Source organism: Anomaloglossus baeobatrachus, chromosome 1, assembly GCF_048569485.1.
Source record: "Anomaloglossus baeobatrachus isolate aAnoBae1 chromosome 1, aAnoBae1.hap1, whole genome shotgun sequence".
NCBI classification, from domain to species: Eukaryota; Metazoa; Chordata; class Amphibia; order Anura; family Aromobatidae; genus Anomaloglossus; species Anomaloglossus baeobatrachus.
In genome coordinates this window covers 742,421,331-742,493,419 of record NC_134353.1, presented here as the reverse complement: position 1 = coordinate 742,493,419, position 72,089 = coordinate 742,421,331, and the positions used below count along the sequence as shown (strand labels likewise).

At 50.3% G+C, this 72,089-nt stretch overlaps 1 protein-coding gene across 1 annotated transcript; it reads left to right on the top strand.

Annotated features, from left to right (window-relative positions):
* Positions 1-16,425: 16,425 nt before the first annotated feature.
* OGFOD2 (2-oxoglutarate and iron dependent oxygenase domain containing 2) lies at positions 16,426-66,498 on the top strand. Its single transcript, XM_075322985.1, has 7 exons — positions 16,426-16,590; positions 20,697-20,753; positions 37,919-38,029; positions 45,757-45,856; positions 46,756-46,880; positions 48,799-49,056; positions 66,108-66,498. Exons 1-7 carry the CDS (start codon positions 16,471-16,473, stop codon positions 66,378-66,380), a joined length of 1,044 nt encoding a protein of 347 aa, XP_075179100.1. The 5' UTR covers positions 16,426-16,470; the 3' UTR covers positions 66,381-66,498.
* Positions 66,499-72,089: the final 5,591 nt, after the last annotated feature.

Genomic DNA, 72,089 nt, shown 5'->3' with positions numbered 1-72,089 from the left:
CATATTGGTGGCAGCAGTGGGATCGAGATAATAGTGTGTGTGAGTGTGAGACCCATACTCCCAGACACTAAAGACTGCCTGCAGCAGCTGTGGCTGCTGGGGTCTTCAGACTAGCTCAACACTAGAGTGTCAGAGTGCAGATACTGTAAGGTGTGTGGAGGCATCAGGTGTCAGTTCTGTGTCAGTGACCAAAAGTCTGCAAGAATGGCTGATGGCACCAGGAGCAGAGCTATGCAACTGGCCAATGCTAAGGCAGGAGCCGAAGAGAGGGAGGACGGTGCTGTGGACAGCAATGAGGAGGTTGCCCACGAGTCCTCCAGGAGCTCGACGCCAGAAAACCGTTCTGCCGAGGACATTGCGCAACCTGGCACTGCTGGACAAGATGAGGAGGAGCTCACCCAAGGTTCCTCAACGAGCCAGATGCCAGCCCTCCGCTCTGAAAGGGACAGTGAATCGCCTAGCTCTGCAGCGTGCCGCAGATCACCACGTGCCATTCCACCGAGCCTGGGAGGCTCGGATAGCCTTCTTCAAATGGCTATGGCCCTTCTCCAGGCTGGAGACCAGAAGGGCTACAAGGAACTCCTGGCAGAGCGCAGGGCAGAGCGGCAGGCAGCGCGTGACGCTGAGGCTGCGGAGCGGCACGCAGAGCGTGAGGCTGCGGAGCGAGAGCGGCAGGCAGCGCGTGAAGAGCGAGAGCGACAGGCAGACCGTGACTACCAGCTGCAGCTAGCTCAGCTCCGGCCCTCATCAGCCACATGTGACCTTCGAGACACCAAACTTCCAAAGGTCCGTGTTGAGGACTTCCCAGTGCTGGAGAAGGATGGAGACTTGGACTCTTTCTTGACTGCTTTTGAACGGACTTGCTTGCAGCACCATCTGGACAAGGACCAGTGGGCCAAATACCTGACCCCCCGTTTAAGGGGTAAGGCCCTGGATATCCTTGGTGACTTGCCTGCTGAGGCAGATCAGGGCTACGACACCATCAAGCGGGCCCTGATCCAACAGTACAACCTCACTCCAGAGTCCTACCGCAAGAAGTTCCGGAGCCTACAGAAGGGACCAAAGGACTCCTGGGCTGACCACCGGCGGGCACTTGCCCGAGCTGCCGACCACTGGACCCAAGGCCTGCAGCTTTCCACCGGACCGGAGATCCTGGACTTGTTCATCACGGAGCAACTCTTGTGGAACTGCCCTGAGGATCTCCGCCAGTTCATCCGAGACCAGAAGCCAAAGGGGTCCACGGCTACAGCTGCCCTTGCCGATGACTACACCAACAACCGGGCCCCTGAGGCCAGGAGAGCGGCCACCAGCAGCACCTGGAGAGGGGGTAAGATGAATTCGGCGACTGCCCCACCTGCCCCTAGACTGCAGGGGGTGTCCCCCTCAACTCCCCTCTCCAGGCCCGTGGCAGAACCAAGACGGTGCCACCAGTGCAACCTACCTGGACACTTCAAGGCCATGTGCCCTCAGCGTCCCAAGGCCCCGGCTCCGTCCCCGTCCCAAGGGCCGCCCAAGGTGTATTGTGTGGGTGGGGGTGGTGGTAGGTCCCTGGACAGCTTCCAACCTGTCACCGTCGGCCGGTCTGTGACCATAGGACTGCGAGACAGCGCCTCGGAGGTGACTCTGGTGCGGCCTGAGATGGTGTCCCCCCAAGACTTGATCCCTGGAAAAACCCTCGCTGTCTCCGGGATTGGAGGCACTGACCCGGCGCTGCCTGTTGCTGACATTTATGTGGACTGGGGCGCAGGGCGAGGGGTGAGGGAGGTGGGGGTAACTGATCGGATCCCTGCAAACGTGCTACTTGGGACAGATTTGGGGCAGATAACCTCCCAGTTTGGGCCCCAACCAAGGGCTGAACCTTCAGCCCGTACTGACATGCCTCCGGACAATGTTAATGTGTTATCTATGAATGATGTAAGGGAGGAGGGAGTGAACTCTGATATTTCTGCTTGCATAGACACCATAGACACACACACAGCTGCAGCTGTGACAGGGGAGGGGGTCAGAGAAAGGTGTGACAATGCCTCTACAAGTAACCAGCCTGTGAGCTGGGATCTGTTGCCCTCTGCAGGGATAAGCAGAGAGCAGGGTGCTGCAGGGGGAGGACCAGTGTGTGGGGTGGGGGCTACCACAGCAAATGTGGGGTCCCCAGAGATTTCACAGCGGGGTTCTGTTGCTGCAGGAGGGGAACAGGCAGGTGAGATTGGGGCCGGTCCAGGAGCGGAAGTGCTCCCAGGTAAGATCTCGGTGCATGGTTCCCCCACAACCGGGGTGTCAGGAAGCCAGGTAGGTCTGCCTGAACCGGCGACTTGGTCAGGAACGGAGGAGGAGCGGGCACGACCCACGGTCGCAGCGGCTGTGGCCGCTGTCACCCGCAGTGGGAGTGCTGGAAGCCAAGGGGCCTCCCGGAGGTCCGATAGCTCTTCCCCTTCTGACCAAGTGGCAGCCGAGTCAGGTGGAGGCCAGGACACAGGTCCCGGGGTACTGACTGAAGATGTGACAGTCTCGTCGATTCTGGCCACATCTAGTCAGGGGTTTCAGGCAGCGTTAGAGGCTGACGACAGCCTGAAAGCTCTTAAGGAGCAGGCGGCACAGCCTCCCTCGGACTCGGACCCGGAGCGAGTGGTCTGGGACCAAGGACGGCTGTACCGGGCCACGGTCCAGCAGGGTTCACCGGAGGCGTGGCCCAGGGACCGACAGTTGGTGGTACCCTATCCGTTCCGGACGGAGTTGTTGCGGATCGCACATGAGATTCCGATGGCCGGACACCTAGGGATCGCTAAGACCAAGGCCAGGTTAAACCAGCATTTCTACTGGCCAAAAATGGGGGCCGATGTGGCTGCCTACTGCCGTTCGTGTGAAACCTGTCAGAGAGTGGGGAAGGCGGGGCCACACCCCAAAGCCCCACTAGTATCTCTGCCAATCATCGATGAGCCTTTCAGGAGGGTGGCTGTGGATCTGGTCGGCCCGCTGGCCATCCCCAGCAGCTCCGGGAAACGCTTCATACTGACGGTAGTGGACTATGCCACCCGGTACCCAGAAGCAGTGGCCTTGTCGTCCATTCGGGCTGACAAGGTGGCCACCGCATTGCTGGAGATTTTCTCCCGAGTGGGTTTTCCCCAGGAAATGCTCACTGACCGGGGGACCCAATTCATGTCCCAGCTGATGGAGGCCCTCTGTAAGCAAGTCCAGGTGCGACATCTGGTGGCCAGCCCGTACCATCCACAGACTAATGGCCTGTGCGAGCGGTTCAATGGCACCTTAAAGCAGATGCTTAAGATGTTGGTCGACTCCCATGGGCGTGACTGGGAGCGGTATCTCCCACACCTGTTATTTGCTTACCGGGAGGTTCCACAGGCCTCAACAGGATTCTCACCGTTTGAGCTCCTGTACGGGCGACGTGTGCGGGGCCCCCTGGCTCTGGTGAAAGAGGCTTGGGAAGGGGATTTGGCCACCCCTGGAGTGTCGGTTATCGAGTATGTCATGCGCTTCCGGGACAAACTGCAGGCCTTGACGCAACTGGTACACGACAATATGGCTCAAGCCCAGGCCGATCAGAAGCGTTGGTACGACCAGAACGCTTGTGAGAGGACCTACCAAGTGGGTCAAAAGGTGTGGGTACTGGTCCCCGTACCACAGGACAAGCTTCAGGCAGCCTGGGAAGGCCCATACCTCGTGTACCAGCAGCTCAACCCTGTAACGTACCTGGTCACCCTGGACCCTGCCCGTGGAAGGCGGAAGCCCTTCCATGTGAACATGATGAAGGCACATCATGAGCGGGAGGCATGTGCGCTCCCCGTGTGCAACCTGCCCGAGGAGGGAGAAGCGGAAACCCTCTTGGATATGCTAGCCCAGGTTAGGGCAGGCGGATCCATTGAGGATGTGGAGGTTGGCCACCAGCTCTTGGAGGACCAACGGTCCCAGCTGTGGGCCACCCTACACCCCTTCCGGGGGTTGTTTACCAACCAGCCCGGAAGGACTGACTTGGCTGTCCATCACGTGGACACTGGGGATCATCCCCCGATCCGGCGTTCAGCATATCGGGTCTCCCTGGAGGTGCAGCAACACATGCGCCAGGAGATTGACGAGATGCTGAAGCTGGGGGTGATCCAGGCATCCAACAGCGCTTGGGCCTCGCCTGTAGTCCTCGTCCCTAAGAAGGACCGAACCACGCGGTTCTGCGTGGACTACAGGGGGCTCAATGCGGTCACGGTCGCCGATGCGTACCCAATGCCACGCATCGATGACCTGCTCGATCAGTTGGCCGGGGCTCAGTACCTGACCATCATGGATCTGAGCCGGGGATATTGGCAGATCCCCCTGACTCGCAAGGCCAGGGAACGCTCTGCCTTTATTACCCCATTTGGACTGTACGAGTCCACGGTGATGCCATTCGGGATGAGGAATGCCCCTGCCACTTTCCAGCGGATGGTCAACACCCTGCTCGAGGGACTTGAAGGGTACGCGGCCGCGTACCTGGATGACATTGCCGTCTTCAGTCCCACCTGGGAGGACCACCTAGAGCATCTAGCACAGGTGCTCAGGCGGATCCACCGGGCAGGTTTGACCATCAAGCCGGGAAAGTGTCAGCTGGCCATGAGCGAGGTCCAGTACCTCGGTCACCGGGTAGGTGGGAGAACACTGAAGCCCGAGCCTGAGAAAGTGGAGGCCATCGCATCCTGGCCCACCCCCAGGACCAAGAAGCAGGTGATGTCCTTCTTGGGGACCGCCGGGTACTATAGGAGGTTTGTTCCACGCTATAGTAGCCTGGCAAAGCCCTTGACGGACCTCACCAAGAAGAAGCTGCCCTCTGCAGTCGATTGGACAATGGACTGCGAGACAGCCTTCCAGGCCCTAAAGGACGCCCTGTCCAGCCCGCCCGTGCTACAGGCAGCCGACTTCACGCGGCCGTTTGTAGTACAGACCGACGCCAGTGACTTCGGCCTCGGTGCGGTGCTCAGCCAGGTGGACTCTGCGAGCCAAGAGCACCCAGTCTTGTACCTGAGCAGGAAGCTGTTACCAAGGGAAGTTGCCTATTCCACGATGGAGAAGGAGTGCCTGGCCATAGTGTGGGCCCTGCAGCGTCTGCAACCCTATCTATACGGGCGCCACTTCATCGTGGAGACGGACCACAATCCCCTCAGCTGGTTGCACACCGTCTCTGGGACGAATGGGCGATTGTTGCGATGGAGCCTTGCGCTCCAGCAATACAACTTCACCATTCGCCACAAAAGGGGCCGTGACCACGGTAACGCAGACGGGCTGTCCCGACAAGGAGAGGTCGCGGACGGGCGCACGGGGGAACACCGGAGTGTGCTGCCCCCTAGCGCCCTCAAAAGGGGGGAGGTGTGAGGTAAATCCGGAGATATGACGATAAATCATGATATTCAAGTATGTCAGGAAGCCCTCTCCTGGTGTCACCCCCCCTTTCCTTCACACAACTGGTTTAGCAACAAATCCCATGGCCATGTCCTGTGATATGGAAATGAGGTGGTGTGGGAACAAAAGGACACAGGATGACTCCCTGCCGTCACCCTGTAACAAGAGTTGTATCTCATTAGCAAGGCTATGGAACTAGCTAGACAGAACGACTCCAGTAAAAAATGGTTCATATCTCGCAAGCCATATTTCCGATAAATATGGCAACCATAAAAATGGTGTCTCCGCATGTGGACGATGCCGGCACCCCCTTTTTATGGGAGCAGGACATTGGGAAATGCCCCAGGCGTGATATCAGCCAATGGGGAACTGGCAGACAGGTCATGAGTCCCCTCGTTCTGTAGCTAAATTCATAACTGTCACAATGAGACCGTTGGCGTCTGCCTACGACGCTCCCAGGCAAAGTTATGGCCAATATCCCCTTTGCTGGATAATTCTGATCCATGCAGGGGGAGTGGCAGTGCTTCCCTGTGAGGTCACTAAGGTAGGAGGGGACCTGGATTGCCCAGGTTGATAACCCTACTTCGGCCATTTTCCAGTGTTCTTCTGCTCGGGGGCCTGGTTGGGAAAGACCTGTGAGGGAGTTCCTGGAAACCTGGTCTACAGCGCCCCCCTGTGGCCAGACGCAACAAGGTAACTGCTGGAACTGTGTATGCCTGTTTGTAACCCATGCTTTGATTGTAACTGTACTCTGACATATGTATATTCTGTAGATTCCCTATTGTATATATTGTAGTTTCTAGTGTGGCTTTAGGCTGATTAAATTATATAATTAATCTTGGGCTGTTCTGTTATCTCGATCTTGAATCCCACGTCTGTGTGTTCGGCTAATAGTTACCGTAAATCGGTTGGTGGCAGCGAATTGTGCCAAGGATTATTGTGGGGAGGCCAGTGAGATTCGGGGAGATTTTATATATTCCGCCCGCGGAGGTCGGGGGAATATATACCTTACTCTCACCGGGGACCCTTCAATAATCGGCATAAGTAGTATAGCGGCCTCCTTGCTTACTGTCGGGCAATTCCATAATTGGCCTGACTATAAGAGGGGCGCTAGAGAGCGCGTCACGTGCTCTGTCTGTCGGTCGGGAGGTATAAAGGAGGGGTGACCCCCACTTGTTACCCCCCGATTGTGACGTACTGGTAGCCAGCGCGGGGGATTTCTGAGTGACCCCCCCGGTGGTTTGTGACAACCCCCAATTACAGGATGAAGGTATATACCTTCTGGGTACACATATAAAGGGTGGACACAATGGTTGTACGCAGTTGGGAAAATTTAGGTTATCACAGATGACAAAAGTTCTACCAGTATTTCGAATGCTTACACATATTCAGACCTTTCACAGTATGGTAGCCATAGCTAATCCCACCATGGAAGATGTATATGCAGTTGAACAGGGTTATACAGACACCAACCTGTGGTTAGAATGGATGAAATATACAGTACACCAAGCCAACAGGTCAGACTGTTATGTATGTGCAGGAGCTAGACCTCATTTAGGAACTGTCCCACTGAATTTGGATTACGAAGCTGAATTATGTCTTGTTAGTCTGTTTACAAATATGACTGAGGGAAATGCATGTGAAGAATGGAAAAAGATACCCGATAGTAGCTAAGGCCTTCTCCCCTGGGAAAGGCATCACTATATACCCTGGCAACTATACCTGTTATAATGTGAGTGGTCAAGGGAGAGATATGGGTAGATTTCGAGATGGGTTCTGTGGATCCTATAGCAATCTCACCCGTGCTCACTTAATTAACCAGGTACAGTCCGTGGCAGATGTGTTTTGGATTTGTGGGGATATGAAAATTCGATCACGAGTAGAAGGAAATTGGACGGGAGAATGCACTTTAGCTAAGGCACTTATGCCTATACACATAGCCCCCGCTGACCACACTGTCAAAGAAAATGACTTTATAGCACACATCAAAATCAACTTACGGACTCGACGGAGTGCAGATGATGACCGTACCGGTAGAAATACACCTAAAGGCTCTTTTGACCCACATGTTTACATTGATGCTATTGGAGTGCCTAGGGGGGTCCCTGACGAATATAAAGCTAGAGACCAAGTCAGGGCGGGGTTCGAATCCATTATCCCCATAATTACTGTAAATAAAAATGTAGACTGGATTAACTACATCTACTATAATCAGCAACGTTTTGTTAATTATACACGTGACGCCTTACAGGGACTGGCAGAACAACTAGATCCGACTTCCATCATGGCTTATCAAAACAGAATGGCTTTGGATATGATCCTCGCAGAAAAAGGTGGAGTCTGTAAAATGGTGGGGGATGTTTGTTGCACATATATACCAGATAACACTGGAGTGGATGGGAAGGTCACCTTAGCTATAAAGAAACTTACTACACTGTCTGAAGAATTAAAGAAAAATTCAGGAGTGACCGACCCTTGGGGAGATTATTTTGGATGGACGAGTTCTTTTAAAGGCTGGTTGATCCAGATAGGGACCGCCTTAAGTATAGTATTAGTTATATTATTAGCCATTCTGGTTTGTGTAATTCCGTGTTTGAAGAAAATATTTTCCAAAACAGCTGAAGTCACATTAGGAGGGACCTTTCCTTTACTCGAAACAGAAGACCTAGATATGACAGACGACCTGCCCATAAAGACCAACACGACCCTCTCCCCCAGTTACAAAACGATTCTGCTAGAATAAACTGTTAGAAGAGAGGACTTAGAGAACCTTGGGACATGGGAAAGTCCAACTACAAAGGGTGAGGACTCGCCTAGGAGTCCTTGGTCTCAAACCGGTGAAAAAAACCACTTCCCCTTTCCGCCCATGCCTCAATGTTCCGTTAGGCAGGTTTTCTTTAGGGTGGACTGTTGAGGATAAAGAATTGAGTATCCAAAAATACTTAACTCAGCCATTTCATAGACTCAGGTATATAGTTTAGTAAGATGTAAACTAACACACATATCTATGCATGTCTTTGTTCTCTTTTATTCTTTTACTAATACGTTTATATAAGTATATTGCATATTCAGTGTATTTTCCTTAAACTCAGTATATACTAGGATATATATATATATATATAGTTTGAAGATGGCTGCTATTTCCTGTCCTGCACCCAAGACAGATGGACAAAAGAAATTCCTGGAGCCTGGACTGACCAATCCAAGGAGGATATGCAGATCTCTCTACGTCATGAAGCCCTGACCTACGATACTTGATTGGACTAAAACTTTTGTTTACACCCCTTTTACTTCGTGGTCTAATTGTCCGAGAATAAAGATTTTCAGTCTTGCCTCAGCCTTGGTCGTGAGAGGAAGAGTTATAATTGATTTCCAATTAATTATTATTCTTTTTCGCCGTGCACACACGATATCTTTAATTTGGAACAACGGTCAGATCGGAAAGAGGGATCACTTGTATCCCATCTTCAACACTCTGATGTCGACAGCGACGCCGGATGTGCGTCACTTTCGATTTGACCCCACCAACATCGCACCTGCGATGTCGTAGTGTGCAAAGTACCCCTTAGAGTGTGCACACAATGTGTTTTTCAGGCAGGTGAACCCGCCGACTTATTGTTTTTTGTAGTTTCCTGAAAACTTTTTTGAGTTGTTTGACCACCAGCGAGGTTTATTTAGCGTTTTTTAAAGCAATTTTGTGGAATCTTTTGTAGTGACGTTATATATTATATACGCGCACACACACATTTTTTTAAAATCCATTCAACAATGAAGAAACTGCTAGCGAAAACCATTCACAAAACACTGAAGAAGACACCCAGAGATCTTACTGGGGTCTTTTGAACTTTCTCATTGACTTATATTGTAAGGTATAGAGGGTCTTCAGAATGGAAAATACCTGAAGAACCGTCAGGTCACTTCTTTTAACCCTTTGGCATCCTTGGAAACATGATGTGGTTAAAGGACATACGGTAATATATGACAGCTAAATTTCACCAACTTTCCCAAGAAACTAACACACCTTGGAGTGGGATTAATAATAGATATTGGGTTTCGTTTACTTAGTTGAAGATTGCATTTTTTATATCCTATAGACATCTTTAAGAAGTCCTTTTTCTCGGACACCAAGAGTGTTATGTGACCTAGTAAGCTGGTACTGTTCTATATACCGATATCAGAGAGGCTCGGGAAGCTTACCCAGTCTATTACATCCTTCACAACCCCCAGCCAGTAATATCGGCTTTGAATCCTGTTCACGGTTTTCTTTTGTCCTAAATGATGGCCAGACTCCGACAGATGGTTTTCCAAGAAAATATGGTGTCTTCTTTCTGGGTCCACCACCACTTCCCTTTTTTCTTCATTTTTTGGTCCCACGTAGTAAAGGCAACCTCCTGAATAAAAAACAAAACAAAAAAACCCTGTAAGATGGTGACAGTATAGACGTACAGCTATGTAGCAAGTAAAATCCCGAAGCAGAAGCTATCAGCCACAACAACTGCCGATTTGTAAATGGCGTTATACTTCTCTGTCCTTCAAGGCCTCGTTCAGACGTTTGTATTTTTTGTTTGTTTGCTACAGTAATATTATAAAAAGCGTGTTGTGTCTCCTTATGATATCTCTTACCATAGCTGTAATATTCAGAAGCAAAAGAATAAACCAGAAACCAAGGATGGATCAATGTGCAATAATAATAACATCCAGAATTCCTCCCTTGTATCACACTGCAGATATATCATTATTTTAGGGTACAAATCCATTGTATCACAATGTATAATATTAAGGTGATGATTCATTTAGGGGTCTTAACTGAGCTCTGAAATTCATTAAGAGACGGTGTACAGGACTTATTAAGTCTGTAGTTTTCCTAGTGAAAGCCGCTTTAGGAAAAAGCCAGTGGTCTTTTTCCTATAGCGGCTACTCTTGCAGATTCGCACTCATTTACTGTGGTGGCTTCTTTTCTCTCTACTTTCTACTTCCAAAACATGTTATTTCTTTTAATCACTTCATGGTTTCCACACAATGAGAGGTTAAATAAGCAGAAAAAGCGTAAACGTGTGCACAGCAATGTCGTTTTTACATTGCGGTGTGTTATGTTCATATTTATCAGTGGTTTTGCTGCTCTTTTTCCAGGCAGATTGAAAGTGGAATTCGCCAAAAACATGTCGCCTGTACATACCCTAAGGGGTTTAATTCAGGGGTATAAAGGAGTCTGCTCTGAGGTCTAATATGAACTAACCACACCGTTTCTATAAACTAATGAGATTAGAAGGCAAAAGGCCACACAATAAAGGTAGGAAAAGGAAAACATGATACACCTTCCTACATGGCACACTCAAAGCATATGAAGGCAAGAAGAACAAACAGAGTGTGATGCAAAATAACACGATTTATTAAGACAAAGGACTGGCACAAATGGAGATGAGCGGCAACATCAGAGGCATGTGTGTGACAAAAAATGTATGAAAGATTATATAACATACAATATGATGTCAATTAGCAACCATGAGATAGTAATATAAACATGAAGTGCTGTGGAGACGGCAAAATATGTATATATATATGGCCGATATACATATACAGTAACAGCCAGATACAACGATGAGTGGAAGTAATGGTATAAGTACAAAATAAGTGCCCCACATTAATCATGTATCGGACGTAGCCAAGGCCATCAACACAACACCCATGGTGAATTATCACATAGCAATTGCAAGAGGTAAAACATGAGTGCTTATGGGGAAATCATGATGAGGCAGATATGTAATAAATGCCAATACGCATTAATAAAGCAGGAGTCATGGACTGTAATATGAATGCAATAATCCCACAAAGCGTATGCATCAAACATGACCCATGATAGCACAAACAATGATGCTATTGTAGACATACAAGTTGCAATTGCATTACATAAACCAGGTAGCAAATACACTGATCATAGGTCAGACATAGAGTAAAAAGCAATGGGCGCAGAACCTAGAGTGGAAAAAGGCATACCCATAAACACACACAGCCTGTGAGTAGCAGCAAAGAGGTCCCCCTGGAGACCCCGACGCATACGTTTCACGATCCTATAAGTGTGATCATTTCATCAGGGGGATCATCCCCCTGATGAAATGATCACTTATAGGATCGTGAAACGTATGCGTCGGGGGTCTCCAGGGGGACCTCTTTGCTGCTACTCACAGGCTGTGTGTGTTTATGGGTATGCCTTTTTCCACTCTAGGTTCTGCGCCCATTGCTTTTTACTCTATGTCTGACCTATGATCAGTGTATTTGCTACCTGGTTTATGTAATGCAATTGCAACTTGTATGTCTACAATAGCATCATTGTTTGTGCTATCATGGGTCATGTTTGATGCATACGCTTTGTGGGATTATTGCATTCATATTACAGTCCATGACTCCTGCTTTATTAATGCGTATTGGCATTTATTACATATCTGCCTCATCATGATTTCCCCATAAGCACTCATGTTTTACCTCTTGCAATTGCTATGTGATAATTCACCATGGGTGTTGTGTTGATGGCCTTGGCTACGTCCGATACATGATTAATGTGGGGCACTTATTTTGTACTTATACCATTACTTCCACTCATCGTTGTATCTGGCTGTTACTGTATATGTATATCGGCCATATATATATACATATTTTGCCGTCTCCACAGCACTTCATGTTTATATTACTATCTCATGGTTGCTAATTGACATCATATTGTATGTTATATAATCTTTCATACATTTTTTTGTCACACACATGCCTCTGATGTTGCCGCTCATCTCCTTTTGTGCCAGTCCTTTGTCTTAAACTAATGAGATTGTAGATATAGATAAGAACGGGTATTGAATGCCGCGCTCTCACCAAGGAGCGATGTTGATTAATCTCTTTATTCATGTGCAGGTCAAGTCAACGCGTTTCCGAGGTCGCAGCCTCCTTCATCAGGACCACAGAGAAAATCAACCTCGGAAACGCGTGGACTTGACCTGCATTCAAAACCCGTTCTTATCTATATCTACAAATGCAATATCCCAGGACTGCTGCTATCACGCTTTATGCTGATACAGGTGTTGTGACTGTTACAACTCCATCAGGTGAGTGTATTCAATTACATTTACTTGACAATTTATATCAGATAAGACCCTATTGCACTATATCTCTCCACCGTTTATCCAATACACTAATGAAACCAGTCCAAATTCTGTAGCAACCGGCAGATTGTTTACCAAAGCTGACATTGTATGTATATGTAAATAATAAATAAATATATATATATATTATAATATATATATATATATATATACACACATACATACATACACCCACACACACCCACACACACACTCAGTGGGAACGGAAATTATTCAGACCCTTTTAAAATTTTCACTCTGTTTCATTGCAGCCATTTGGTAAATTCATAAAAGTTCATTTTTTTCCCATTAATGTACACTCTGCACCCCATCTTGACAGAAAAAAACCCTGACAAGTAGAAATTTTTGAAAACTTATTAAACAAGAAAAACTGAAAAATCATATGGTCATAAGTATTCAGACCCTTTGCTCAGTATTGAGTAGAAGCACCTTTTGAGCTAGTACAGCCATGAGTCTTCTTGAGAATAATGCAACACGTTTTTCACAACTGGATTTGGGGGAGCCTCTGCCATTCTTCCTTGCAGATCCTCTCCAGTTCCATCAGGTTGGATGGTGAACGTTTGGTGGACAGCCATTTTCAGGTCTCTCCAGAGATGCTGAATTGGGTTTAGGTCAGGGCTCTGGCTGGGCCAGTCAAGAAAGGTCACAGAGTTGTTCTGAAACCACTCAGTTATTTTAGCTGTGTGCTTAGGGTCATTGTCTTGTTGGAAGGTGAACCTTCGACCAAGTCTGAGGTCCAGAGCACTCTGGAAGAGGTTTTCTTCAGAATATCTCTGTACTTGGCCGCATTAATCTTTCCTTCATTTGCAACCAGTCGTCCTGTCCCTGCAGCTGAAAAACATCCCCATAGCATGATGCTGCCACCACCATGTTTCACTGTTGGCATTGTATTGGGTAGGTGATGAGCAGTGCCTGGTTTTCTCCACACATACCGCACAGAATTATCACCAAAAAGTTCTATATTCATCTCTTCAGACCAGAGAATCTTATTTCTCATAGTCTGAGAGTCCTTCATGTGTTTTTGCAAACTCTATGTAGGCTTTCATATGTCTTGCACTGAGGAGAGGCTTCTGTTTTGCCACTCTGCCATAAAGGCCCGACTGATGGAGGGCTGCAGTGATAGTTGACTTTGTGGAACTTTCTCCCATCTTATTACTGCATCTCTGGAGCTCAGCCACAGTGATTTTGAGGTTCTTCTTTACCTCTCTCACCAAGGCTCTTCTCAGCCTCAGCTTCTCCCACAGAAGATGACTCTTCCTGCTTCATAGTTACATAGTTACATAGTTACTTAGGTTGAAAAAAGACCTAGGTCCATCTAGTTCAACCTTCCTCCACCAGTTCTACATTTAGTCACTAAGTCATTTATAACCAACAATGTTGTGTGTACTGAGGAAATCATCCAGCCCTTTTTTAAAAGCTGTTATAGTATCTGCCATTACTACCTCTTGTGGTAGTGTATTCCACAGTCTGACTGCTCTAACTGTAAAGAACCCTTTCCTATTTAGGTTTTGGAATCGCTTTTCTTCCACTCGCAGTGAGTGCCCCCTGGTCCTTAGTACTGTCTTTGGAAGGAATAAGTCATGTGCTAGTCCTTTATATTGACCACACATGTATTTATACATATAAATGAGATCTCCTCTGAGACGTCTTTTTTCTAAGCTAAACATATCTATCTTTTTCAACCTGTCATCATATGGGAGGCCTTCCATTCCTTGTAGTAGTCTAGTTGCCTGCCTTTGAACTGACTCTAACTTCTGAATGTCCTTTTTAAAATGTGGAGCCCAAAACTGGATCCCGTATTCCAGATGTGGCCTTACAAGTGATTTATAGAGGGGTAACAATACGTTGGGATCACGGGATCTAATCTCTCTTTTTATACACCCTAAAATCTTGTTTGCTTTAGCAGCTGCTGCTTGACATTGAGTGCTGCTGCTCAGCTTATTTGTAATGAGAATACCCAAGTCCTTCTCCTGTTCTGTAGTCCCGAGTTTACTTCCATTTAATGTATACGCAGCTATAGGATTACTCCGTCCTAGGTGCATTACTTTACATTTATCAACATTAAATCTCATTTGCCAAGTATCTGCCCATTCTGACATCTTATCCAGATCTTTTTGTAATATTGTACTATCCAGGTCAGTTTTTAATATCCTACATAGTTTGGTGTCATCGGCAAAGACTGACACTGTACTATCAATCCCATCCACAAGGTCATTAATAAAGAGAGTAAAAAGAATTGGTCCTAGTACAGATCCCTGCGGCACCCCACTGCTGACTATAGCCCATTTAGAGAATGTACCATTTATGACTACTCTTTGTTTCCTATCTTTTAGCCAATTCCTTACCCAGTTGCATATTGTGTCCCCTAGTCCTTGCTTCTGGAGCTTTAGTATAAGGCTTCTCTCTTCTCTCTTGAAGTTCTCAGACAGAATGAATAATCCCCCAGGTAAACAGAGAGTTTGGGTGGATTCCAGGCCCCCTCCCCCAGATCTAGGGACAGAAGCACTGCAGGGGGTTATAACCCTGCAGACAGGACAAATAATACATAGAATGGACAGAACACAATGCCTATAATACGAACCTAGACACAAAATTATATACAACCTCCCATATTCCACCATCACCCCAAACTTCTTCCATTAAGGATTATGGAGGCCACTGTGCTCCTACTGTGCTGGTACTGAGCTCCTACTGTGCAGGTGCTGAGCTCCTACTGTGCAGGTGCTGAGCTCGTACTGTGCAGGTGCTGAGATCGTACTGTGCAGGTGCTGAGATCGTACTGTGCAGGTGCTGAGCTCCTACTGTGCAGGTGCTGAGCTCGTACTGTGCAGGTGCTGAGATCGTACTGTGCAGGTGCTGAGATCGTACTGTGCAGGTGCGGAGATCGTACTGTGCAGGTGCTGAGATCGTACTGTGCAGGTGCTGAGATCGTACTGTGCAGGTGCTGAGATCCTACTGTGCAGGTGCTGAGATCCTACTGTGCAGGTGCTGAGATCCTACTGTGCAGGTGCTGAGATCCTACTGTGCAGGTGCTGAGATCGCACTGTGCAGGTGCTGAGATCGCACTGTGCAGGTGCTGAGCTCCTACTGTGCAGGTGCTGAGATCGCACTGTGCAGGTGCTGAGATCGCACTGTGCAGGTGCGGAGATCGCACTGTGCAGGTGCTGAGATCCTACTGTGCAGGTGCTGAGATCGCACTGTGCAGGTGCTGAGATCGCACTGTGCAGGTGCTGAGATCGCACTGTGCAGGTGCTGAGATCGCACTGTGCAGGTGCTGAGATCGCACTGTGCAGGTGCTGAGATCGCACTGTGCAGGTGCTGAGATCGTACTGTGCAGGTGCTGAGCTCGTACTGTGCAGGTGCTGAGATCGTACTGTGCAGGAGTTGTGCTGCACTTGTACGGTGCCTGTGACTGTGGGCACATTATGGCGGGGGCAGTGCACGGTAACGCGTTATGTCGTCTGGTCAGTGACAGAATATACGGACCGATCAGTCACCGGTCACCCACACATGATTTACCTTCCAGAATAAACTTGCGCGCATATCTCTTCAAGTTCTTCTTCTTCATGGAGCAGGAAGATGATGGGAAAGATCCCTCCGCCAGCAGCCTGTAAATATCCTCCAGCTTGTTAGGACTGGACTCCACCACCTCCTCCGCCACCTGCAGGGGCTCCATGCCGGGCACAGCCCTCCGTGCTTGATGCTGTCAGTGATATTTGGGCACATAGAGTACAATAACTGGGGGGCGATGCGGCATGTTTCCGGGGGTTTACATTTACTGTGACACCAGTCTCATAAGGGACCGTGACAAAACACCCAGCTGCTGTATGAGACGCGCGCGGCATAGGCTGTGTGTGATGTGTAAACTTGTAGACGGTCTCTTACGCTCCCGAGTCACGTGATGTAGCCGGAACTGATTGCACAGAGTGGAGACTGCACAGTGATGACGGCCGGAGCCGCGTATTCCTGCGCCTGCTTCTACACGGACAACATCTACCTAGAGGAGCACCGGCTGCACGTGCGCTTCACCGAGGAGCAGCAGTTCTGCAGGGACTACCAGGCGGTATTCTGCGCCTCCATGCTGCTCTTATTAGGCAGTGTTCACATATTGCGTTTTTTATTAAATGCACAAGCTTTCCCCAATTTTTAACAAAATTGCTATGTATTTACCTCTGTGTATTCTGGTGTGTGGGTTTTTCCACTTACAATAAATGCTTTCTGGGGATTCTGACACAAAATATAGGTTGGATATTCCTATGGTTACTGAAGTACAATTGTAAACATTTCCTAAGTTTTTAAAAGCACCACCCCTCCAGTGTTTTTTTTTTTTCCCTCAGCGTTGGAGTGGTGCTTTAACTCCTTCACCCTTGGGCAATTTTTCCGTTTTATTTTTTCCCCTCCTTTTCTTATGTGAGACGTAACTTTTCTATTTTTCTGTCAGTCTTGCCATACGAGGGCTTGTTTTTTGTGGGTCAAGTTGTACTTTTGAATGAAACCATGGGTTTTACCATATAGTGTACTGGAAAACAGCAAAAAAAATTGCGATTGCATGATTGTTTTGGGATATTTTATTCACTGTGTTCACTATATGGTAAAACTGATGTGTCGGTATGATGCCTCACATCGGTACCAGTTCGTAGATACCAAACATGTATAGGTTTACTTTTATCTAAGGGGTTAAACAAAAATTCTGAACTTTGTCCTCAAACGTTTTGCACCATTTTCCGCGACCCATAACGTTCTCATTTGTCGGGATCTGGGGCTCAGTGACGGCTTATTTTTTTGCATCTGAAGCTGACATTTTTCATTATACCATTTTTGTGCAGATGCGCCTTTTCTATTTTGCATAAAAATTGCGACCAAAAACGTACTTTTACGCATTTGTTTTTTGTTTTTGTTTTTTTGTTTTTTTTTTGTTTTTTTTTTTGCTGCTACACTGTTTACCGATCAGATGAATTGATTTTATATTTTCATCGGACATTTCTGAATGCGGAAATACAAAATATGTGTATGTTTTTTTTTTAAAGTGAACCTGTCAGGTGCAATATGCACACACAACCACGAGCAGTGCTGGGTGTATGGAGCTAATTCCTGCCTAACTGTCCCTGTATACATATGGTAATATGTATTATATGGTAATACATATGGTAAATATGGTAATATATGTATTACCCTTTCATGATTTAGGACATACCGGTACGTCCTCGGTCGTGAAGTGGTTGAAGTCAATCTTTCACCAAATGAGAGCCTGGTTCTGGCTCTCATAGAGATGCATTGTGAACTTGTGATATAACTTGACTTCCAAGCCAGTTACAGACTTGTGCTATGGGAGCGGAGCTGCGTCAGTAAAAGGTGAAGACATGGGAAGGTGCTGAGCATGATTAAGACTCACGTCGAAACGCGTAGCTTTGTGGGGTCTAAATAATATCTATGCAATATCCTGCTGACCGCCTGTAAACTCCTATTTTATGGATTTATAAATAAAGATGATTTTTTACAAGACATTTTGGACCGCGCTGGAAATTTTTCTTCCTTGATTCTTCTATGGCAGCCTAGCCCTCCGTGCGCAGCCCTGGATATACAGCGGATCATAGCAACTCTGTGAGCTGAATTTTCTCTTCTCATACATCCAAAATGGGTCCTGGACTGTTCCTCTTCCAGTTTGAGGCCGGCGTATCCTCCTATAAATGATTTCTACTAAGATTTTTGGAAATGGCTGCAAGAGTATGCAATCCTTTGTTTTGTAAGAAAGCTACCCCACCTAGTCTGTGCTTTTGGATTTCCAAGGTTAACAATTTTAGTGCATGTGGAGGACTTGACAGCTTTTCTATACAGCAGATATCGGGCTTTATAAAACGTGGTTTTACTGGATGGAATTCTTGTAAATAGAGTCGCCTGCTGCTTTCTGGCACCTTGACCTGATTGCCTTTCTTCTGGGCCATGGTTGAATGGTCGCCTCGTGTGAATCCACTGAACATTAATCCACTTCTCCCTCTAATGAAGCTTAATACTGCACTGTAGCATTCCAATTATATTGCGGTTTTCTGTTTTGCTTTCGGAGGCCATTGATGCCTGTCATATGATTTTACTGTAATATACGGGTCCACTTTGCTTTTGTCAAGTATGCTATGCTGACTTTAGCCTGATTCTGTAACCGTTTTGTTTATAAACAAAGAATGAATAAATAATTAGTAAAATCTGCTTATGTCTTCAGTGAATATACAGTCTATATGGTCAATATTTGGACGAACCTATTTCTATTAGTCTCTTTGCCACATCTTATAAAATGAAGTATGTAGTAAGGAAATCTGCTATTAAAGGGGTTGTCCACTACTTTTACATTTAAGGCCTATCCTTAGGATAAGTCATCAATGTCTGATTGGCCGGGGTCTGACTCTCCGCACTCCCGCTGACCAGCTGTTCTCGATTCCGGCAGCTGGAAATGCTCAGTTCTAGAGCTGCTTCGTCTTCTGATAGCGGCTGTAGCTGGGTACTGCACATCCACCCATTGTTGATCTGAATTAAAGGAAAATGTTTAGTACCCAACTGCGGCCGCTATTAGAAGGCTGAGCAGCTCCGGAACTGAGCATTTCCAGCTGCCGCCACCGGGATCGGGAACAGCTGATCGGCAGGTATGTGAGGTGTCAGACCCCGGCCAATCGGACATTGATGATTTATGTAAAAGTAGTGGACAACCCCTTTTTAACATTAGCACAAAAGCCACAAACAGGAAACTTCATGGCATGGGTTTCCATGGCCAAAGGGCTACAAGCACAAGGTTAAGCTTCCGAGTGACAAATGGCTATTTTGTACCTGGCAGTCTGATGGGTGAGTCTGGCTTTGGTGAATACCAGGAAAACATTGCCTGTCTGACTGTGCCCCAGTACACAAAGCATGGTCCATAATGGTACAGTTGGGTGAGTTTGTGCAACTATTCAAGTTCCTCCAGAGTCCTGAACTCAACCCAGTCCGACACCATAGTGCTGAACTAGAACGCCATTATGAGCCAGGCTGTCTTATCTAGCATTGCTGAAATTTTAACTCTTTCATCCATAAGAACACATTTGATGTCACACAGACTCCAACATTTTTCCTAGCAGAATGGACGCTTTTTGGCTGCAAAGGGAGTCCCAATAGTTTTGTTGATATAGTGTATAGGATTACAGCAGACGGAACTAAAATATGCTGGATCTGTTCATAGTCGGCATACAAATATGCCACAGGATCCAAGATCTGAAAACTCTCTAAGGCTAGGTTCACATTTCCGTTGTTTTAAATCCGTCAGATCAATCAGCAACGGATCAGTTGTTTTTTAGATGTCAACGGATGTGTTTTTCACAGGATTCCTTTCGCAGGAATCTTGTGAAAAAACTGATCCGTTGTGTCCGTTACATCCGCTGTGCATCTGTTTTTTGACGGATCAGTTATGATCCGTTTGTGTTTGGAACAGCCCAGTGGGTGTGCCAAACATCCTGGGCATGCTCAGTAGAGCATGACGGAATCCAGCGCTGGATTCCGTTGTAAAACGGATTACGACGGAATCCTGCACCATAGACATCCATTACAAGCTTGACGGATGGCGACGGATTCCTGCGCGGCGCATTAATTTTGACGGCCAGAAAAACATTACATTCTGCGTTGCTCCCGCCCGGTGGTCAGTCCAAAAACGACTGACTGCGGCGCAGCGGATGGAACGCAAAGTAATCAGTCGCACCCGCCACTTATACAAGTCTATGGGACACAACGGAATCCGCTAAACGGATGCAGTTGTTTACCATAGCCGCGGATTGTGACTGATACATTTTAACGGAAATGTGAACCTAGCCTAAGGCTGCTTTCACACTGAGATCCTCTCCCCGTTCAGTGGTTCTGTCGGGACTGAATACTCCCGAAAATGGTGCACGACAGAGCACACCGTGACTTCATCTGCACCATTAACGTCTATGTCTCAAACCCGTTTTGCGGGGGCTCCGGATGGAAGCCCAATGGGACCACTGAACGGGGAGAGGATTGCAGTGCGAAATTGCCCTAACCCAAAAACTACCATCTAAAAAAAATAAGATATAGAAAGGGTCTCATCCCATTCTAGAGCAGATGGTGAATGTTTGGTGAAACTTGTTGACATTACTTATAGAAGGTTTATTATTCTTCATCCATTTTATATTTCAGGCATTACAAAGCAGAGGATGCCATGGTGCGGACCAGTTCTCACATGTGCTGGAAAAGGTAAGATATAGCTGCAGGATGGCTATTCATTCATTTAATGATGAAATTATCGCATAAGCATGCTAATAATTTGTAACTATTTAATGAAAATGTGACAAAGGCCTGAAAAAACAACCCTTATTTATAGAGCTTTCTTGTACCAGAAAAAAATAGTAACAAATTAAAAGTATTGACCCTGCTGCAGTTGGCTATAAAGTACCGTAGCTATTTTCTCACCAACTCCAGTGTGAAGTGTTGGCCCTGATTGCGGTGACTGGCAGTGGCTGCGGCGCTCACATCACATTGACAGCGCCATAGATAATCTGTTAGATTAGCGGCTCTACCTGTTTGGATGGAGCACCCCTTTAGAGCTGCGGAGTTCACTGACTGTCAACTTGACCTCAGCGCAGCTCCAGATACTCCATCCTGGACCTAGAAATGGTAAGGAAATAGCAGTTTTCTTTTATGAGAAACTGTAGCCTGGCATGAAGATTTTTAAAGGGGACAACCCCTTTAGAGTTTTTACAGGCGGTCTTTGACCTTTCCCCTTGCCTGCCCATTACAGTACTTTGCTCTGCCCTGAGTAGGGCAAATGAAAGTGCGCGTGGGCAGGAGTGCAATGGCGGCCTCTGTGGATGATGGAGCAGGGAAGGGGGCGACGATGGAAGGATGATGGGAACCTCTGACCGAGAATAGCAACACCCATTGGACCCGACAGTATAATAAGTGAATATAATAAAAGGTGGGTTTTTTTTTTTTATGTTCTACAGAGCGGCCTGGGCTCTTATATACAGTACTAGAAGGTGGCCCGATTCTACGCATCGGGTATTCTAGAATTTACGTATTGTGTAGTTCATGTATGATTTTTGTTATAGAGAGATATATATATATATATAATATATATATATATATATATATATATATATATATATATGTTGTTGTGTGTAGTTACCAAGTGTTTGTGCAGGGCGCTGTACATGTTCTGGGTGTTGTCTGGGTGTGGCGGGGGGTGAGAGCGGTGTTGTATGTGTGTTGCGTTGTTTGTGGAGCGCTGTGTGTCTGTCGCGTTTGTGTGTGTGTGTGTGTGTTGCGCGGTTTGTGTGGGTGTGGTGTGTTTTGGGGGGAGGTATGTTTTGTGCAATGTGTGTGTTGTGCGGTATGTGCGTATATTTATGTATGCCGCGGTGTTTGTGTGTTGGGTGTTGTGTGTGTGCAGCGTTGGGGGGAGGTGTGCACCTCCCATCGTGCTCCATCCCCCATGCTGCGCACCCCCCATCGTGCCCCTGTGTGTGTGGGTGTCTGTGTATGGCGGTGTTTGTGGTTCCCTGTGTGTGTGTGTGTGTGTGTGTGTGTGTGTGTGTTGGGGGGAGGTGTGCACCTCCCATCGTGCTCCATCCCCCATGCTGCGCACCCCCCCATCGTGCCCCATCCCCTATCCTGCGCATTCCCCATCGTGCTCCATCCCCCATGCTGCGCACCCCCCATCGTGCTCCATCCCCCATGCTGCGCACTCCCCATCGTGCTCCATCCTCCATGCTGCGCACTCCCCATTGTGCTCCATCCTCCATGCTGCGCACTCCCCATCGTGCTCCATCCGCCATGCTGCGCACTCCCCATCGTGCTACATCCCCCATGCTGCGCACCCCCCATCGTGCTACATCCCCCATGCTGCGCACCCCCCATCGTGCTACATCCCCCATGCTGTGCACTCCCCATCGTGCTCCATCCGCCATGCTGCGCACTCCCCATCGTGCTCCATCCGCCATGCTGCGCACTCCCCATCGTGCTCCATCCGCCATGCTGCGCACTCCCCATCGTGCTCCATCCGCCATGCTGCGCACTCCCCATCGTGCTCCATCCGCCATGCTGCGCACTCCCCATCGTGCTCCATCCGCCATGCTGCGCACTCCCCATCGTGCTCCATCCGCCATGCTGCGCACTCCCCATCGTGCTCCATCCGCCATGCTGCGCACTCCCCATCGTGCTCCATCCGCCATGCTGCGCACTCCCCATCGTGCTCCATCCGCCATGCTGCGCACTCCCCATCGTGCTCCATCCGCCATGCTGCGCACTCCCCATCGTGCTCCATCCGCCATGCTGCGCACTCCCCATCGTGCTCCATCCGCCATGCTGCGCACTCCCCATCGTGCTCCATCCCCCATGCTGCGCACTCCCCATCGTGCTCCATCCCCCATGCTGCGCACTCCCCATCGTGCTCCATCCCCTATGCTGCGCACTCCCCATCGTGCTCCATCCCCCATGCTGCGCACTCCCCATCGTGCTCCATCCCCCATGCTGCGCACTCCCCATCGTGCTACATCCCCCCATGCTGCGCACTCCCCATCGTGCTACATCCCCCCATGCTGCGCACTCCCCATCGTGCTACATCCCCCCATGCTGCGCACTCCCCATCGTGCTACATCCCCCCATGCTGCGCACTCCCCATCGTGCTACATCCCCCCATGCTGCGCACTCCCCATCGTGCTACATCCCCCCATGCTGCGCACTCCCCATCGTGCTACATCCCCCCATGCTGCGCACTCCCCATCGTGCTACATCCCCCATGCTGCGCACTCCCCATCGTGCTACATCCCCCATCGTGCTACATCCCCCATCGTGCTACATCCCCCATCGTGCTACATCCCCCATCGTGCTACATCCCCCATCGTGCTACATCCCCCATCGTGCTACATCCCCCATCGTGCTACATCCCCCATCGTGCTACATCCCCCATCGTGCTACATCCCCCATCGTGCTACATCCCCCATCGTGCTACATCCCCCATCGTGCTACATCCCCCATCGTGCTACATCCCCCATCGTGCTACATCCCCCATCGTGCTACATCCCCCATCGTGCTACATCCCCCATCGTGCTACATCCCCCATCGTGCTACATCCCCCATCGTGCTACATCCCCCATCGTGCTACATCCCCCATCGTGCTACATCCCCCATCGTGCTACATCCCCCATCGTGCTACATCCCCCATCGTGCTACATCCCCCATCGTGCTACATCCCCCATCGTGCTACATCCCCCATCGTGCTACATCCCCCATCGTGCTACATCCCCCATCGTGCTACATCCCCCATCGTGCTACATCCCCCATCGTGCTACATCCCCCATCGTGCTACATCCCCCATCGTGCTACATCCCCCATCGTGCTACATCCCCCATCGTGCTACATCCCCCATCGTGCTACATCCCCCATCGTGCTACATCCCCCATCGTGCTACATCCAACCATCGTGCTACATCCCCCATCGTGCTACATCCCCCATCGTGCTACATCCCCCATCGTGCTACATCCAACCATCGTGCTACATCCAACCATCGTGCTACATCCCCCATCGTGCTACATCCCCCATCGTGCTACATCCCCCATCGTGCTACATCCCCCATCGTGCTACATCCCCCATCGTGCTACATCCCCCATCGTGCTACATCCCCCATCGTGCTACATCCCCCATCGTGCTACATCCCCCATCGTGCTACATCCCCCATGCTGCGCAGCCCATCGTGCTACATCCCCCATGCTATAATAGTTCTCCTATTATACTCAGAGAGGAGTATAATAGAAGGACTGTAATAGGAGAAGTAGTCCTGGGGGGAGAGGAGTATAATGCTGGCTCCCTGCACATGTGTACCGTGAGCCGGTGTACGCTGGTAACTATGATACACATCGGGTAACCAAGGGACCTTAGTTACCCGATGTGTATAATGGTTACCAGCGTTCACGGGCTCCGTCAAGATCCCAGCATCGCAAGGTTATGTCTGGCGCTGCTGGGATCCTGACTGAGCCGGTGTACACTGGTAACTATGATACACATCGGGTAACCAAGGGACCTTAGTTACCCGATGTGTATAATGGTTACCAGCGTTCACGGGCTCCGTCAAGATCCCAGCATCGCAAGGTTATGTCTGGCGCTGCTGGGATTCTGACTGAGCCGGTGTACACTGGTAACTATGATACACATCGGGTAACCAAGGGACCTTAGTTACCCGATGTGTATAATGGTTACCAGCGTTCACGGGCTCTGTCAAGATCCCAGCATCGCAAGGTTATGTCTGGCGCTGCTGGTATCGTGACGGAGCCGGTGTAGAAGCAAGCGATATCCCAGGATGTTGTGAGTGTGTGGATGTGATGTGTGAGGTGTGTGTGAGAGTGAGTGTGATCTGATGTGTGTGTGTGTGTGTGTACTCACCTGGGAGTCGGAGCTCCGTGTCAGTTGGGCCAGAGCGAGCGTGCATTGCGTGAGGGGGGCGGGGCCTGCAGAGAGCCGGGGCGAGAGGCCAATCCGTGTGGGGGGGCGGGGCCATGGCGAGCCCAGCGGCCAATCAGCTTTGTGTCACCGTAAGGACACAATTTTGGAGCATGACAGACAGACAGACAGAATAAGGCAATTATATATATATATAGATTCTAGAATGCTGCATACAAGGGCTTACCGGTGGTGACCGCAGGCTACAGGGGAAAACCTGGTGACGGGTTCCCTTTAAATTGAGCCAGTCAGCATGTTTTATATATGGAAGTAGCAGTATGGCTGTGTAGTTGCTTAACCCCCTCAATAGAGGGACTCTACAAGAAGGTTTTTGACACCTGATCTGCGGACAGCATGTTGTAGAGACAGAGATACTGATTCCAGCGATGTGTCATTTACTGGGCTGCTTGATGTAATTTTGAAAAAAATCTGTGTTTTTAACAGGAGGTCTTGTTTACAGGACTAGTAAACTTATTGCCATGTAGTCCTCCATATTCATATACTCTGTATAACCCAGCCCACATTACTAAACTGGTAGATCTGCAGCAGATAGAACTGTGATTTTATCAAAACTGCAACCAAATAAGTGATAATTGCTGGAATCAAAATATCTGCCCCTACATTATGCTGCGCTCAGACTACATAGCAAAAACCAGGTAATAAATTACCTTTCTATTTCGTTTCATTGGGGGACACAGGACCATGGGTGTATGCTGCTGTGATTAGGAGGCTGACACTAAGTAGACCAAAAAAGGTTAGCTCCTCCCTGGCAGTGTACACCCTGAGCCGGAGGCGGACTTAAATCAGTTTTTGCTTAGTGTCGTAGGAGGCTGATGTGGGCTCTCTCAGCCCCCCTCAGCCACATTTTTCTTGCATATTTTTCATTTTTTCTTGGCGACGCTCATCGCTCTCATTCTCCTGCTTCTCTGTTTCTGCAAGTGTCGCATATTTTCGCCCTCATTCCCTCCAGCCCTGTGGGTACCACTCCCCAGGGTCGCAGAGGTTTGAGATGTTGGGCCCTCTCCCCCGTCCATTCCCGTGGTACCACTCCTGGGTTTGCATGTGGGGCAGATATTCCACGGGCACCCCTGATCCACCCTGCGGTATCACCCCAAAGGGCGCACGGGGACAAACTACAGAGGCTGGACCCCCGCAGCGTTTTTCATCTCGGATGGGGCCCGCATTGCTGCCTACAATTGCAGGGGAGTTTTTCTACCCCCACCCAGCGTCCACCTCTCTGCCTCTCCGGACGCCTCTCCACACGTCCCTGGAGCCCACAGCCTTACCTTCAGGTGTGCGCTGCACACAGGCAAGTGCAGAGCCCTCTTCCTGCACACCGGACCATCCCTGGAGTGGCGCCGCAGATGTCAGGTAGGACAGTCTTCCCCTAACTTCTCCCCCTCGGGCGGCTGAAAATTTAGGCCCTGGTCTCGGCCTAGTCTCCCTGCGTCCCACCCACGCCCCCTGCTGCAGCGCTATTGGCTTGCAGGCCGTTCTGCCCCCGACTCCGCCCACTGCTCAGCCTCCAGGCATCACAGTGTGGGCGGTGGATGCCCTGTTTCCCACCCTCATACGGCCCCTTCCCCAGCCAACTCCAGTGTCCCATCGCCATTTTGCTCACACAGGCAGATTAGCTGTAATCTGTCAGTTATGTGGTTGTAAGCAGAGTGTAAAAGATCGATTTCATGTGAATGGACTGCTGACGTATGACAACTCACGATATAATACATGTAGAATTCACAAATTAGGTGAAAAATCGCAGTTTTATGTGGTTTTCTTTTTCGCTCCTAATTGGGAGACCCAGACAATTGGGTGTATAGCTACTGCCTCCGGAGGCCACACAAAGTATTACACTTAAAAGTGTAAGGCCCCTCCCCTTCTGGCTATACACCCTCCCGTGGGATCACGGGCTCCTCAGTTTTCATGCTTTGTGCGAAGGAGGCACACATACACGCATAGCTCCACTGTTTAGTCAGCAGCAGCTGCTGACTATGTCGGGTGGAAGAAAAGAGGGCCCATATGGGGCCCCCAGCATGCTCCCTTCTCACCCCACTTTTGTCGGCGGTGTTTGTTAAGGTTGAGGTACCCATTGCGGGTACAGAGGCTGGAGCCCACATGCTGCATCCTTCCCCATCCCCCTTAGGGCTCTGGGTGAAGTAGGATTTACCGGTCTCCAGGCACAGAGACCGTGCTCCGTCCACAGCCCCTGGGGAATCTGCTGGATATGGAGCGGAGTATCGTCAGGGACAGGGCCCTGCTACGACAAGGTACTCTGTGTCCCCGTACAGTCCGCGCGCACACTGCAGCATTGCTGGGTGTGTTAGTGCGCCGGGGACAACAGCGCTGCGCGCTGGTGCCATTCCTATCTACAGCTTTGCTGAGAGGGGACATGTATTGAAACTGCCGCGCGGCCACTGTTATCAGCGCTGCGGCGCGGCTGGGACTTGTGGTGCGCCGGGGACTTCCGCGCTGGCCGTGCATATATCACGGCCGCGCTTATTACTCGAGTCCCCGGCTTTCTGCGGCCTAGTTTCGTTTCGTTCCCGCCCCCAGGCCTGCCAGTCAGGGGAAGGGCGGGACGCTGTATAGAATGTCAGCGCAGAGGGCTGGAGTCTGCTTTGCATACTCCAGCCCTCACACTGGGCACAGTGGGACGCCAGTTTCCCGCACTTTGTTTGAGGCACGCCCACGATCCCTCTCTTCACAGGACACCGGCAGCCATTCCTGTGTGCAGTCTGAGCTGGAGAAAGGAGACTGGGAGACCCAGACACGGGATTCTGGTGCCCACACACCCGCTTTTCAGTGGGCGGTAAGCTGCCCTCAAGGGCTGACCCCACTGGTGCCGAAGTGTATATTGTATTTTATGCTTGCAGCTTTACATTGCACTGTACGGTCGCTGAGGATCCTCTGCTATATACCCTCCTAGATTCTCAGAGGACACAACAGCATGTCGACCGCAAAAAGCAAAGGTGCCAAGGCACAGGCTTTCTATGCTGCTTGTACCGCTTGTGGGGCTGTTCTACCGGCAGGTTCCACTGACCCCCACTGTGTGCAGTGCTCAGCCCCTGTGGCACTTGCTCGGCCGGGGCCTCTGCTGGAGGTGACCCAGGCAGAACCTCCTGTAAATACTGTCCAGGTGACAGGGACGGAGTTTGCAGTCTTTGCTGACAGATTGTCTGTGACTATGACTAAAATTCTTGAAACATTGCAGTCTAGACCAGTACCTCAGGCCATGGACACTGTTAACTCATTGCTCCCTGGTCCCCCTCAGTCGGAACAGCTCCGGGATCCGGGGGTGTCTCTTGCATCCCAGGGTGATGGCTCTGACACGGACGACAGTCCCAGACAGCCTAAACGAGCTCGCTATGAGCGGCCCTCGACTTCATCACACTGGTCAGGGTCCCAGCAGGAGGACTCTCTGTATGATGAGGTGGAGATGGCTGATCAGGATTCTGATCCTGAGACCGCTCTCAATTTGGATACACCAGATGGTGACGCCATAGTGAATGATCTTATAGCGTCCATCAATAAAATGTTGGACATTTCTCCCCCTGCTCCTCCTGTGGAGGAGACAGCTTCACAGCAGGAGAAATTCCATTTCAGGTATCCCAAGCGTAAATTAAGTGTTTTTCTGGACCACTCTGACTTTAGAGAAGCAATCCAGAAACACCACGCTTATCCGGATAAGCGTTTTTCCAAGCGGCTTAAGGATACACGGTATCCTTTTCCCCCAGACGTGGTCAAGGGCTGGACCCAGTGTCCCAAGGTGGATCCTCCAATCTCCAGGCTCGCAGCTAGATCCTTAGTTGCAGTGGAAGATGGAGCGGCACTTAAAGATGCCACTGACAGGCAGATGGAGCTCTGGTTGAAATCCATCTATGAAGCTATCGGCGCGTCGTTTGCTCCAGCATTCGCAGCCGTAACCAGTTTGCCATTTTCTCGTGACCGACTGTTTGGGGAGCGCTTAGATGAAATCATTAAACACTCCAAGGGTAAAGATTCATCTTTACCTCAGCCCAGGCAAAATAAACCCCAACAGAGGAGAGGACAGTCGGGGTTTCGGTCCTTTCGAGGCTCAGGCAGGTCCCAATTCTCTTCGTCCAAAAGGACTCAAAAGGATCAGAGGAGCTCAGATTCTTGGCGAACTCAGTCACGGCCAAAAAAGACAGCCGGAAGACCCGCTACCAAGGCGGCTTCCACATGACTTTCGGCCTCCTCTCTCCGCATCCTCGGTCGGTGGCAGGCTCTCCCGCTTTGGCGACATTTGGCTGCCACAGGTCACAGACCGTTGGGTGAGAGACATTCTGTCTCACGGGTACAGGATAGAGTTCAGCTCTCGTCCTCCAACTCGCTTCTTCAGAACTTCTCCACCTCCCGACCGAGCCGATGCTCTGCGGCTAGCGGTGTCCACTCTAAAAGCGGAAGGAGTGGTGACCCCCGTTCCTCTTCTGGAACAAGGTCACGGTTTTTACTCCAATTTGTTTGTGGTGCCAAAAAAGGACGGGTCTTTCCGTCCTGTTCTGGACCTAAAACTGCTCAACAAGCATGTGAAAACCAGGCGGTTCCGGATGGAATCCCTCCGTTCCGTCATCGCCTCAATGTCTCAAGGAGATTTCCTAGCATCAATAGACATCAAAGATGCTTATCTCCACGTGCCGATTGCTCCAGAGCACCAGCGTTTTCTACGCTTCGTTATAGGAGACGAACACCTTCAGTTCGTAGCCCTGCCTTTCGGTTTGGCGACAGCTCCAAGGGTCTTCACCAAGGTCATGGCAGCAGTAGTAGCAGTCCTGCACTCTCAGGGTCACTCGGTGATCCCTTATTTGGACGATCTACTTGTCAAGGCACCCTCTCAAGAGGCATGCCAAAACAGCCTGAACGTTGCGCTGGAGACTCTCCAGAGTTTCGGGTGGATCATCAACTTTTCAAAGTCAAATCTCACCCCGACCCAATCGATAACATACCTTGGCATGGAGTTTCATACTCTCTCAGCGACAGTGATGCTTCCGCTGGACAAACAGCGTTCACTACAGACAGGGGTGCAATCTCTCCTTCAAGGCCAGTCACACCCCTTGAGACGCCTCATGCACTTCCTAGGGAAGATGGTTGCAGCAATGGAGGCAGTCCCTTTCGCGCAGTTTCATCTGCGTCCACTACAATGGGACATTCTCCGTCAATGGGACGGGAAGTCGACGTCCCTCGACAGGAACGTCTCCCTTTCTCAGGCGGCCAAGGAATCTCTTCAGTGGTGGCTTCTTCCCACCTCATTGTCAAAGGGAATGTCCTTCCTACCCCCATCCTGGGCGGTGGTCACGACGGACGCGAGCCTGTCAGGGTGGGGAGCGGTTTTTCTCCACCACAGGGCTCAGGGTACGTGGACTCAGCAAGAGTCCACCCTTCAGATCAATGTTCTAGAAATCAGAGCAGTGTATCTTGCCCTACAAGCCTTCCAGCAGTGGCTGGAAGGCAAGCAGATCCGAATTCAGTCGGACAACTCCACAGCGGTAGCATACATCAACCACCAAGGTGGCACACGCAGTCGGCAAGCCTTCCAGGAAGTCCGACGGATTCTAACGTGGGTGGAAGACACGGCTTCCACCATTTCCGCAGTTCACATCCCAGGCGTGGAAAACTGGGAAGCAGACTTCCTCAGTCGCCAGGGTATGGACGCAGGGGAATGGTCCCTTCACCCGGACGTGTTTCAGGAGATCTGTCGCCGCTGGGGGATGCCGGACGTCGACCTGATGGCGTCACGGTACAACAACAAGGTCCCGGTTTTCATGGCACGGTCTCACGATCACCGAGCTCTGGCGGCAGACGCCTTAGTTCAAGATTGGTCGCAATTCCGACTACCTTATGTGTTCCCACCTCTGGCATTGTTACCCAGAGTGCTGCGCAAGATCAGGGCCGACTGCCGTCGCGCCATCCTCGTCGCTCCAGACTGGCCGAGGAGATCGTGGTACCCAGATCTGTGGCACCTCACGGTAGGCCAACCATGGGCACTACCAGAACGACCAGACTTGCTATCTCAAGGGCCGTTTTTCCACCTGAATTCTGCGGCCCTGAACCTGACTGTGTGGCCATTGAGTCCTGGATCCTAGCGTCTTCAGGATTATCTGGAAATGTTATTACCACCATGAGGCAGGCTAGAAAACCATCCTCCGCCAAGATCTACCACAGGACGTGGAAGATATTCTTATCTTGGTGCGCGGCTCAGGGAGTTCCTCCCTGGCCTTTTGCATTGCCTACTTTTCTTTCCTTCCTGCAATCCGGGTTGGAAAAAGATTTGTCGCTCAGCTCCCTTAAAGGACAAGTCTCAGCGCTATCTGTATTTTTTCAGAAACGCCTAGCACGACTTACTCAGGTGCGCACGTTCCTGCAAGGAGTTGGTCATATCGTCCCTCCTTACAAGCGGCCGTTAGAGCCCTGGGATCTGAACAAGGTTCTAATTGCTCTCCAGAAGCCGCCTTTCGAGCCTATGAAGGATGTTTCCCTTTCTCGTCTTTCACAGAAAGTGGCTTTTCTAGTGGCGGTCACGTCTCTTCGGAGAGTGTCCGAGCTAGCGGCGCTATCATGCAAATCTCCCTTCCTGGTGTTTCACCAGGACAAGGTGGTTCTACGCCCGGTTCCTGAGTTTCTCCCTAAGGTGGTATCCCCCTTTCATCTCAATCAGGATGTCACATTACCTTCCTTGTGTCCTCATCCAGTTCATCAATTTGAGAAAGGTTTGCATTTGTTGGATCTGGTCAGAGCACTCAGGATCTACATTTCCCGCACGGCGCCCTTACGCCGCTCGGATGCACTCTTTGTCCTTGTCGCTGGTCAGCGTAAAGGGTCGCAAGCTTCCAAATCCACCCTGGCTCGGTGGATCAAGGAACCAATTCTTGAAACCTACCGTTCTGCGGGGCTTCCGGTTCCTTCAGGGCTGAAGGCCCATTCTACCAGAGCCGTGGGTGCGTCCTGGGCATTACGGCACCAGGCTACGGCTCAGCAGGTGTGCCAGGCGGCTACCTGGTCGAGTCTGCACACCTTTACCAAGCATTATCAGGTGCATACCTACGCTTCGGCGGACGCCAGCCTAGGTAGACAAGTCCTTCAGGCGGCGGTTGCCCACCTGTAGGACAGGGCTGTTTGACGGCCCTATCACGAGGTATTCTTTTACCCACCCAGGGACTGCTTTTGGACGTCCCAATTGTCTGGGTCTCCCAATTAGGAGCGAAAAAGAAGAAGGGAATTTTGTTTACTTACCGTAAATTCCTTTTCTTCTAGCTCCAATTGGGAGACCCAGCACCCGCCCTGTTTTCTTAGGGATTTTTGGTTTTTTCGAGTACACATGTTGTTCATGTTGATTGGTTTCAGTTCTCCGATGTTTCTTCGGATTGAATTTGTCTTTAAACCTGTTATTGGCTTTCCTCCTTCTTGCTTTTGCACTAAAACTGAGGAGCCCGTGATCCCACGGGAGGGTGTATAGCCAGAAGGGGAGGGGCCTTACACTTTTAAGTGTAATACTTTGTGTGGCCTCCGGAGGCAGTAGCTATACACCCAATTGTCTGGGTCTCCCAATTGGAGCTAGAAGAAAAGGAATTTACGGTAAGTAAACAAAATTCCCTTCTTTAACCCCAGAAGTTTTTTCTACAGTTTAAAAAAAAAAAAAAAAAAAAAGAAATTTATTTCCAGATTTCATGATTCACTTTCAGCACGTCTATAGCACCGTTCTGCAGTGCGTCTGCTAAGATGCCGCCTCCTATTGGAGTCTGCAGGTCTCTGGGTATCATTAGGATTTAATTGCCCTAATGTTGGTTTCTTGATTCTCTCATATTTTTAAATAGACAGAATCTGACAGGAACTGTATTACCAGGAACGCCCTCAGGGGAAGGCTACTGCTTCTAGCAAACAAGTAGATATGCTTAGTACCAGACAACCCCTTTAGATCATATATCTGTGGGGCCTCAACCCTGTCTTTTCCTAATAATGACGCAGCAGTGCCCTGATTTCCATGGCTCCGGCGTGACCGGGATCCCTCTCTCTCGACTGGTAGGCAGCAAACAGGGTCTGGGTACGATCTGCTCCTATGGAGATAGCCCTCATGTATGAGCGACAGTTTAGTCGTTTTCCTGTCTCCGGCCTAGCAGCCCCAGCGAGAGTACCTTTGCATAATCCTGCTCCGCCCGACCCAAACAGTTTCCCTTGCCTTGGTGTAGTTCCCCTAGGCCAGGATGTCCAGCTAAGCTCTGGCTGCTCTGCAGACCCGCAGCACCCACAGGACTCCTCTCCCGACGCCTCAGATGCCGCCGCGCAGTCTCCGATCCTGCAGGGCCCTGCATTCCGCCCCCTCCCGACTAGTTGGCGTCCCTGTCGCAGTCCGTAGGTTCCCTCTCTGAGGTCTCTCAGACCATCGCGCAAGCTCTGCGTCGCCTGCCGTCGCGAGTTCAGCCCTCCACAGGCCTAGCGCAGTCTCCTCAGTAGGAAGTGAGCTCCGGCCCACGGTCCTCTGCTACTCGGAAGCGGACCCGCCAGGTCTCGTCTTCAGCGCCTTCCCAGGCTTCACTCTCATCCCCAGGTCCAGACTACCACTCCTTCCTGGAGTCCTCTGACCTCTCGGGTGATGATTCAGAGACTGCACCTCTGCTGGATTCCGTACAAGCGGCTGATGTTCGGCGCATGGTGGATAGCCTGGTAGAAGCGGTAAATCATTCTCTGAGAATACAGGTAGATCCCGTCTCTTTTCAGAGCACCCATGTCCCCTTTCAGCGGACGAGGCGAGTCCATAACGCATTCAGTGGACATCATGAGTTCGCTGAGTTCTGAAGCAACCACAGGCAACAGCCAGTCATGGTATGTACCGGCGGGAAGTCCATTATTTTACATTATCCCTTCTCTGAAGGGCTCCGAGAAGAATGGGCAGACTCCCCTATGGTTAGCCCGTCAGCTCCGCCTGACTTCTCACTCCTAACAGTGCGTCTCTCAGGGACTCCACGGACCGTACCATTCACAGGTGGGCCCGCTCTGCCTTCGAGCCATCAGGAACTTCCCTTTCCCCGGCCCTTGCCTTGGTTTTTTGTTGCGAAGCCGCTATGTCCTGGACGGACATGCTGCGCAGGGACTCTGTGCCTTCTCTGCCGTTCCGGAACTGGCTAACATCTCTTTGCAGATCACACTCGCGGGTGAGTACCTTCGCTACGCAGCCCTGGCACCTGCCAATGGAGCGGCCCAGGTCCCTGCAACAGTGTAGCTATCCGCCAAGCCCTCAGGCTCAGGACCTGGAACGCGGATCTGGCTTCTGAGGGTAGCTGGCTTGCCCTCCGTCTTAGGGGAGCGCCTTTTAGGACCTAGGCTAGTCCAACTGATCTCTGAGGCTACGGGAGAAAAGAGTACTCTTCTTCCCTATTTTCGGCCCAAGCCCTTCCGGAACTCCTCATCCTCGAAAAACATCCTCCCCTCGGAGGGACAAGGGGGCCCCGTCTTTTATGCCCAATACCTCCTGGCGTTCGCGTCCCCACTAGTCCACGAAGTCCACTTCCAGGTCTCAGCGCCGCTTCTCCAAATGACTTGCGGTCTGCGGACAGCTGCGCCAGTCTTGTGGGGGGCTTCTGTCCCCCTCCAGCAGATCTACCTCCCATTAGAGGCAGATCCTAGGTCAGAGAGATCAGTCTCAGACTACGAAATATATTCGATTCATTGCCACAAGACGTTTTTTCCGTTCTCACCCTCCTGAGTCTCCTGTGCGTGGGCGCGTGTTCCTCCCCTCCATGGGGTATTTCCTCCACTCTGGACTTGTGGCAACAGTCCCGCCATCAGAACTTTTCCAGCGGTTTTTATTGCAGTCTCTTGTGGTCCCCAAGAGGGTCGGCTCTGTCCGCCCCCTCCTCGACCCGGAGTTTTTCTAGCAGGTCCGTGAGACCTCGAGCATTTTGCATGGAGTTCCTCTGCTCAGTGTTCACTTCCATTGAAGTCGGTGAGGTTCTGACGTCGCTGGACATTCAAGACGCCTACCTAGCAGGAAGTCCTCGCTTCAAGCAAATGGTCCCTCAACAGGGAAAGCCTCAACCAGATCGGCAGCAGATAAGACTCCGAAGGTGGTCTTAATGACCTTCCGATTCGACTGGCAGGTTCCATGGTTCATCTCGGGCTACCACGACCACCTGCCGCTAGGGGTCGACGTGTGGACCCAGTGCAGGCCCCCGTACTTCTTTCCACTGCGACCCCTGATCCCGAAGGTTCTTAAGAACATCAGGGCGGAAGGATTTCCAGCCATTCTAATGGCTCCAGAGGGTCCCAGACTAGCATGGTTCGCGGAACTTTTTCAGGACCCACGCTGTCCTCCCGGGACGCCTTCCAGACCGTCCAGCTCCTTGTTGGCAGAGCCTTCTCTCTCTCTCTTTCTCTCCTACGAGAACCCAGAGGTCCTAAAATTTGACAGTCTGGCTACTGTATCCTGGGTAATACCTCAGGCAGGCTTTTCGACATAGTTAATACAGACAATGATTACAGTCAGGTTTCTATCTTCTGCGAGAATCCACTACCGCACGGGGAGCGTTCTTCCTCCGGTGGTCTGAAGAACACAGCATCTTTTCTCCCTCCCATCAAGGCAGGTCTAGATGCGAGTCTCACATTCTCCACACTTAAGAAGCCAAGTGTCGGCTCTGTCAATCCTGTTTCAGAAGTCTCTCGCTTCTCGTCGACGGATCAAGGCCTTCATTCAGGGATTTGTCCATCCAGCTCTGCCGTATCGTCGGCCACTAGAACTGTGGGATCTTATACTAGGGCTGGATTCGCTTCAAGGTCCGCCGTTTGCACCGTTCGAGATTCTTTCCTTCTCATCGGTTGTGGAAGAGTGGTGTTCCTCGTTGCCATCACTTCTCTGTGAAGAACGTCAGAGCTAAAGGGTCTTTCGGTACTTACCCCTTTTCAGATTTTTCTCCAGGACAAGGTCGTGCTCGGGCCGGCTCCATCCCTTCTGCCTAGGGCAGTCTCGCCATTCCAGTCAAATGAGGAGTTTGTTTTCTCTGTCCTCCGGTCCTGGTCCTTCTCACAGCCTCGAGAAGGTCTTCCATACTCTGGACCTGGTGCGAGCCCTCACACTCTGTGCCTATAGGACTGCACCTTCCCGTAAAACGGTCGTGCTGTTCATAATCCCATCCGGACCCAAAAGGGACATGCTGGTACCCAGGGCCTCAATTGCCAGATGGATCCGTTCCGCCATTTCCGAGGCCTCTTGGATAAAGGACAGATCTCCACCACGGGCAGTAAAGGCGCACTCTACTAGTGCAGTGGGAACCTTTTTGGCCGATTACGCATTAGATGTCGGCCGACCAGGTCCGTAGCACCGCCGCCTGGTCTAGTCTTCAATCCTTTAACAACTTCTACTAGGTTCACACCCAAGCATCGGCAGAGGCCAGTCTTGGGAAATAGCTTTTGCAGGTGGCAGTAGCACACCTGTACAAGGCGGGTACGTTCACTTCTTGGGCAAACCCGCCGAGGGAGGCCGTTTCCGTCCTATCCCCAGGGCTTGCCGCTTCCCACCCAGGGACTGCTTTTGGACGTCCCACGGTCCTTTGTCCCCCAATGAAACGAAAGAGAGAGAAGGATTTTTGTGTACTCGCCGTAAAATCTCTTTCTCTGAGTCTTCATTGGGTGACACAGCACCCACCCTGCTTGTTTTGTTACATATTGACTGTCTATCTCAGTGGCCCGTGTTCCCTGGACTTGGGTCGCACGGCTACTTTGTTGAAGTTATTACCTTGACTTATGTATGGTTGTGTTTTTGTACTCCTCCTACTGCTTGTGCACTAGACTGATATAAGTCCACCTCCGGCTCAGGGTGTACACTGCTAGGGAGGAGTTAACCTTTTTTTGTCTACTTAGTGTCAGCCTCCTAGTCACAGCAGCATACACCCACGGTCCTGTGTCCCCCAATGAAGACTCAGAGAAAGAGATTTTACGGTGAGTACACAAAAATCCTTCTTTTAACATTATAACCTTTTTGTGTATAAATCCATTGTGCCAGTCATGAATAATTGTATAGCAGCCATATGCAGAAGTAAACTGCGGGGCATCAGAGTACTTGGACTGCCTCTTCCCAATGTATTGACCCACCCACACTATGCTGCCAGCCTGATTTGCATATGGTTTCTGAACTAAAGTTTTCATGACTGGCACATTGGATTTCTACAGAAGGTATCATATTGTGGAGGTCACCTGAGCTGTAGTATGTTTGTTTAAACGTAACAAGAATATCTGTGTATATAACTAATCAAAATGTAGATGTAGATGCAAAGTTATCTGTCTGTCTATGTAGCCATCACACAGGCCTATAGTATAATTCAAAGTTGTATAGTCATGAAGGAGTTAACCAAATATAATGAAGCCAAAATGTGAAGCTACAAACTCTTATCAGTAGTGTCCACACAGAAAGAATGTTTTAATGAACAGATGTATTGTACAAATGCTGGGAGAAATAGGGGAGTGAAAGCACTCCTTCGTTGGTTTCAAGGTTATTTATGCTTACTTACAGTATAATTGGATCTATCGTATTATACGGGTCAGTTGGTGACGCTGGCTGAAAAGAGAGCATGTCTGTGTTCTTTCTCTTATATACATTGAGATATATATATATATATATATATATATATATATATATATATATATATATATATATATATATATATATATATATATATATATATATATATATATATATATATATATATATTGGCACTGATATACAGCTAATATGGCATCGTCTCTGGATATCCCAAATGAGGACTCCATTAGCAGTCTTCAACGCAAATTCCTCCCTTGACAGTATATTTATTTTGTGGGACCAGCGCCTATACAGCCATAACAACCATCATGTGTACTAACATGACTGGTTCCCTTGAAGATTCCATTGTGTTAATCTTCATTTATATAACTTTTTTTTTCAGGTTAAGAAGGAGGTGCAAAGAAGAATGACTTTAGCAGAAGAATCGATGAAGAGAAAAGCAGAAATTTCACTTAATTATAAACCATTTCGCCCAGAAGTGTATGTTTTACAGGTAATTCTACTATACATCCTGTGCACTATGTAAATCTCTCTTCCAGGCTTGTGGTTTGTTTTGAGCACACACATGCTTTTATTACTGTTTTAGGCCTTCATGAGAAGGTAGTAAATGTTGCTAAGGTTTTAACCTCATAACCTATAAAGGTGAGATCCATAGTGCTGTTCCCCACATCACAGTGCCTGCAATTCAGTGTGACACTGGAGCTGCTCCTTTGTACTCCCTCCTCCCTTCTGGGATGTTACACCACACATCAGGAAGTGTGGCCGGCTCCTGTTGTTAGCAACAGCTAGTTCCTGACAATATCTGCTTTCTTGTTGTCAGATCGCAGAGAAACAGATATTATTAGGGGCCTGGCGGCTACTAGCAGGCCACTCCCCCTGAACTGTGAGATGTAACGTCCTAGAAGGGAAGGGGAGCAGCTCCAGCAGCACTCAGAATTACAGGTACTGTGATAGTGGGGAACAACACTATGGATCTCGTCTGTATAGTTTGAGGGCATGGCCATTAGTATAATTTTTTATCTCCCTGCAATAGGGTTGTGAGATGCCGTTCTGCATGCGGGGATCTCACTACCTGGAAGTTGGACCCTTTAGTTGGACTGTTCTCATTCTAATCATTGCATTGTCTGTAGAATGCAGGACAGATCCTCCAGACACGCTTGTTAAAGGGAATCTGTCACCAGGTTTTAGCTACCTCATCTGAGAGTAACATGATGTAAGAAAAGAGACCCTGAATCCAACGATGTATCACTTAGGTTAGTTTCACACATCTGGCTTTTTGCCGGATTCGGCGCACGCCAGTACAGTGTATAGAGTACAATGGCAGTGTCGCAACGTTCGGGTCACATACTCCGGTCACATGACAGCATGTGACTGGCGCTTGTCGCGCTACCATTGTACTGTATACACTGTACTGGCGTGCGCCGAATCCGGCAAAAAGCCGGATGTGTGAAACTAGCCTTAGATTGCTGGTGCAGCAACTTTGACACAATCAGTTTTTTAGATTTAGCAATCTAGCAGAGCTGAAAAAGCTGCCCCTGCCCACACAAGGCTCTATATATGCAAAGACTATAGACTATGGGCTGCTAATCACAGGGGAGAGGGTGTGGTCAGTGACATAGTCCAGCAATGTTAATCTCAGATGATTAAAACTTTACTATAATTAAACATCACGCAGGGTAATAAATGACAATTCTGTGAACCCTGTGTATCAGCGTCTTTCTCCTGCTATCTTCAGATTACATAGCAAAAACCTGCTGACAGATCCCATTTGGCCAAGTAGTTAGTATCCTGAACAAGAACCATTAATAACTCTCAAAACTCTAACATGGGATTTACTACACCAAAAAAATCCCTTTTTAAGTGCTCAAAATAAGTAGTAGCACTTTACAACCCTGTTTTCTTTTTCGCTCCTAATTGGGAGACCCAGACAGTGGGTGTATAGCTACTGCCCTCTGGAGGCCGCACAAAGAACTACACTTAAAAGTGTAAGGCCCCTCCCCTTCTGGCTATACACCCTCCCGTAGGAGTACAGATTCCTCAGTTTTAGCTTTGTGCGCAAGGAGGTCAGACACGCACGCATAGCTCCATTGTTTTTAGTCAGCAGCAGCTGCTGACTATGTCGGATGGAAGAAAAGAGGACACATATAGTGTCCCCAGCATGCTCCCTTCTCACCCCACTGTATGTCGGAGGTGTTTGTAAGGTTGAGGTACCCATTGCGGGTACGGCGGCAGGAGCCCACATGCTGATTCCTTCCCCATCCCTTTTTACAGGGCTCTGGGTGAAGTGGGATTTACCGGTCTCCAGGCACTGAGACCGTGCTCCATCTACAGCCCCTGGAGAAGATGCTGGATGGAGCGGAGTACATCAGGGACATGGCCCTGCTTCTTCAAGGTACTCTGTGTCCCCGTGCATTTGGCGCTCACACCGCAGCATGCTGGGTGTTGTAGTGCGCCGGGGGACATCAGCGCTACGGCGCTTGTGCCAGGCCTCATTCAGCTTCGCTGAAGCAGGCACACTATTGGGACACGGTCGCGCCGGCCGCTGGGACTGCGGCGCGGCTGGCACTTGTGGTGCGCCGGGGACTTCAGCGCGGCTCGCGCTTTTACGGCGGCCGCGCTGATAACTCGAGTCCCCGGCTTTTGCGGCCTGCTTCCGTTCGTTCCCGCCCCCGGACCTGCCAGTCAGGAGAGGGGCGGGACGCTGGCCACGTCTAGGAACGGTCATGCCGGCCGCTGGGACTGCGGCGCGGCTGACACTTGTGGTGCGCCGGGGACTTCAGCGCGGCCCGCGCTTTTACGGCGGCCGCGCTGATAACTCGAGTCCCCGGCTTTTGCGGCCTGCTTCCGTTCGTTCCCGCCCCCAGACCTGCCAGTCAGGAGAGGGGCGGGACGCTGGCCAGTGCATCAGCGCTGAGGGCTGGAGTCGTTTTTACATACTCCAGCCCTCACAATCGGCACAGAGGGGCACTGTTTCCCGCACTTTTGTTTGGGAACTCCCACGGACCGCCCCTCTCCACAGACGCCGGCAGCCATTCCTGCTGACACGCTGAGCTGCAGAGGGGAGCCGGGGAGACCCAGACAAGGAATTCTGCAGCCTCTTACCCGCTATTCAGCGGGCGGTAAGCAGCCCTCAGGGCTCACCCCCTCTTGTGCCAGTATTATTCTTAGTATTTTGTTTCTACAAATACTTTGTATTGCATAGCGCTGGTCGCCCTTTGGCTATAGACTCTCTCACATTGCAGAGAGCCAGCAACATGTCGTCCGTAAAACGCAAGGGTGCCAAGGCACAGACATTATATGCCTCCTGCACCGCTTGTGGGACTTTTCTACCGGCAGGCTCCACGGACCCCCATTGTGTGCAGTGCTCGGCCCCTGCGGCGCTTGCACAGTCGGGACCTCTGCTGGACGTGTCCCAGGGTGTACCACCTGTGAATGCTGTCCAGGTGACAGGAACTGAGTTTGCAGCTTTTGCTGACAGAATGTCTCTCACTATGTCACAAATTCTTGACACATTGCGAGCTAGGCCTGTACTTCAGGCCACGGACACTGTGCAATCATTGCCCCCTGGTCCCCCTCAGCTCCAAGCTCCGGGACGGGCATATACACCTCAGGGTGAAGACTCTGACTCGGACGATGGCCCCGGGCAGCCTAAGCGGGCTCGCTATGACGGGCCTTCACATTCATCTCAATGGTCAGGATCCCAGCGAGATGAATCTATGGGTGATGAGGCGGACGTAACTGATCAGGATTCTGATCCTGGGACCGCTCTCAATCTAGATACACCAGATGGTGACGCCATAGTTAATGATCTTATATTTAACATCAATAAGATGTTAAATATTTCCCCACCAGCTCCTCTTGTGGAGGAGTCAGCTTCGCAGCACGAGAGAATCCATTTCAGATACCCTAAGCGTACTTTAAGCACTTTTCTGGACCACGCTGACTTTAGAGACGCAATCCAGAAACCCCACGCTTATCCTGAAAGGCGTTTTCCTAAACGGCTTAAAGATACACGCTATCCTTTTCCCCCTGAGGTGGTCAAGGGTTGGACCCAGTGTCCAAAAGTGGATCCTCCAATTTCCAGGCTTGCAGCTAGATCCTTGGTTGCAGTTGAAGATGGAGCGGCACTTAAAGATGCCACTGACAGGCAGATGGAGCTCTGGCTGAAATCCATCTATGAAGCGATTGGAGCGTCATTAGCGCCTTCTTTTGCGGCCGTATGGGCACTCCAAGCTATCTCAGCCGGGCTTGCGCGAGTGGACTCCGTCACACGTGCATGTGCCCCGCAGGTAGCACCATTGACCTCGCAAATGGCGGCATTCGCGTCGTACGCGATTAATGCTGTTCTTGACGCTACAAGCCGCACGGCAGTGGCGTCAGCCAACTCCGTTGTTTTGCGTAGGGCCCTGTGGTTGAGACATTGGAAAGCAGATTCTCATTCCAAGAAGTGCTTAACCAATTTGCCTTTTTCTCGTGACCGATTGTTTGGAGAGCGTTTGGATGAAATCATCAAACACTCCAAGGGTAAGGACTCATCCTTACCGCAACACAGACAAAACAGACCCCAACAGAGGAAGGGTCAGTCTGGTTATCGGTCCTTTCGAGGACCGGGCAGGTCCCAATTCGCCTCGTCAAAAAAGACTCAAAAAGACCAGAGACGCTCAGATTCTTGGAGGTCTCAGTCACGCCCAAAAAGGACAGCCGGAGGAACCGTTGCCAAGACAGCGTCCTCCTGACTTGCGGTCTCCGATTCCCACACCCGCGGTCGGTGGGAGGCTTTCCCACTTTGGCGACATCTGGCTGTCACACGTCAAAGACCGTTGGGTGAGGGATATTCTGTCTCACGGGTACAGGATAGAGTTCAGTTCTCGTCCGCCAACTCGTTTCTTCAGAACTTCTCCACCACCAGACCGAGCCGATGCTCTGGTGCAGGCGGTGGCCGCTCTAAAGGCGGAAGGAGTGGTGACCTCCGTCCCGCTTCAGGAACAAGGTCACGGTTTTTACTCCAATCTGTTTGTGGTCCCAAAAAAGGACGGATCGTATCGGCCCGTCCTGGATCTAAAGTTGCTCAACAGACACGTAAAAGTCAGGAGGTTCCGGATGGAATCCCTACGCTCCGTCATAGCCTCAATGTCTCAAGGAGATTTTCTAGCATCAATAGATATCAAGGATGCGTATCTCCACGTGCCGATCGCACCAGAGCATCAGCGTTTCCTACGCTTCGTCATACACGACGAACACCTACAGTTCGTAGCGTTACCTTTCGGTCTGGCAACAGCCCCCCGGGTCTTCACCAAGGTCATGGCAGCAGTAGTAGCTGTTCTGCACTCGCAGGGTCACTCGGTCATCCCGTATCTAGACGACCTGCTTATAAAGGCACCCTCTCAAGAGGCATGCCAACACAGTCTGAAGGTGGCACTAGACACTCTCCAGAGTTTCGGGTGGATTATCAACTTTCCAAAGTCTCATCTAACCCCGACCCAATCTCTGACTTATCTTGGCATGGAGTTTCATACTCTCTCAGCGATAGTGAAGCTTCCACTGGACAAGCAGTGCTCGCTACGGACTGGAGTGCAATCTCTCCTTCAGAGCCAGTCGCACTCACTGAGGCGCCTCATGCATTTCCTAGGAAAGATGGTAGCAGCAATGGAGGCAGTCCCGTTCGCGCAGTTTCATCTGCGCCCTCTACAATGGGACATTCTACGCCAATGGGACGGGAAATCGACGTCCCTCGACAGGACTGTCTCCCTCTCTCAGACTGCCAAGGACTCTCTCCGTTGGTGGCTTCTCCCCACCTCATTGTCACAGGGAAAGTCGTTCCTTCCCCCGTCCTGGGCAGTGGTCACGACGGATGCGAGCCTATCAGGGTGGGGAGCGGTGTATCTCCACCACAGGGCTCAGGGGATGTGGACTCTGGAAGAGTCCACCCTGCAGATCAATGTTCTGGAAATCAGAGCAATCTATCTTGCCCTGCGAGCCTTCCAACAATGGCTGGAAGGCAAGCAGATTCGGATTCAGTCGGACAATTCTACGGCGGTGGCGTACATCAACCACCAAGGGGGAACACGCAGTCGCCAAGCTTTTCAAGAAGTCCAACGGATTTTGACGTGGGTGGAAAGCAGAGCGTCCACCATTTCCGCAGTTCACATCCCAGGCGTGGAAAACTGGGAAGCAGACTTTCTCAGTCGCCAGGGCATGGACGCAGGAGAATGGTCCCTTCACCCGGACGTGTTTCAGCAGATCTGTTGCCGCTGGGGGACGCCGGACGTCGATCTGATGGCGTCACGGCACAACAACAAGGTCCCAGTTTTCATGGCACGGTCTCACGATCACCGAGCACTGGCGGCAGACGCCTTGGTTCAGGATTGGTCGCAATTCCGACTCCCCTATGTGTTCCCACCTCTAGCATTGTTACCCAGAGTTCTCCGGAAAATCAGGTCCGACTGCCATCGAGCCATACTCGTCGCTCCAGATTGGCCAAGAAGGTCGTGGTACCCGGATCTGTGGCATCTCACGGTAGGCCAACCGTGGACACTACCAGACCGTCCAGATTTGCTGTCTCAAGGGCCGTTTTTCCATCTGAATTCTGCGGCCCTGAACCTGACTGTGTGGCCATTGAGTCCTGGATCCTAGCGGCCTCAGGTTTATCTCAGGAGGTTGTTGCCACAATGAGACAGGCTAGAAAACCATCCTCAGCTAAGATCTATCACAGAACGTGGAAGATATTCTTAGCGTGGTGCTTGGCTCAAGGGTTTTCTCCCTGGCCATTTGCATTGCCAATTTTTCTTTCCTTCCTGCAGTCTGGGTTGGAAAAAGGTTTGTCGCTTAGCTCTCTTAAGGGACAAGTCTCCGCGCTATCCGTATTCTTTCAGAAGCGCTTGGCACAGCTTTCTAAAGTACGCACGTTTCTCCAAGGAGTTTGTCATATCGTTCCTCCTTACAGACGGCCATTGGAACCCTGGGATCTGAACAAGGTTCTCATTGCTCTCCAGAAGCCGCCTTTCGAGCCTTTGAAAGAGGTTCCCCTTTCTCGGCTTTCACAAAAGGTAGTTTTTCTTGTGGCGGTCACGTCTCTTCGAAGAGTGTCTGAGCTAGCGGCGTTATCTTGCAAATCTCCCTTCCTGGTGTTTCACCAAGACAAGGTAGTACTGCGTCCAATTCCAGAGTTTTCCCCCAAGGTGGTTTCTTCCTTTCATCTCAATCAGGATATCACTTTACCATCTTTGTGTCCGCATCCAGTTCACCAATTTGAAAAGGGTTTACATCTGTTGGACCTGGTGAGAGCACTCAGGATTTACATTTCTCGCACGGCGGCTCTACGCCGTTCTGATGCGCTCTTTGTCCTAGTCGCTGGTCAGCATAAGGGATCGCAAGCTTCCAAATCCACCCTGGCGCGGTGGATCAAGGAACCAATTCTTCACACATACCGTTCTGCTGGGCTTCCGATTCCATCTGGACTGAAGGCCCATTCTACCAGAGCCGTGGGTGCGTCCTGGGCATTACGGCATCAGGCTACGGCTCAGCAAGTGTGCCAGGCGGCTACCTGGTCGAGTCTGCACACGTTTACCAAACACTATCAAGTGCATACCTACGCTTCGGCAGATGCCAGCCTAGGTAGACAGGTCCTTCAGGCGGCGGTGGCCCACCTGTAGGAGGAGGCTGTCTGACAGCCCGTTCATGTGGTATCTTTTTACCCACCCAGGGACTGCTTTTGGACGTCCCACTGTCTGGGTCTCCCAATTAGGAGCGAAAAAGAAGAAGGGAATTTTGTTTACTTACCGTAAATTCCTTTTCTTCTAGCTCCAATTGGGAGACCCAGCACCCGCCCTATTTGTTCTTAGGGTTTCGTTTTTTCGGGTGCACATGTTGTTCATGTTGTTTCTTAAGTTCTCCGATCGTGTTATCGGATTGAATTTGTTTTTGAAACTGTTATTGGCTTTCCTCCTTCTTGCTTTGGTACTAAAACTGAGGAATCTGTACTCCTACGGGAGGGTGTATAGCCAGAAGGGGAGGGGCCTTACACTTTTAAGTGTAGTTCTTTGTGCGGCCTCCAGAGGGCAGTAGCTATACACCCACTGTCTGGGTCTCCCAATTGGAGCTAGAAGAAAAGGAATTTACGGTAAGTAAACAAAATTCCCTTCATCTGCCACACTGATTTATATAGGTACTAACAGGATGTCTGATAATAGTAATTAATTTTTTTTTTTGTTACTATTCAAGGAGTGTTTTTTAACTGAAGAATTTTTGGAAGCTGTTCGATTTTGTAAATCTCCTAATGCAAGTTTAGAAGGTCTCCTAAAGCATCTGCATTCAATCCCAGGTAATTTGTTTATATGTATGATACCAGATTGAGTGCACCCCTGTGTGCACCCCTCCCCCAGTCCTGTGTGCAGCCCCCCCCCCAGTCCTGTGTGCAGCCCCCCCCAGTCCTGTGTGCAGCCCCCCCCAGTCCTGTGTGCAGCCCCCCCCCAGTCCTGTGTGCAGCCCCCCCCCAGTCCTGTGTGCAGCCCCCCCCCAGTCCTGTGTGCAGCCCCCCCCCCAGTCCTGTGTGCAGCCCCCCCCCCCAGTCCTGTGTGCAGCCCCCCCCCCCAGTCCTGTGTGCAGCCCCCCCCCCAGTCCTGTGTGCAGCCCCCCCCCAGTCCTGTGTGCAGCCCCCCCCCCCAGTCCTGTGTGCAGCCCCCCCCCCCCAGTGGTGTCTGTGCCTCCCCCCAGTGGTGTCTGTGCCTCCCCCCAGTGGTGTCTGTGCCTCCCCCCAGTGGTGTCTGTGCCTCCCCCCAGTGGTGTCTGTGCCTCCCCCCAGTGGTGTCTGTGCCTCCCCCCAGTGGTGTCTGTGCCTCCCCCCAGTGGTGTCTGTGCCTCCCCCCAGTGGTGTCTGTGCCTCCCCCCAGTGGTGTCTGTGCCTCCCCCCAGTGGTGTCTGTGCCTCCCCCCAGTGGTGTCTGTGCCTCCCCCCAGTGGTGTCTGTGCCTCCCCCCAGTGGTGTCTGTGCCCCCAGCCCCGCGTGTGGTGTCTGTGCCCCCAGCCCCATGCCCCTAGTTAATTAATTGCTTCACCCAACATAGCAGGGTCATTTAAACACTGATAATTTTGTGCGGCCCCCGAAGGTTGGCAGAAATTTCCAAATGGCCCCCGACAGAAAAAAGGTTCCCCACCCCTGCTGTATCCAATTATATTTTTGTAGAATTGTGGATGCATTTATTTCTGCTTCTTCTTTTATTAGGTAAAAGGATCTATTGTTTCCCTGTATTTGTTCCTCAGTTTTGCAAAGACTTTGTGGAGGAACTTGAAAACTTTGAGAAATCAGACTTGGAAACGGGACGACCAAACACGATGAATAATTATGGGGTATTTTTTTAGCACCATTGCATAAATATTTTATACATGTTGTTTTCTATAGTATATTAAATGAAACCTGGACAAACAAAAATAAAAAATATAAGTCGGAAAAATGTTTCCATAATACTGAGCTATAGACAGACAAATATTAAAGGGAACCAAACATCAGCATTTTCCTATATAAGGTGCAGCCAGTCCAGTACTGGCACTGTCAGGCACATTGTGTACATACCATTAGTGGGCAGCTCTGGTGTTTAGGCTGTGAAATTCAACTTTATAAAGTTTGAAAATTCATGCAATTTTTGATTGACGTGTGCACCTTGCTCCTAATGTCCGGGCGGGTTATGCACGTGTATCCCCAACACCCCCCCCCCCCCGCCGCCGCCGCCTGTTCCCCTGTTCCTTCCTCCCTCCCTCTGGCCGTATATAAATTTCTAATCTTTAGTTACACGGTGTCTGAGTTAGCGCCTTGCGCATAGCGCTCATCTCCAGCGCCATGTTTCTGAAGCCCACAGTATTATGGTGCATGAGAGGGCGGCGCATGCGCCCTCGCTTCTTCAAATCTGTTGTGACCGCGGGAGCGCGCGCGCGGTCACAACATGACTGGAGAACAGCTGATCTTACCCTGATTAGCTGCAGCAGACGTCTGCTACGATATCGTCTGCTGCAGCTAATCGGTAAGATCAGCTGTTTTCGAGTCCTGTTGTGACCGCGCGCGCTCCCTCGGTCACAACAGATCTGAAGAAGCGAGGGCGTATGCGCCGCCCTCTCATGCACCATAATACCGTGGGCTTCAGAATCAGAAACACGGCGCCGGAGATGAGCGCTATGTGCAGGCGCTAAATCCGGCGTCGTGTAACAGAAGATTAGAAATTTGCATACGGCCAGAGGGAGGGAGGAACAGGCGGCAGGGGGGGGGGCGGGGATACACGTGCATAACCTGCCCGGACATTAGGAGAGAGGTGCATATGTCAATCAAAAAGTGCATGAATTTTCAAACTTTATAAAGTTGAATTTCACAGTCTAAACACCCGAGCTGCCCACTAATGGTATGTACACAATGTGCCTGACAGTGCCAGTACTGCACTGGCTGCACCTTATACATGAAAATCCTGATGTTTGGTTCCCTTTAACAGAAAATAAAGAGAGTCTTAATTTCATATTTCAATATACAACTGTAAATGAGGCATTATAGTCAGAAAGGCCGTAATGTCATCCATATATAATCTGCACAAATTCTGTTGCAGCTTTCATATCCTATGTGAAAGGCTGGGATGTAAAACTTATGGAGATAAAGATAAATTCCCCCTATAAGTTTAAAGGGGTACTCTGGGGAGATAGATATTCTTATATGGTCCCTGCACTCATTCACTATAAAGATGAGATTACCAGTACCGTTGTATTATCCTTATAAGACCTGTAATTCAGTGTGACAGGATCTGATCCTCACCCATGGGACGTTACGTCACACATCGGTGTGAGGCTCAGTGCTGTTAGTAACTGCCAGTCTCTTTATAATAGCTGCTTCTCTACAGAGAACAGAGGGGCTATGACCATGTGCCCCATTCTCTGATTGAGGGGTGTGGGGAAGTTGTTTAGGAGACTGGCTGTTACTAACAGCACAGTGCTTTACACTGATGTGTGATTGTAACATCCCAGAGGGCAGGTGAAAAAAGGGCAGCTCCTGTCACACTGAATTACAGGTGTTATAAGGATAATAGAACGGTACCGGTTACCTCATCTTTATCATGTATGAGTGCAGGGACAGCACAAGTACTTTATTGTCTGCCTGGATTCCCCTTTTAAATGTTACTCATTCCCTTTACATCTATTATCTGGCATGAAAGTCTCAAGTTATGACTACTTTTAAGTAAGTATCAGAAAATATAGCAGTACCATATTTCACCTGCTTTTGCTTTATACCTAGATCCTTCTGAATGAGCTTGGACTAGATGAATCTTTCATTACCCCTCTTCGTGAGAAATATCTCTGTCCACTTGCCTCTGTGTTATATCCAGATTGGGGAGGAGGTCGCTTGGATAGTCACAAAGCCTTCGTTGTGCAGTATTCTGTGGATAAAGACTTAGATTTGAGCTGCCACTATGACAATGCTGAGATCACCCTGAATATTTCACTAGGAAAAGAGTTTACTGATGGAAACCTGTATTTCTCTGACATGAGAGAGGTAAACATACAACACGCTCATTATTTACATATATTTAATATGTGGATACAGTATATCACAAAATTGAGTACAACACATATTTTTGTTAAAAATATACATTTGCTGATCAATTGTATTTATGTGTAATTATCTCAGTTTTACATCATTACAAATTGTTTTTAGATATATTTCCTTCAAAGTAAATTCCAGATACATATACAGGAGATACCTTAATGATGTCAATAATACCAAGACTATATTTGATCAACGTGAAGAAAACATATACTTGTTTTTGCAAGTCACCTTTTAATTGTCCAGAAGTTACTAATACATGTAAAGGGCTATCCCCCCCCCTTAAAAAAAAAACAAAAAAAACCTTGTTAGAGGGAAATACAGTACATCACAAAAGTGAGTACACCCTTCACATTTTTTTTAATTACTTTTATATCTTTTCATGGGACAAAACTGAAGATCTGACACTTTGACACAATGTAGAGTAGTCAGTGTGCAGCTGTATAACCGTGTAAATTTGGTGTGCCCTCTAAATCACTCAACACCGTTATTAATGTATAAACCTCTGACAAAAAAAATGAGTACACCCTTAAGTAAAACAAATACCCTAATTGTGCGCAATTAGCCATTTTCCCTCCCTAGTAATGTGGCTCATTAGTGCTACAATGTCTCAGGTGTGAATGGGAGCCGGTGTGTTATATCTGGTGTTATCCCTCACTGTCGCTTACTGGTCACTGGAAGTTCAACATAGGCCCCTCATGGCAAATAATTCTCTGAGGATCAGAAAAAAAAAAAAAAGAATTGTTGCTCTACTTAAAGATGGCCTAGACTATAAGAAAATTACCCTGAAACTGAGCTGCAGCACAGTGCCGAAGACCATACAGTGGGTTAACAAGGCAGGTTCCACTCAGAACAGGCCTCGCCATGGTCGAACAAAGAAGTTGAGTGTACGTGGTCTACATCATATCCGGAGTTTGACTTTTCAAAATAGATGCATGAGTGCTGCCAGCATTGCAGCAGAGGATAAAGGAGGGGAGGGTCGGCCTGTCAGTGCTCTGACTATACGCTGCACACTGCATCATATTGTCCTGCATGGCTGCTATGCCAGAAGGAAGAATCTTCTAAAGATGATGCATAAGAAACAGTTGCAAAATATTTACATACTAGAAGGTGGCCCGATTCTAACGCATCGGGTATTCTAGAATTTATGTATTGTGTAGTTAATGTATGATTTTTGTTTTTATATATATATATAGATAGATAGATAGATAGATAGATAGATAGATAGATATAGATGTTGTTGTGTGTAGTTACCAAGTGTTTGTGTAGGGCGCTGTAAATATTCTGGGTGTGGGGGTGTGTGAGAGCGGTGTTATATGTGTGTTGCGCTGTGTGTGTTGCGTTGTTTGTGGAGCGCTGTGTGTCTGCAGCGTTGTGTGTGTGTGTGTGATGCGGAGTGTGTTGCGCGGTTTGTGTGGGTGTGGAGTGCGTGTGTGTGTTTTGGGGGAGGTATGTTTTGTGCAGTGTGTGTGTTGCGCGGTATGTGCGTATATTTATGTATGCCGTGGTGTTTGTGTGTTGGGTGTTGTGTGTGTGCGGCGCTGTGTGTGTGTGTGGGTGTCTGTGTAGGGCGGTGTTTGTGGTTCCCAGTGTGTGTGTGGTGTGTTGTGCGGTGTGTGTGTTTTGGGGGGAGGGAGGAGCTCCATCCCCCATGCTGCGCACCCCCCATCGTGCTCCATCCCCCATGCTGCGCATCCCCATCGTGCTCCATCCCCCATGCTGCGCACCCCTCATCGTGCTCCATACCCCATGCTGCGCACCCCCTATCGTGCTCCATCCCCCATGCTGCGCACCCGCTATCGTGCTCCATCCTCCATGCTGCGCACCCCCCATCGTGCTCCATCCTCCATGCTGCGCACCCCCCATCGTGCTCCATCCTCCATGCTGAACACCCCCCATCGTGCTCCATCCCCCATGCTGGGGCCGCCTGGGGCGGGTCCGAGCGAGGCGTCAGTGTATGCCGGCTCCCTGCACATGTGTACCGGGAGCTGGTGTACGCTGGTGACCATGATACACATCGGGTAACTAAGGGAAGCGCTTCCTATAGTTACGCGATGTGTATCATGGTTACCAGCGTACACCGGCTTGGTCACGATCCCAGCATCGCAAGGTTATGTCCGCCGGGGGCGGGGCCGAGCGTGTCAACGTGTGGCATGGGCGAGGCGTCAGCGTATGCCGGCTCCCTGCATATGTGTACCGGGAGCCGGTGTACGCTGGAGCGGGGCTGAGCGGGCGAGGCGTCAGTGTATGCCGGCTCCCTGCACATGTGTACCGGGAGCCGGTGTACGCTGGAGCGGGCGATGCGTGCGGAGGGCCGGGGCGAGCGGCTAATCCATGCGGGGGGCGCGGGGCCAGGCCAAGGCGAGCGGCCAATCCGTGGGGGGGTCGGGGCCAGGCCGAGCCAAGCGGCCACTTCGACAGTTGTCACTATAACGACACTGTCACGGTGACACTGTCACGGTGACACAATTTTGGAGCAAGACAGACAGACTAAGGCAATTATATATATATAGACTAGAAGGTGGCCCGATTCTACGCATCGGGTATTCTAGAATTTACGTATTGTGTAGTTAATGTATGATTTCTTTGTCGCTCCATTGGGAAACCCAGACAATTGGGTGTATAGCTTCTGCCTCCGGAGGCCACACAAAGTATTACACTTTAAAAAGTGTAACCCCTCCCCTCTGCTTATACACCCTCCCGTGGACCACGGGCTCCTCAGTTTTATGCTTTGTGTGGAAGGAGGCACAAATCCACTCATGCATTCTCAGACTTAGTTATGTCGGTTGGAAGAAAAGAGGACCCCCACGGGGCCCCCGGCATGTTCCCTTCTCACCCCACTATGTCGGCGGTGTTGTTAAGGTTGAGGTACCCATTGCGGGTACGGAGGCTGGAGCCACATGCCGTCTCCTTCACCATCCCTTATGCGGCTCTGGGAGAAGTGGGATCCTGAGCGGTCATCCATTTGCTGGGACCGTGCTCCATCCGCAGCCCCTAGTGGAACCTGCCGGACCGGAGCCTCTTCAACCCCAGGGACCGGGCCCTGCAACTTAAAGGTACTCTGTGTCCCCATCGGGGATCGTACAGAGAGCGCACCTTCTTCCCGGAAGCCGCGGTAGTTGTAAAACTGAGGAGGGCGATGGACTTCCGCGCCAACCGTGCCTGCTTGTCGGGCGCGGCCTCAAATTTAGTCCCCGGCTTCACCGCGGCCTAGTCGCGAAAATCCCGCCCTCGGGCCTGCCTGTCAGGGGTAAGGGCGGGATTACCGACATGACGTCGGATGTGAGGGCTGGAGCATCCTGCATGTCTTCCTCCCCCCTCACTGACCACTGTGGGGACCCCAGATTCCCGCTCTTTGCTGGCGCCGCCCTCGGCCCCACTCCTCCCCTGAGAGCTCCGGCGGCCATTTTCTGGCATTCTGCCGGTGGATGCTTCTCAGTGAACGCAGCTCAGCAGCTCCGGGGGATCCAATACAGGGAATCTGGAGGACACACTCCGCTCGTTAGCGGTCGGTAAGCCACACCGGTCACCCGGTGCTGGCCCCCCTAGGGTGCCGGAATAGATATATATATATATATATATATATATATATATATATATATATATATATATATATATATATATATATATATATATATATATATATATATATATATATATATATATATATATATATATATATATATATATATATATATATATATATATATATATATATATATATATATATATTAGATATATATATCTGTTCGGTCAGTCCGTATACCCTTTCCCCATATACTCTCAGTGGTCACTCTCCTAGGAGACAACAGCATGTCGTCCACAAGGAGCAAAGCTACTAAGGCACAGGTTTTTTTCGCTGCCTGTACCTCTTGTAGGGCTATGTTGCCTGCGGGATCCACGTACCCCCACTGTGAGCAATGCTCTACTCCTGCCACGCTTGCTCAGCCGGAGCCTCGGGCACTGGTGGGCCCTTCGGCTCAGGTAGAACCCCCTGCTCCCCCTGAGCAGGCTGCAGGGACAGAGTCACCGGTGTTTGCCTCTTTCGCTGAGAAACTCTCTCAGTCTCTTTCTCAATCCATTGCACAGTCTATGGACAAATGGTCTTCTAAGCTCCTTGAGGCTTTGCAGTCCAGACCGGACCTTTCACAGGCCCCGGCCCCTGTTAGCTTGTCTCCTCCAGGCCCCTCTCGGTCCGCGCCGCAGCGCGCTCCCAGGTTGGCCCCTAGGTCTCAAGCGGAGGACTCCTGCCCAGACCGCAGCCCCCGACCGGCTTGATCACTCTAACTTCAGGGATGCTGTCCAGAAGCCCAGAGCGGTCCCGGACAAGCGCTTTGCTAAACGGCACACTGACAGGCGTTATCCCTTTCCATCTGAAGTCGTTAAGGGTTGGGCTCACTCTCCCAAGGTGGATCCTCCAGTCTCCAGATTAGCTGCTAGGTCCGTTGTGTCTGTTGCAGATGGCTCATCCCTGAAGGATGCCACTGACAGACAGATAGAGCTCTTGGTGAAGTCCATCTATGAGGCCACGGTTGCGTCTTTCGCCCCGGCCTTTGCAGCCGTGTGGGCTCTCCAAGCAATCTCGGCTTGTCTGGCTGAGATTAATGCTGTCACACGGAATTCTGCTCCGCATGTTTCGTCTTTGACCTCTCAGGCATCAGCTTTTTCGTCCTACGCCATGAACGCCGTCCTGGACTCCACTAGCCGTTCGGCTGTAGCATCTGCTAACTCCGTGGCAGTCCGCAGGGCCATATGGCTGCGCGAATGGAAAGCAGACTCGGCTTCCAAAAGGTTCTTAACTGGTTTGCCCTTTTCTGGCGACCGTTTATTTGGCGAACGATTGGATGAGATTATTAAGGAATCCAAGGGAAAGGAATCCTCCTTACCCCAGTCCAAACCTAAGAAACCTCAGCAACGAAAAATACAATCGAGGTTTCGGTCCTTTCGTCCCTCCGCCAAGCCCCAATCCTCTTCGTCCAACAGGCTGGAGAAAGGCCAGAGGAACTCCTATGCGTGGTGGTCCAAGTCACGCCCCTAAAAGGCCGCAGGAGGCACTGCCTCCAAGACGGCCTCCTCATGACTCTCGGCCTCCCCTAGCCGCATCCTCGGTCGGTGGCAGGCTCTCCCGCTTTGGCGACGCCTGGTGGCCACATGTTCAAGACCGATGGGTGAGAGACATTCTGTCTCATGGTTACAGGATAGAGTTCAGCTCTCGTCCTGCGGCTCGTTTCTTCAGAACCTCTCCGCCCCCCGCTCAGGCCGACGCACTTTTTCAGGCAGTGGACGCTCTAAAGACAGAAGGAGTTGTGATCCCCGTTCCCCTTCAGGAACGTGGTCGCGGCTTTTACTCCAACTTGTTCGTGGTGCCAAAAAAGGACGGATCATTCCGTCCCGTTCTGGACCTCAAGCTACTCAACAGACATGTGAGAACCAGACGGTTTCGGATGGAATCTCTCCGCTCGGTCATCGCCTCGATGTCACAAGGAGACTTCCTAGCATCGATCGACATCAAGGATGCTTATCTCCATGTGCCGATCGCACCCGAACATCAACGTTTCCTGCGTTTCGCCATCGGGGACGAACACCTTCAGTTCGTGGCATTGCCTTTCGGCCTGGCGACAGCCCCACGGGTTTTCACCAAAGTCATGGCATCCGTCGTGGCGGTCCTGCACTCTCAGGGCCACTCGGTGATCCCCTACTTAGACGATCTCCTAGTCAGGGCCCCTTCTCGGGTGGCGTGTCAACAAAGCCTTACAGTCGCTCTGGCGACTCTCCAGCAGTTCGGGTGGATCATCAACTTCCCGAAATCCAAGTTGACACCGACCCAATCGCTGACTTACCTCGGGATGGAGTTTCATACACAGCCAGCGGTAGTCAAGCTACCGCGGGACAAACAGCTTTCTCTGCAGGCAGGGGTGCAATCACTTCTTCGGAGTCAGTCACACCCCTTAAGGCGCCTCATGCACTTCCTGGGGAAGATGGTGGCAGCTATGGAGGCAGTGCCGTTCGCGCAATTTCATCTACGGCCACTCCAATGGGACATTCTCCGCAAATGGGACAAGAGTGCGGCTTCCCTCGACAAGAACGTCTCTTTCTCTTGCAACCAAAACATCACTTCATTGGTGGCTCCTACCCACATCTCTGTCGCGGGGAAAATCCTTCCTACCCCCAACCTGGGCAGTGGTCACCACGGACGCGAGCCTGTCAGGTTGGGAAGCGGTTTTTCTCCACCACAGGGCTCAAGGAACCTGGACTCCGATAGAATCGTCCCTTCAGATCAATATCCTGGAGATAAGGGCAGTATATCTAGCCCTATTGGCTTTCCATCGGTGGCTGGAGGGCAGGCAGATCCGAATCCAGTCGGACAACGCCACTGCCGTCGCCTACATCAACCACCAAGGCGGCACTCGCAGTCGTCAAGCCTTCCAGGAAGTCCGGCGGATTCTGCAGTGGGTGGAAGACACAGGCTCCACCATCTCCGCAGTTCACATCCCGGGCGTAGAAAACTGGGAAGCAGATTTTCTCAGTCGTCAGGGCATGGACGCGGGGGAATGGTCTCTGCACCCAGAAGTGTTTCGAGAGATCTGTCGCCGCTGGGGAACGCCGGACGTCGATCTCATGGCGTCACGGCACAACAACAAGGTCCCGGCCTTCATGGCACGGTCTCAGGATCACAGAGCTCTGGCGGCGGACGCGTTAGTCCAGGATTGGTCGCAGTTTCGACTGCCTTATGTGTTTCCCCCTCTGGCGATGCTGCCCAGAGTACTACGCAAGATCAGGTCCGACTGCCATCGCGCCATTCTCGTCGCTCCAGACTGGCCAAGGCGGTCGTGGTATCCGGATCTGTGGCATCTCACGGTGGGTCAACCGTGGGCACTTCCAGACCGCCCAGACTTGCTGTCACAAGGCCCGTTTTTCCATCTGAATTCTGTGGCCCTCAACCTGACTGTGTGGCCATTGAGTCCTGGATCCTAGCATCTTCAGGGTTATCTCAGGATGTCATTGCCACCATGAGACAAGCCAGGAAGCCAACGTCCGCCAAGATCTATTACAGGTCTTGGCAAATCTTTCTATCCTGGTGCACTGATAACGGTTTTCCTCCATGGCCATTTGCCTTACCCACTTTTCTTTCATTCCTTCAATCTGGAATGGACAAGGGTTTATCCCTCGGCTCTCTCAAGGGCCAAGTATCGGCGCTCTCTGTGTTTTTTCAAAAGCGTCTAGCCAGGCTTCCGCAGGTCCGCACGTTCCTGCAGGGGGTCTGCCACATGGTTCCACCTTACAAACGTCCGTTGGAACCCTGGGATCTTAACAGAGTTCTGACGGCTCTTCAAAAGCCGCCTTTTGAGCCGCTGCGGGATGTCTCTCTCTCCCGTCTTTCTCAGAAGGTGGCCTTCCTGGTGGCAGTCACGTCACTTCGGAGAGTGTCTGAGCTTGCAGCGCTGTCATGCAAAGCTCCCTTCCTGGTTTTCCACCAGGATAAGGTGGTTCTGCGTCCTGTCCCGGAATTTTTCTCAAGGTAGTATCCCCTTTTCATCTAAATCAGGATATCTCCTTGCCTTCCTTTTGCCCTAATCCAATTCACCAGTGTGAAAAGGATTTGCACTCTTTGGATCTAGTGAGAGCACTCCGGTTCTACGTGTCTCGCACGGCGCCCCTGCGCCGTTCAGATGCGCTCTTTGTCCTTGTCGCTGGCCAGCGTAAGGGCTCTCAGGCCTCCAAGTCAACCTTGGCTAGGTGGATCAAGGAACCGATTCTCGAGGCCTACCGTTCTTCGGGGCTTCCGCTCCCTTCAGGGCTGAAAGCCCACTCTACCAGAGCCGTAGGTGCGTCCTGGGCATTGCGGCACCGGGCTACGGCTCAGCAGGTGTGTCAGGCAGCTACGTGGTCTAGTCTGCACACTTTCACGAAACACTATCAAGTGCATACCTATGCTTCGGCAGACGCCAGTCTAGGTAGGCGAGTCCTTCAGGCGGCGGTTGCCCACCTGTAAGAGGGGGCCGTTTTCGGCTCTTTTTATCGAGGTACTCTTTTACCCACCCAGGGACTGCTCTTGGACGTCCCAATTGTCTGGGTCTCCCAATGGAGCGACAAAGAAGAAGGGAATTTTGTTTACTTACCGTAAATTCCTTTTCTTCTAGCTCCTATTGGGAGACCCAGCACCCGCTCCTGTGCCCTTTGGGCTAGTTGTTCTTTTGTGTACACATGTTGTTCATGTTGAATTGTTCTTTTGGTTCATGGTCTTCAGTTCTCCGAACATCCTTCGGATTGAATTTACCCTAGACCAATTTATAAGTTTTCTCCTTCCTGCTTTTGCACCAAAACTGAGGAGCCCGTGGTCCACGGGAGGGTGTATAGGCAGAGGGGAGGGGTTACACTTTTTAAAGTGTAATACTTTGTGTGGCCTCCGGAGGCAGAAGCTATACACCGAATTGTCTGGGTCTCCCAATAGGAGCTAGAAGAAAAGGAATTTACGGTAAGTAAACAAAATTCCCTTCTTTTGTTATATATTATATATAGATGTTGTTGTGTGTAGTTACCAAGTGTTTGTGTAGGGCGCTGTACATGTTCTGGGTGTTGTCTGGGTGTGGCGGGGGGTGAGAGCGGTGTTGTATGTGTGTTGCGTTGTGTGTGTTGCGTTGTTTGTGGAGCGCTGTGTGTCTGTAGCGTTGTGTGTGTGTTGCGCGGTGGGTGTGGGGTGTGTGTGTGTGTTTTGGTGGGAGGTATGTTTTGTGCAATGTGTGTGTTGTGCGGTATGTGTGTACCGCGCTGTTTGTGTGTTGGGTGTTGTGTTGTGTGTGTGTGCGGCGTTGTCTGTGTGTGTGGGTGTCTGTGTAGGGCGGTTGTTGTGGTTTCCAGTGTGTGTGGTGTGTTGTGCAGTGCGTGTGTGGCGGTGTGTGTGTGTGTGTTTTGGGGGGAGATGTGCACCCCCCATTGTGCTCCATACCCCATGCTGCGCACCCCCCATCGTGCTCCATCCCCCATGCTGCGCACCCCCATCGTACTCCATCCCCCATGCTGCGCACCCCCATCGTGCTCCATCCCCCATGCTGCGCACTCCCCATCGTGCTCCATCCCCCATGCTGCGCACTCCCCATCGTGCTCCATCCCCCATGCTACGCACCCCCCGTCGTGCTCCATCCCCCATGCTGCGCACTCCCCGTCGTGCTCCATCCCCCATGCTGCGCACTCCCCGTCGTGCTCCATCCCCCATGCTGCGCACTCCCCGTCGTGCTCCATCCCCCATGCTGCGCACTCCCCGTCGTGCTCCATCCCCCATGCTGCGCACCCCCCGTCGTGCTCCATCCCCCATGCTGCGCACCCCCCGTCGTGCTCCATCCCCCATGTTGCGCACCCCCTCGTCGTGCTCCATCCCCCATGCTGCGCACTCCCTGTCGTGCTCCATCCTCCATGCTGCGCACTCCCTGTCGTGCTCCATCCCCCCATGCTGCGCACTCCCTGTCGTGCTCCATCCCCCATGCTGCGCACTCCCCGTCTTGCTCCATCCCCCATGCTGCGCACTCCCCATCGTGCTCCATCCCCCATGGTGCGCACCCCCCATCGTGCTGCACAGTCACACATCTGACAGTATACACGCACACATCTGATCGCATACACTCACACCCCACTTCTGCCTGTGCCCTCCGGTGGGCGGTCCCAGCAGCTGTGCTGCACGCCGTGCTCCTCTGCCTTCTGTCGACACGCACACACCCGATCGCATACACGCACACACCCGATCGCATACATCCGATCGCATACACGCACACACCCGATCGCATACACGCACACACGTGATCGCATACACGCACACACACATTGACGATATTGCACATACGCGCTCACACTCACAACATCCGGAGATACCACATGCTTCTGGCCATGTGATCTTCTGGCAGGTCCTGGAAGGTCACTGCACGCACAGTATCGCCGCCGAGAAGCAAGCGATATAACTGGAAGTTGTGAGTGTGTGGATGCGATCTGATATGTGTGTGTGTGTCTGTTCTTATGTGTGTGAGTGTGTGTGTGTTCCGCCGCTGCAGGACCTTGATGCGCTCACCTGGGAGCCGGTGTACGCTGGTAACCATGCTACACAATATTACTCGATGTGTACCATGGTTACCAGCGTACCCCACCCCCCGCTCGCACGGGAGCCCACACCAGCGTACGCCGGCAACCCCAGCAATGCGAGGGTATGTGTCGGCTGGCGTACGCTGATGTGGGCTCCCGGGGGTACAGCACTCACCTGGGAGTCGTGGCTCCGTGTTGGTTCGGGGAATGCGTGCGGGGCCAGAGCGAGCGTGCAATGCGTGAGGGGGCGGGGCGTTGCCAAGTTGACAATGCGTGCAGGGGGCCGGGGCGAGAGGCCAATCCGTGCGGGGGGCGGAGCCGAGGCGAGCGGCCAATGAGACGCTTGTCGCGGTAAGGACAGAATTTTGGAGCAAGACAGACAGACAGAATAAGGCAATTATATATATATAGACTAGAAGGTGGCCCGATTCTACGCATCGGGAATTCTAGAATTTACGTATTGTGTAGTTAATGTATGATTTTTGTTACATATATATATAGATGTTGTTGTGTGTAGTTACCAAGTGTTTGTGTAGGGCGCTGTACATGTTCTGGGTGTTGTCTGGGTGTGGCGGGGGGTGAGAGTGGTGTTGTATGTGTGTTGCGTGTGTTGCGTTGTTTGTGGAGCGCTGTGTGTGTTGCGCGGTTTGTGTGGGGTGTGTGTGTGTGTGTGTGTGTTTTGGGGGGAGGTATGTTTTGTGCAGTGTGTGTGTTGTGCGGTATGTGCGTATATTTGTGTGTGCCGCGGTGTTTGTGTGTTGGGTGTTGTGTGTGTGTGTGTGTGTGTGCAGCGTTGTCTGTGTGTGTGGGTGTCTTTGTAGGGCGGTGTTTGTGGTTCCCAGTGTGTGTGTGGTGTGTTGTGCAGTGCGCACGTGTGTGTGTGTGTGTGTGTGTGTGTGTACCCCCCATCGTGCTCCATCCCCCATGCTGCGCACCCCCCATCGTGCTCCATTCCCCATGTTGCGCACTCCCCATCGTGCTCCATCCCCTATGCTGCGCACCCCCCATCGTGCTCCATTCCCCATGCTGCGCACTCCCAAACGTGCTCCATCCGCCATGCTGCGCACTCCCAAACGTGCTCCATCCGCCATGCTGCGCACTCCCCATCGTGCTGCATCCCCCATGCTGCGCACTCCCAAACGTGCTCCAACCGCCATGCTGCGCACTCCCAAACGTGCTCCATCCGCCATGCTGCGCACTCCCAAACGTGCTCCATCCGCCATGCTGCGCACTCCCAAATGTGCTGCATCCGCCATACTGCGCACTCCCCATCGTGCTGCATCCGCCATGCTGCGCACTCCCAAACGTGCTCCATCCGCCATGCTGCGCACTCCCAAACGTGCTCCATCCGCCATGCTGCGCACTCCCAAACGTGCTCCATCCGCCATGCTGCGCACTCCCAAACGTGCTCCATCCGCCATGCTGCGCACTCCCAAACGTGCTCCATCCGCCATGCTGCGCACTCCCAAACGTGCTCCATCCGCCATGCTGCGCACTCCCAAACGTGCTCCATCCGCCATGCTGCGCACTCCCAAACGTGCTCCATCCGCCATACTGCGCACTCCCAAACGTGCTCCATCCGCCATGCTGCGCACTCCCAAACGTGCTCCATCCGCCATGCTGCGCACTCCCCATCGTGCTGCATCCCCCATGCTGCGCACTCCCAAACGTGCTCCATCCGCCATGCTGCGCACTCCCATCGTGCTCCACAGTCACACACCCGATCGCATACACGCACACACCCGATCGCATACACGCACACACCCGATCGCATACACGCACACACCCGATCGCATACACGCACACACCCGATCGCATACACGCACACACACATTGACGATATTGCACATACGCGCTCACACTCACAACATCCGGAGATACTACATGCTTCTGGCCATGTGATCCTCCGGCAGGTCCTGGAAGGTCACTGCACAGTATCGCCGCCGAGAAGCAAGCTATATCCCAGGATGTTGTGAGTGTGTGGATGCGATTTGATGTGTGTGTGAGAGTGAGTGTGATCTGATGTGTGTGTGTGTGTGTGTGTCTGTTGTTATGTGTGTGCGTGTGTGAATGTTCCGCCGCTGCAGGACCTTGATGCGCTGGTAACTATGCTACCATGGTTACCAGCGTATCCCGTCCCCCGCTCGCACGGGAGCCCACACCAGCGTACGCCGGCAACCCCAGCAATGCTAGGGTATGTGTCGGCTGGGTTGGCGGCGTACGCTGATGTGGGCTCCCGGGGGTACAGTACTCACCTGGGAGTCGTGGCTCCGTGTCGGTTTGGGGAATGCGTGCGGGGGTCGGGGCCGGAGCGAGCCTGCAATGCGTGAGGGGGGCGGGGCGTGGTCGAGTTGCCAATGCGTGCAGGGTGCCGGGGCGAGAGGCCAATCCGTGTGGGGGGCGGAGCCTGGGCGACAGACAGAATAAGGCAATTATATATATAGATGTGTGTATGTGTGTGGATAGATAGATAGATATCTCTCTGCATATTCTTTTTTTTTTTTTTTTTTTTTCCTACTCCTGATCACTACAGATAATAGTATTCAATAGTATTTCACCATCCAAAACTCTCAGGCATTTCCCTCCAGTCTTATTTCACCTAATTTTTTTTTCCATTTAGTATTGAGAAGCCTGTGGAAACACATAGGAAACATGTCACGCCTGGAACATTCAAAATTAATGCCATGGCCCAAAAAATGCACTAGTAATGTGTTAAGACACAAAAAAAAATCTGACTACAGGGTTTGTGTTTTGTTTTTTTGTTTTTTTTCTAAAATTCACATTGCAAAAATGTTGGCGTTTTGTAGAGTGGTGGTGGAGACCCCTTCACGACCGCGGGCCGTAAAATTACGTCCCTGCGGTCATAACCTTACTGCCCGCGGTCTGCCGGCAGCATCATGCTGCGATCGGCACACATCTCAGCTGATTTTCACAGCTGAGATGTGTGCCTGCTAGGCACGAGCAGAATCGTTATCTGCTCGTGCCGTTTAAACCCCTTATATGGCGCTGTCAATATGTGACAGCGCCATTATAAGCGCGATTGCGGTAAAATTTTACTTACCGCCCGATACCGGAAGTCACGTGACGCGATCACTTGACTCCCGATAGTTGTCATGGTAGCACAGGGTCATGTGATGACTCCTGTACTACACCTGACTTGCTTTCACTTTTGCTGTGCCAGCCGCACAGCAAAAGAGAAAGAGAGCGTATCTGCTGTTTACAGCCTTGTAGCTGTGATCAGCAGATACTGCAGAGCGATCGGATTGCTGATCGCAATAGCCCCCTAGGGGGACTAGTAAAATAAAAAAAAAAGTAAAAAAAAAAGTTTTAAAGAATTAAAAAAAAACAAAAAAACCTAAAAGTTCAAATCACGCCCCCATTCGCACCATTGAAAATTAAAGGGTTAAAAAAATAAAAAATATACACACATTTTGGTATCGCCGCGTTCAGAAACGCCGATCTATCAAAATATAAAATCAATTAATCTGATCAGTATACGGCGTAGCGGCAAAAAAATTCCAAACACCAAAACGACGTTTTTTTGTCGCCAGAACTTTTGCGCAAAATGCAATAAGAGGCGATCAAAACGTAGCATCTGCGCAAAAATGGTACCGTTAAAAACGTCAGCTCAAGTCGCAAAAAATAAGCCGTCACTGAGCCATAGATCCCAAAAAATGAGAACGCTACGGGTCACGGAATATGGCGTAAAACGTGCGCCACTTTTTTCGGACAAACTTCCGATTTTTTTTTAACCTTTTTATATAAAAGTAAACCTATACATGTTTGGTGTCTACAAACTCGCACTGACCTGAGGCATCACACCCACACATCAGTTTTACCATATAGTGAACACAGTGAATAAAATATCTCAAAAACCATAGTGCTATTGCACTTTTTTTTTGCAATTTTTCTGCATTTGGAATTTTTTTGCCGTTTTCCAGTACACTATATGGTAAAACTGAGGGTTTCATTTAAAAGTACAGCTCGTTCCACAAAAAATGAGCCCTCACATGACCATATTGACTGAAAAATAAAAAAGTTACGTCTCTCAGAAAAAGAATGGCGAAAAAAAAACGGAAAGCGAAAAATCGGCCGGTCGTGAGGGGTTAAAACCTTTTGAGACATTTCTCAGTGCAATTATGATGATTTCCTGGCTGTGTCTAAAAACTATGCATAACACACACGCCATGCTTGGCACATTCAGCAATGCAACATTTTTGACATTTTCTTGGCTTTTAAATCTCATTTCATGCAATCCTATCCCAAATGTTCAATATTAGCTACTGTTCATATTCAGAAGCCATCTTCTTCAACACAATGGGTGCCCTGTAGGTAATGTGGTGCACAATACACTAGAATTACACACTGGAATATTGCTACACTGTACATCACTATACAGCCTTATTGGGGTTCTCCTAGAATTATTATAAAATAAAGGACACATTTAATTATTTATTTTTTTTTCTAAATACCTTTTTTTTTAAGCAAAAATGCATGCATTCATAGTTCATGGTCAGGGTTTTAAAGATGGCGACTGCCATATATCAATGTGCAGCCGTCCTATATTTCAGAATACATGCAGTGGGACAAGGTGTGTAAACATTTTGCTGGAGACATTCGTCAGATCAGACCATCATCTGATTCCTGTCTGGCATCGTGAACTTCCATTCTTCTGTTCAGTCAACCTGACAGGACACTGAGTAAACTAAAGGAGAAGATGAACACCATTCTTTAGCTGGCTGAGAAGAAACCTCCATCTCAGTCAGCCTGACAGTTTTATTGCAGTGCAGGGATGACATTGTTCTCGCTCTTCACGCTGTCCGTCCTAGGATGACTGGACAGTGCTAGATGGAAGTTGCCATCTTTAAAATCATGACAGTGCACTGCATGAAACATACGTTTTGATAAATAAAGGTATTAGAAAACAATGTACCTTTTATATACTCAAGTATAAGCCACGTTTTTCAGCCCATTTTTTTTTTTTTTGTTTATGCTGAAAACTCCCCTCTCGCCTTATACTCGAGGGTCTCACAAAAAATTGTCTGAATAGGATAACTGAAGTGAGCACTAATATATATATATGAGTGCAAGCCAAAAATACATACTATATATAAGAATAAGGCTGCACATCAAACTTAGATAATGGTATAATGCCTCAAGCATATGGAAAAATATTGGAATATACAATGAAAAATGCTACTTGCTAATTTGAACATGTGAATAATGAATTGCATACCTGCTATGAATATTAGGAAAAAGGAGATATTTAGCAATCGCATTGATCAATGTAACTGAGCCCCAAAACCTCGTCAAGGTATATCGCTATATTGGGGTCCCTAGCTCTGTGACCCTAACTGTGTGTCATCTCATTGCAATTAAAAACTGCTATGGGTGGAGAGGAATAACTAAGGACTTTCTTATATAGGAGATGGAAAAAACATGGCCGAAAGGGGCGGAGCTGTGTTCACATTCAGAAAAAAAACTACATATAACTGAATAGGATAACTGAAGTGAGCACTAATATATATATATATATGAGTGCAAGCCAAAAATACATACTATATATAAGAATAAGGCTGCACATCAAACTTAGATAATGGTATAATGCCTTAAGCATATGGAAAAATATTGGAATATACAATGAAAAATGCTACTTGCTAATTTGAACATGTGAATAATGAATTGCATACCTGCTATGAATATTAGGAAAAAGGAGATATTTAAATATCTCCTTTTTCCTAATATTCATAGCAGGTATGCAATTCATTATTCACATGTTCAAATTAGCAAGTAGCATTTTTCATTGTATATTCCAATATTTTTCCATATGCTTGAGGCATTATACCATTATCTAAGTTTGATGTGCAGCCTTATTCTTATATATAGTATGTATTTTTGGCTTGCACTCATATATATATATTAGTGCTCACTTCAGTTATCCTATTCAGTTATATGTAGTTTTTTTTCTGAATGTGAACACAGCTCCGCCCCTTTCGGCCATGTTTTTTCCATCTCCTATATAAGAAAGTCCTTAGTTATTCCTCTCCACCCATAGCAGTTTTTAATTGCAATGAGATGACACACAGTTAGGGTCACAGAGCTAGGGACCCCAATATAGAGATATACCTTGACGAGGTTTTGGGGCTCAGTTACATTGATCAATGCGATTGCTAAATATCTCCTTTTTCCTAATATTCATAGCAGGTATGCAATTCATTATTCACATGTTCAAATTAGCAAGTATCATTTTTCATTGTATATTCCAATATTTTTCCATATGCTTGAGGCATTATACCATTATCTAAGTTTGATGTGCAGCCTTATTCACAAAAAATTGTCATCTGTTCCCCATTCCCGCGGTGCCCTCTTACCTGCTTTTTGTGGACTGAATGTACACAGTCCTGCTCTGTGATCGCAGAGCATTCAACTGAAGTAAAGCGTGTATGGCAACAGTGGCCCCTGCACCGGCCACGATTATTGAGGGGGTCTGGGTGCCTGCAGCCCGCAAGACCAGGTAAAAGGACGCTGCAGGAACGGAGGACAGGTAAGAATAATGTTTTGTGTGTGTATGTGAACAACAGCACAATAGGGCACAAAAAGGGGACCGGAAGTAGTCATTACTAAAGGATGGGCACATTACCACAGGGGAAGAAATGGACACCTTACTACAGGGGACGACATGGGCACATTACTACCAGTAGCTACTGCATTGCCGACTCTAGGCTTATATTCTAGTCAAGTCGTTCCAGTTTTTTGTGGTAAAATTAGGTGCCTCATCTTATACTCTGGTATATTTAGATGTATTTATTTTTAACACATTTCTCATAGAACCCATTTAAAGTAGTTCTACATCTTTACCATTATAGTCAATAGGTCTTTATAATTTTCTAAAAATGTCTGTCGATTTTTAATGTCTCTTCTGCTTCACTCAGGTGCCGTCCAATGAGAGAAGATATATGGAGGTCGAACATACAATGGGCCATGGAATACTTCACAGAGGTCAGCACGTTCACGGAGCTCTTCCCATTACTTCTGGAGAAAGATGGAACCTGATAATATGGATGAGAGCATCGTCCATACGTAATAAACTGTGTCCCATGTGCAACAGGGAACCTCAACTAGTAGAGACAATGGGGCAAGGAGATGGATTCACAATGATAAAGGAAGACGGAGGAGAAACTGTGGATGTTTGCACTTTAATCTAAGCACATTTAATGCTGTAAAAAGGGCAAGATAAAACTTAAATATTGCTGAGAACATTGATATTTAACATTTTTAATCTTCTGCAGCTAAAATGAGCTGTAAATACACTTTTATATAATACAGTGATTGGTCATCTCTGTAAGATTCTAAAGGGTGCTATACACGAGACGTCGGATCGTGCGATGCATCGTCGGGGGTCATGATTTACGTGATACACATCCGGCATCATACACGACGTCGTCTCGTGTGAAACCTCTGAGCGACGCAGTATCGCTCACAAATCGTGAGTTGTGTACTCGCCGCTCAGTTTCATGATATTGTTTATTTTTACTTGTGCTGGTTGTTCATCGTTCCCGTGGTAGCACACATCGCTCCGTGTGACACCACGGGAGCGATGAACTCTGCTTACCTGCGTCCCACGGCTCCCGCCGGCAATGCGGAAGGAAAGAGGTGGATGGGATGTTTACATCCCGCTCCTCTCCGCTTCTATTGGCCTGCAGCTGTGTGACGTCGCTGTGACGCTGAACGTCCCTCCCCATTCAGGAAGTGGACGTTCGCCGCCCACAGCGAGGTCGCTCAGCAGGTAAGTACGTGTCACGGGGGTTTCATGACTTTGTGCGACACGGGCAGCGATTTGCCTGTGACACACAAACGACGGGGGCGGGTACGATCGATTGTGAAATCGCACAATCGGTCGTCCCGTGTAAAGTAGGCTTAAGTAAAGATAAATCTACTTTGCAGTCTACCTGAAACGTCATGCAGACCCTCGAGTCTCACAATAGTAATAGATTACACACAAGCCTTGTGTAGTTGAATATTGCAATCCTATTGCAATCTGGGTTTCCTCTTTTTTTTTTAAAAAAAAATTCTTTATTTAACCGAAAACATGGCATCTTTAGAATCATATTCAATTGCATTACATTTTACAACCCCTGAGTGATCACATGTCTGGCTAACTGTAACAAATGTATAAAATCAGAAATACAACATTTCTTCGGCGCTCCATTGGGAGACCCAGACGATTGGGTGTATAGCTTACTGCCTCCGGAGGCCACACAAAGCATTACACTAAAAAGTGTAAGGCCCCTCCCCTTCTGGCTATACACCCCCAGTGGGATCACTGGCTCACCAGTTTTCTGCTTTGTGCGAAGGAGGTCAGACATCCACGCATAGCTCCACTGTTTTTAGTCAGCAGCAGCTGCTGGCTATGTCAGTTGGAAGAAAATTGGGCCCATATGGGGCCCCCAGCATGCTCCCTTCTCACCCCACTTGTGGTTTGTAAGGTTGAGGTACCCATTGCGGGTACGGAGGCTGGAGCCCACATGCTGCTTTCCTTCCCCATCCCCCTGAGGGCTCTGGTGAAGTGGGATCTTACAGGTCTCCAGGCACTGAGACCGGGCTCCATCCACAGACCCAGAGAACCTGCTGGATATGGAGCTGAGTATCTTCAGGGACAGGGCCCTGCTACATTAAGGTACTCTGTGTCCCCGGGCAAGCGCGCACACACACACCAGCATTGCTGGGAGTGTTAGTGCGCCGGGGGTAACAGCGCGGTGCGCTCGTGCTATTATTCACTGCAGCTTAGCTGAGTGAATTTATGTATTGGGAACTGCCGCGCCGGCCGCTGCTGGGTGTTTTTTACATTGTGGCGCGGCTGGGACTTGTGGTGCGCCGGGGACTTCCGCGCTGGCCGTGCACATGGACGGCCGCGCTTATTACTTGAGTCCCCCGGCTTTGCGGCCTAGTTTTCGTTTCGTTCCCGCCTCCAGCCCTGCCAGTCAGGGGAGAGGCGGGACGCTGTACAGACAGTCAGCACAGAGGGCTGGAGTCTGCTTTGCATTCTCCAGCCCCCTTCACTGGACACAGTGGGACGCCAGTTTCCCGCTCTTGTCTGGGGCACGCCCACGGCCCGCCCCTCGTCACACGAGCTGGAGAAGGACGCCGGCAGCCATTTCCTGCACGCAGTCCGAGCTGGGGAACGGAGACGTGCTCTGGGCAACCAACACAGGGCTCTGGCGACCACATACCCGCGTTATAGGCGGGCGGTAAGCAGCACCTGAAGTGCTGACCCCACAAAATACCGCAGTGTCCATTTGTATTTGATGCTTGTATATACACTGCACTGTAGGTCGCTATCTTTGGCTATATGCCCTCCTAGATGGCGAGATAACAGCAGCAGAAAAGCAAGGGTGCTAAGGCACAGGTTCTCTAGGCTGCTTGTATTGCATGTGCTGAAGTGTTCATTTGTACTTATGCTTGTATGTTATACATTGCACTGTACTGTCGCTACTCTTGGCTATATGCCCTCCTAGATGGCGAGATAACAGCAGCAAGAAAGCAAGGGTGCTAAGGCACAGGTCTTTCTAGGCTGCTTGTATTGCATGTGCTGAAGTGTTCATTTGTATTTGATGCTTGTATGCTATACACTGCACTGTACTGTCGCTACTCTTGGCTATATGCCCTCCTAGATGGCGAGATAACAGCAGCAAAAAAGCAAGGGTGCTAAGGCACAGTCTTTCTATGCTGCTTGTATTGCATGTGCTGCAGTGTTCATTTGTACTTATGCTTGTATGTTATACATTGCACTGTACGGTCGCTACTCTTGGCAATATTCTCCTAGATGGCTGGACAACAGCAGCAAAAAAGCAAGGGTGCCAAGGCACAGGCTTTCTATGCTGCTTGTATTGCATGTGCTGAAGTGTTCATTTGTACTTATGCTTGTATGATATACATTGCACTGTACGGTCGCTACTCTGGGCTATATTCTCCTAGATGGCTGGACAGCAGCAGCAAAAAAGCAAGAGTGCCAAGGCACAGGCTTTCTATGCTGCTTGTATTGCATGTGCTGATGTGTTTATGCTTGTATGCTATACATTGCATAGATGGATTGAATACAGCAGCAAAAAAGCAACAAGGCTTCCTATGCTGTTTTTCCTGCATGTGATACTGTTCCACCGGCAGGTTCCACTGACCCCCATTGTGTGCAAGCTCCCCTGTAGCACTTGGTCAGCCGGGGTCTCTACTAGAGGTGGCCAAAGGAACCATCCGTGAACCCTGTCCAGGGACAGGGACGGAGTTGCAGTTTCGGCTGATGGATTGTCATGGGATAGAGACTTTGCAGTCCAGACAGGCCATGGGCAATCTTGATTAATGCTCCCTGGCCGCCCTCATTTGGAACGTAATCAGTGCTCCGGGGGGGTCCCAGGCATTCCAGGGTGAAGGCTCTGACACGGACGGCAGTCCCAGACAGCCTAAGCTAGCTCGCTGGGGGCGGCGCTCGGCTTCATCACTGGTCAAGGTCCCAGCAGGAGGACTCTCTGTATGATGAGGCAGACGTAGCTGATCAGGGCTTTGGTCCTGACACCGCTCTCAATCCGGATACACCGGATGGTGACGCCATAGTGAATGATCTTATAGCGTCCATCAATGGAATGTTGGATATTTCTCCCTCAGCTCCCCCATTGGAGGAGTCAGCTTCACAGCAGGAGAAATCCTTTTTCAGTACTCATGCGTATATTGCGTATTTTTCTGGCGCTGTCTTCAGAGAAGCAGTTCAGAAACACCACGCTTACCAGATAAGCGTTTTCTTCAAACGTTTTAAGGATACACGTTATCCCTTTCACCTGACGTGGTAAACCGCTAGACCCAGGGTCCAAAGGTGGATCCCCCAATCTCCAGGCTTGCGGCTAGATCCATAGTTGCAGTGAAGATGGGACTTCACTTAAAGATGCCATTGACAGACAGATGGACCTCTGGTTGAAATCTGTCTGTGAAGCTATCAGCGTGTCGGTTGCTCCGGCATTCGCAGCCGTATGGGCACTCTAACCTATTTCAGCTGGGCTTGCGCAGCTGGTCTTGAGCACATGTACATCTGTGCCGCAGGTGGTGTCCTTAACCTCGCAATGTCTGCATTGGCGACTTACCCTAGTAATGCTGTCCTGGAGGGACAGTCGAGGTTGGTCCTTCCCAGGCTCGGGCAGGTCCCAATTGTCCTCGTCCAAAAGGGCTCAAAAGGCTCAGAGGGGCTCAGATTCCGGCCGGGCTCAATCACGCCCAAGGAAGGCAGCAGGAGGAACCGCTACCAAGGCGGTCTCCTCATGACTGTCAGCTCTCTCTCTCCGCATCCGCGGTTGGGGGCAGAATCTCTCGCTTGGGGACATTTACTGCCACAGGTCACAGACCGGTGGGTGACAGACATTTTGTCCCACGTGTACGGGATAGAGCTCTGTTCTCGTCCTCCGACGCGATTCTTCAGCACTTCCCCCCCCTCCCCCCACCGAGCCGATGCTCTTCTGCAGGCAGAAGAAGTGGTAATCCCTGTTCCTCTTCAAGAACAAGACACGGTTTTTCCTCCAACCTGATTGGGGTGCCAAAAAAGGGGTGGCTCTTTCCGTTCCGTTCTGGACCTAACACTGCTCACAAGCACGTGAAGGCCAGGCGGTTCCGGATGTAACCCTCCGCTCCGTCATTGCCTCAATGTCGCAAGGAGGTTTCCTAGCATCAATAGACATCAGGATGCTTATCTCCACGTGCCGATTGCTCCAGAGCACCAGCGTTTGCTACGTTTTCGTTATTGAAGACGAGCATCTTCAGTGCGTAGCCCTGCCCTTCGGTCTGGCGTCAGCCCTACGGGTTTTCACCAAGTTCAGGGCAGCAGTGGGAGCAGTCCTGCACTCTCAGGGTCACTCTGTGATCCTTACTGGGACGATCCACTTGTCAAGGCACCCTCTCAAGAGGCATGCCAACGCAGCCTGAACGTGGCACTGGAGACTCTCCAGAGTTTCGGGTGGATCATCAACTTTTCAAGGTTACATCGGGCACCGACCCAATCGCCGACATATCTGGGCATGGAGTTTCACACTCTCTCAGCGATAGTGCAGCTTCCGCTGGACAAGCAGCGTTCACTACAGACGGGGGTGCAGTCTCTCCTTCAAGGCCAGTCACACCCCTTAAGACGTCTCATGCAGAGGCAGTCACTTTCGCGCAGTTTCATCTGCGTTCACTTCAATGGGACATGCTTTGCCAATGGGTTGGGGAGTCGACGTCCCTAGACAGGAACGTTTCCCTTCTCAGGCGGTCAAGGAGTCCATCCTTCAGATCAATGTTCTGGAAATCTGGGCAGTGTATCTTGCCCTACAAGCCTTCCAGCAGCGGCTGGAAGGAAAACAGATCCGAATTCAGTCGGACAATCCCACAGCGGTGGCAGACATCGCCCACCAAGGCGGGACACGCATCGCCAAGCCTACCAGGCAATCCGGCGGATTCTGATGTGGGTGGGGGACAGAGCATCCACCATATCCGCAGTTCACAGTGTTCTACCTCTGGCACTGTTGCCCAGAGTGCTACGCAAGCTTAGCTCCGCTTGCCGCCGCGCCATCCTCGTCGTCCCAGACTGGCCGAGGAGGTCGTGGTTCCCGGATCTGTGGCATCTCACGGACGGCCAACCGTGGGCACCCTCAGACCGGCCAGACTTACTGTCCCAAGGGCCGTTTTTTTCCACTGAATTCTACGGCCCTGATCCTGACTGTGTGGCCATCGAGTCCGAGATCCTAGCGTCTTCAGGATTATCTCAAGTCGTCATTGCCACCATGAGACGGGCTAAGACGCTGTCGTCTGCCAAGATCTACCACAAGACGTGGAAGATATTCTTCTCTTAGCGCTCTGCTCAGGGAGTATCTCCCTGGGCATTTGCATTGCCTACTTTTCCTTCC

Bases quoted from the DNA above. Each gene is read 5' to 3' on its own strand.
- OGFOD2 (XM_075322985.1), top strand. From the start codon at position 16,471: ATGACGGCCGGAGCCGCGTATTCCTGCGCCTGCTTCTACACGGACAAC. The intron at 45,857-46,755 runs GTAATTTGTTTA...TTCTTTTATTAG, and splicing joins GCATCTGCATTCAATCCCAG to GTAAAAGGATCTATTGTTTC. The intron at 49,057-66,107 runs GTAAACATACAA...TGCTTCACTCAG, and splicing joins ATTTCTCTGACATGAGAGAG to GTGCCGTCCAATGAGAGAAG.